The sequence below is a fragment of the Medicago sativa genome, chromosome 3, assembly GCF_051527215.1.
Source record: "Medicago sativa cultivar Bolivia chromosome 3, Bolivia_mono, whole genome shotgun sequence".
In the NCBI taxonomy this organism is placed as follows: domain Eukaryota; kingdom Viridiplantae; phylum Streptophyta; class Magnoliopsida; order Fabales; family Fabaceae; genus Medicago; species Medicago sativa.
Genome location: NC_140751.1, coordinates 102,907,007 through 102,979,095, shown reverse-complemented (window position 1 = coordinate 102,979,095; position 72,089 = coordinate 102,907,007). Strand labels below are relative to the sequence as shown.

At 33.9% G+C, this 72,089-nt stretch overlaps 5 protein-coding genes and 1 long non-coding RNA gene across 8 annotated transcripts; 2 read left to right on the top strand and 4 right to left on the bottom strand.

Moving 5' to 3' along the window:
* Positions 1–2,711: 2,711 nt before the first annotated feature.
* On the bottom strand, positions 2,712–6,066 carry LOC146943161 (uncharacterized). 2 transcript variants are annotated; one of them, XM_085757268.1, is made up of 7 exons: positions 5,425–6,066; positions 5,057–5,308; positions 4,832–4,966; positions 4,645–4,716; positions 4,300–4,518; positions 4,087–4,198; positions 2,712–2,898 (listed from the first exon to the last, which is right to left on the bottom strand). In XM_085757268.1, exons 1-7 carry the CDS (start codon positions 5,827–5,829, stop codon positions 2,861–2,863), a joined length of 1,233 nt encoding a protein of 410 aa, XP_085613394.1. In that variant the 5' UTR covers positions 5,830–6,066; the 3' UTR covers positions 2,712–2,860. The 2 variants fall into 2 exon arrangements, with proteins under 2 accessions (XP_085613394.1, XP_085613395.1); XM_085757269.1 differs by having other exon boundaries at positions 4,087–4,195.
* Positions 6,067–27,748: 21,682 nt separating this feature from the next.
* LOC146943160 (uncharacterized) lies at positions 27,749–28,726 on the bottom strand. Its single transcript, XR_015032966.1, has 2 exons — positions 28,533–28,726; positions 27,749–28,282 (listed from the first exon to the last, which is right to left on the bottom strand). It is a non-coding gene; the product is annotated as an uncharacterized LOC146943160 (long non-coding RNA).
* Positions 28,727–43,070: 14,344 nt separating this feature from the next.
* On the top strand, positions 43,071–45,435 carry LOC146943159 (protein RADIALIS-like 4). Its single transcript, XM_085757267.1, has 2 exons — positions 43,071–45,082; positions 45,205–45,435. Exon 1 carries the CDS (start codon positions 44,788–44,790, stop codon positions 45,031–45,033), a length of 246 nt encoding a protein of 81 aa, XP_085613393.1. The 5' UTR covers positions 43,071–44,787; the 3' UTR covers positions 45,034–45,082; positions 45,205–45,435.
* Positions 45,436–47,654: 2,219 nt separating this feature from the next.
* On the bottom strand, positions 47,655–48,770 carry LOC146943158 (glycine-rich RNA-binding protein-like). 2 transcript variants are annotated; one of them, XM_085757266.1, is made up of 3 exons: positions 48,586–48,770; positions 48,074–48,299; positions 47,655–48,016 (listed from the first exon to the last, which is right to left on the bottom strand). In XM_085757266.1, exons 1-3 carry the CDS (start codon positions 48,691–48,693, stop codon positions 47,856–47,858), a joined length of 495 nt encoding a protein of 164 aa, XP_085613392.1. In that variant the 5' UTR covers positions 48,694–48,770; the 3' UTR covers positions 47,655–47,855. The 2 variants fall into 2 exon arrangements, with proteins under 2 accessions (XP_085613392.1, XP_085613391.1); XM_085757265.1 differs by having other exon boundaries at positions 47,655–48,299.
* A 6,267-nt stretch (positions 48,771–55,037) lies between these two features.
* LOC146943157 (protein FAR1-RELATED SEQUENCE 5-like) lies at positions 55,038–58,762 on the top strand. Its single transcript, XM_085757264.1, has 2 exons — positions 55,038–56,526; positions 56,961–58,762. Exons 1-2 carry the CDS (start codon positions 55,644–55,646, stop codon positions 58,478–58,480), a joined length of 2,403 nt encoding a protein of 800 aa, XP_085613390.1. The 5' UTR covers positions 55,038–55,643; the 3' UTR covers positions 58,481–58,762.
* A 1,659-nt stretch (positions 58,763–60,421) lies between these two features.
* LOC146943156 (uncharacterized) lies at positions 60,422–64,633 on the bottom strand. The gene is made up of 7 exons (XM_085750085.1): positions 63,681–64,633; positions 63,361–63,588; positions 62,828–63,087; positions 61,867–62,109; positions 61,396–61,582; positions 61,180–61,305; positions 60,422–61,087 (listed from the first exon to the last, which is right to left on the bottom strand). The coding sequence occupies exons 1-7, from the start codon at positions 64,518–64,520 to the stop codon at positions 60,551–60,553; spliced, it is 2,421 nt and encodes an 806-aa protein (XP_085606211.1). The 5' UTR covers positions 64,521–64,633; the 3' UTR covers positions 60,422–60,550.
* Positions 64,634–72,089: the final 7,456 nt, after the last annotated feature.

The window sequence follows — 72,089 nt, the reverse complement described above, 5'->3', positions numbered from 1 at the left end:
ATGCTTCTTTCCCTCAACTTTCTCTCCTCCCCACTATCTTTCTTTAGAAACAAACATAGTATAAATGGATAAGGCTTAATTGAATCACTAGTTTAAGGTTAATTTGGTGCATACAAAGTGTTATGTTTAGTGTGACACTTTGCCTATTATTACTTCTGCAATCATTTGAATTTGAAGACAACCCCCAAGATATTTTTAGTGAGTTTTCAGTGACTTTGTGCTTCAGATAATACTCAATCTGAAGGATGCACTAATGCAGATGAAATAAGTTGAATCATACAACACACTATATTCAAGTGATTATGTTTGAGTATGACTCATGATAGAGGTTAGGCAAGTGTACCAAAAACTATTGAAGTAGTAAAAATATCGATCCCACGAGGACTGTTTTTAATCTCAATAAGTAAATTACGTTGGAACTTAGGATGTATAAAAGTTATTTTTAGTTGCCACTAGGCAGTAGTTTTGGTTTGCTTGCATAAAAGTAATGACAGAAAATAAAGTTGGTTTTGAAGAATAAGAGAGAGATGAGTTTAGGTCTTTCGAATCATCTATGTTCCACTAATTGTTATGCTGCACCTATTCTTATGAATGATTTTCTAGTCCTACGATAGTTAACAAAATAGTCCTAATCAATCCCTTGAGTTAGGACCCTCTTCTCAAACTACAGCCCCTAATTCCTTAGGTGGTCTAATAATCTTCAAAGGTTTAAGCACGTTAACCTAATATCACTAACAAACGATTATCTATTCCTAGACTAACCCTGTTTATTACAACAATTTAATAGGTCTAAGTCGAAAGCTATGGTCAGTAGTCATTCGTTCTCACAAAATCATGTTTATATTTGATCAGGATATAAAAAGCATTAAGAACAATTGAATTGAATAAAGACTAAATAATCATTCACAATAAATAGAGTTTCACAGCATCATGTATCAATTAGGGTTACAAAGAATCATCTCAGACCTAACCTCTAATGGGTTTAGCTACTCATAATGGTGTTTACAAATAACATGATCATTAGAGGAATTAAAACATAAACAAAGTGATGGAAGGATGAAGAAATCGTCCTCTTTTGCAGTCTTCTAGTCTCAAAATCGCACTTTGCTCTCCTTGATTTGTCACCCTTGTTTTTGGAATAGACTTCAGCTTAAATAGGCACAGAATATCGCCCAAATCGTGTCACGTTTTAAGTGAATCGCGACACGTTTTTACCTTGTAGAGCAAGAAACTGAATTAGGGTTTCACCAAATCGTGTCACATTTTACCAATCGTGACACGTTTCTTAAATGTCGAACCAAGAGTTCTAATGCTTCCCAAATCGTGTCACGTTTTTACCAAATCGTGACACGTTTTCCTTTTTGCACTTTCTTCAGTTTTTCTGCTCTTTTTGCTGCATAAGTCTCCTTGTGAACTCCATTTTGTGAACAAATTACATAAAAAATTACGTAATGACAAGGTGTCATCAACTCATAGGCACAAAAGAGGGGCAAGGGGAGGAGGGGCTAGCACTCCTTGTGTTTCGCTGAAATGTATGTCAGGCCCAACTGTTGTGGGGGTGTGGCGGGCAATAGCACTTGTGGTATGGTTATTGTTGTAATATGAATCGTAGTATTATATATATATATATATGGGTTTTGTTACAAGCCACCCTTTGGTGGTGTCTTTTAACAAGTCACACCTTAAGGTGTGATTTTCACTTTTTAGTTATAACTTTGCTAAAAGACACCTTCATAAAAGTAAGTTGGTGACTTTTCGCAAATGCTCATAGAGTAACTTGATAAAAGACACCTTCATAAAAGGTGTCTTCTATCATAACCCTATATATATATCTGTGTGTGTGTGTGTGTGTGTGTGTGTGTGTGTTTTGTAACACAATTACTCTAATCCATTTAAGTCATACACTGAACTACAGTTGCTTTGTAGTCGTGGAGTTAAGCACACTTGGCTAAGTACCGTAAACAAAGACCGAGTTTATTGTGTTGCAATTTACGATTCTTTTATTCTTCTTCTACTATTTGCTCTAAAAGATTAATTCCTTTGTAAACTAAAGTATCTTGCGTAATCAAAGAGATTAATTCTTGGCTTAATTGCATGTTTGGTCCCTTATGTTTATTTTAGTTTTCAAGTTAGTCCCTTACGTTTTGAAAGTTTGAAGTTGGTCCCTTACGTTTTGAAAGTTTCAAGTTGGTCCAAAACGTTGCTTATGTTGGAATAAGTTAGTCCCTTATGTTTATTTTAGTTTTCAAGTTGGTCCCTTATGTTTATTTTAGTTTTCAAGTTGGTCCCTTATGTTTTGGACCGACTTGAAAACTAAAATAAACATAAGGGACTAACTTGAAACTTTTAAAACGTAAGGGACCAACTTAAAAACTTTTAAAACGTAAGGGACCAACTTGAAACTTTCAAAACGTAAAGGACCAACTTGAAAACTAAAATAAACATAAGGGACCAAACATGCAATTAAGCCTTAATTCTTCCATATAATTGAGATTCATATTTTTATACGCATCAGTCAAGAATTGAATCTTGGACTAAATTATTAATGGACTCAAACATCTACCGCTTATGTCACACCATATGTTTGCTTGGTGATTATAACTTATAAGTTAGGCTACACAATGATTGTGTAAATAAAGGGTGATTATAACTTATAAGTTAGGCTACACAATGATTGTGTAAATAAAGAAAAAAGAAAAGTGAAGTTAAGATGTATTAATATGATTTTATTTATATTAAGGAGAAGTATACAGACAATTAATATATAGGCTATGTACTTCACAAGAAAAAAGAATCTTGATAAGAGGCATTTGGAGCAATTAAGCTGATTAATCCAATGAATGGTCACAGATTTTCTGGTCTACATCTCGATCTTTAGATTGTTTGCTTCAACAAGACCTGCATCCATGTCAAACAACACTTTTAGAATTTATAATTTGTACAGTCTATAATATAAATATTTCCATATTTAGTGTTGGAACATTCTTATATTCTTTTATGTATCAAGTCACATTTACAGTTTTTACTATCCTATCTTTCAAATCATATCACTCCTATTCCTAGCATAGTATATGTCCCTTTCTCTCTTTCTTTTCTATCTCTTTGTTGTTCACACATCCCATAAGCGTAAGCCTTGTGAAACTATCATTTTCTCTGATTTTAAGTGGTCTCTAAAATGGGAGATTGTGAAATGGCAACCAGAAACAACCCTAAGTTGTAATCCACTTTATGAAAATGATTGACGCTATTGCTGGTCCTCAAAGCAATAAACCTTTAAATCCAAGTTGCAAGAAAATTACAATTGCAAAAAGGGAAGCTGATAGCTTCCTCCTATCCAATTTATTTCACAAAATATAATTAATTTGGCAAATAAGTGTTTTTGTCATTCAATCCATTCAACTTATGCATTTTTTTTTTGTCATGCTAATAGCCTAAGCTGAACAAAGTATTAGTGTCATGCTATTTAGCAATGACATTTTAGAATTAAAGGCGTGTTCGACGACACATATCGGTGTCCGATACAATACAAACACTTACACTAACCCAAATCTTTTTTATTTTCTCAAATTATTACAGTGTCGGTGTCGATGTCATTGTATGATGTCACATGGTTATCTTAGAGGAATGATATCTTGACAACCAATTTCAACAACTTTTGTGACAACTCTCTTTCATACTCTCGTTATACTTTTATTCTCTCTCTTCTTTTTTCTCTCTCTATTGTCATTGTCCAATAAGAATGGAGGAAAAAGGTTGTCCCTAAAAAGTTGTTGAAAATTGGATGTCAAAATATCATTCCTCGTTATCTTATTACATAGCATTAAAGTAGTGGGAAAGTGGAAACTCAGAAAAAGAAAACCAGCTGCATAATTGAATTGAATGATTTAACATAACCATTTAAAAAAAAAATCTTTAGTTCATTATTGAAAAACAAAAGGTACTGGATATTTTATGCTTGATCAAAATGAAGGGGATGTAACGTCTCCATCATCTATTAAACCCACTCACTTTTGCCTCTACTTTCTACTTTAAAGATACAAAGCTAATTAAAAAGTGATTTTATGACTAGACAAATATTTTAACTACCTGTAAATAACTGAGATTGAGAAGGAAAAGATGTTGCTCTTGCTTGATCAAAATTGAAGTTGTATAGGTTTTGGAAATCACCTTCCCATGTTGTATTAGGTAGAATTTGCTGCTACACACATAAACAAAGATAAAATTAATAAAATAAACCAATACAACAAAATTAAAACACTAGTAACGGGACAAAAATATTAACAGAGAGAGTGGACCTACAGAGAAACAAGAAGAATCAATAAAAGTTTGAGGAATGGATATAGGGGCACTTATGCTCCTTCTAAGTCCCATATCTGTAGGGTTCATTCCAGCATCTAATCCACCATAAGGAACAAATTGCTGTGGTGAATTGAACTGAAGATAAGGATTGTTACTATTCAATTCTGTTGACATTCCCATAGCTTGAAAATTTGCATTTGCATCACAAGTAGGAAACACCTATGTAAGGAATCAACACAAATAGAAGAATATATTAATATTAATATTATATTACAGATTTCAAATTAAGCTAAAATACAGATTAGGTGAAAAGTGAAATTCTTCCATCTGCATATTCTTTATTACCTCTTTTTCAAATAGATCATCAATATTGAAATCAAGCCTTGGATTAACAGTAGCTAATTTCATTGACAAGAACTGCAAAGAAAATTAACATAAACAAATTTGTTATGGATGGATCATAGATAGATCAATGTGATAGGCAAATTAAGAATCAATGTAATGAACTTAATTAATTAACTCTTTTAATTACCTCAACTTGTTTTTGAAGAGACTGAACATAGTTGATGATTTCATCAAGCATTCCAGCTTTTCCTGTAATTTTGTTGCATCCTGGTACTAAATCTTGCAGATACTTCATTCTCTCACTAATCTTTTCCCTTCTAACCTGCATCATACATATATAATTAATTATTCAGATACTTTGATTTTACTTTTCTCAGTCAGACAGAAACCAAAGTATATTATTACTACTTACTCTTTCAGCTAAGCTATGGCTGTCGGTGGCTTGGCCACGACGTGCTCGAACATGAATGTAATCGGTCTTTTGAACATCAGAAACTTTTGAATTTTCCTTTGAGTTTGAAGTATCTTCTGCTACACAGTTTTCTTTGTTGTTGTTGTTGTTGTTGTTGTTCTTTTTGGTATTGGGATTCCCGGTGATCTTGGATTCGCCGTCCTCAGCACCTATTTTGATCCTCTTGTCTTTGTTCTCAACTTCACCAACAGCCTAAACAACAAGCAACAAATTAAATATAATTTCTTATAGTTATTTAAGCCAATTAATTCACTTTATTTATTTCTTGAAGATCAATGATATTGCTATGCAAAATTGCACGCACACACCTTGAGCTTAGGATTATGATGAGGTTTTTCAGGTTTTCTTTTCTTAGAAGAATTGTCTTTGTCTTTCCCAGCAATTGAAGAGTGAATGAGTTTGGGGTCTGGAAGAAGAGGTGGACAGCTGAAAGTTCTTGAAATAGCAGAAGTAGTAACATCAAGAGTTGGCATTTGAAGAGTTGGCAGTAAATCAGCAGCAAGTGAAGAGGCTTCAGAATTGTCAACTTGTTGTTGTTGTTGTTGTTGCAGAGAAGAACAGAACATAGCAGCAGCGTTGAAGTAACCTTGTTGTTGTTGTTGTTGTTGCCACTTCATTCTTTCCCTTTGTCTTTCAAACACTGTTATGTCAGAGGAGCAACTCTCAGTTGCTAAATTCCCGGAACTAGTCGTAGTATTCAAACAGTGCAACATGTTTGATCACTGTTAAATAACAATTACTACGTAACTAATAGTGATTGTGACAGTGTTAGTGTCTTTGGCTTCTTGTTGAATTGAAACAGGGGATGAATGATGTATGTTTCAGCTTAGTATAGTAGATGGAAGGAAGAATACTTGAGAGGAAAGGAAAGTAAAGCAGTAGGGTCAATGCACCTAATACATGAAGGTCTTATGAGGAGGAATAGAGTGAAACGTAGGTAAGGTTGGAATGGAAAATGGGTCGTGGGGTATATATATATATACTCCCTCCGTCCCGGAATAACTGACCCATTTTCTAAAAAAAAGTGTCCCAAAATAACTGACCCATTTCAATTTTCAATACAACTTTCATCATTCCCAATACAATATAACACTAAATAATACTACTTTTATCATTTCCAATACAATATATTCCACTTTCCCTTTATTTATACACTTTTCTTAATCTGTGTGAAAAACCAAAGTAGGTCAATTATACCGGGACGGAGGTAGTATATAGTTCGGAAATTGTATTTAATAGATGGATTGAATTTTGAGAAATAATTAAGGTGGTGAGTGGTGAGTGTGTAAAGAAGAGTGTTGAAGTGACATAAATTATTATTAGGAAAGAGAATGAATAAATACGAGTAATATATAAGGATTAGATTAGAAGAAAGACATAGTTGAGTTGAGTTGATTGAAGAGGGATGTGTTCCTATAACGAGTCTGTGGGCTTTGGGACCCATTTGATATGACCTCCACGTGGGACTGTTTCAGTCGCGGCAAAACGGAGACGCCCTTTGACTCCGTAATAAAGATGCCTAATTTCAGTTAATTCCAACTAATCATAGGATCAAATCAAAGTTTGTTGGAACAAAATGTGTTTAACAATGAACCTTAAAGAGTTTTGATGATAACAAGGTATTAAAAATTGTAAATTGGACTAGCTAATATTTGTTCAAGTGTACAGGACCATAATTATAAAGTTACATCATCATTGGTTCTGAATGAGCAAATAAAGAGCAAAAGAAAATGAAGCTTAGATGATTCTGAAGAAATAGTGCTCCTGAAGTCAAGCTGCTCCTGAAGAAATAGCGCTCCTGAAGTAAGCCACTCCTGAAGAATAGTGCTTCTGAAGACAAGAGGTCCAGAAGCCACATCATCAGAAGCTGCGTCATCAGAAGCTGCAGAAGTCATATCATCAGAAGCTGCATCATCAGAAGCTGCCTCATCAGAAGCTATTTCACCAGAAGCTGAATCTCAACTGGATTTGCAAAAGATTCAAGAATTGAAGAATTATCAATGCAAAAGCTGTCCATTGGATTCGAAAACACAAACAAAGGATTAGTGGAATTTTGCAACGGTCATTTCAAAGGTGTTTGAAGGCTTGTGCTTGCATTTTGGACGAAAGCGTTGACATTGTACTTTGTACGAATTGTACAACCACGTTCTCCACTACTCTGTTTTGTGTCCACGCTTCAAGACAAGAAAACAGCTCCAGAATACGGTCTCGCCTGCATATATGTTCCTTTGGATAAGGAATGGATTTCAAATTGGTTCTTCATAGGACAACAACCAAATCAGGCAAAAGATCATTGGTGAAAGATCAAGCTTCACTAACGACTCTTTGGTGTGCTGGCAATTTCATAACGTCTCTTTCACACCTCTATATAAAGGAGTGAAGACCTAGAGAATTGGTAATGCAAGAACGCTAAACGAAAGACTCACAAGATTTTCACAAGTACCAAACCTCTGCTGAAATTGTTCTGCATTCACTTCGAATTTCTGTGTCTCAAAGTCATATCTTAGAAATTCTTAAGTCCATTGAGTCTGTATCTGATTTGTATTGTGAGCACCTCTGATTGTATATCAAGTGTTCAACCTTAAACAATTTTCTGTGTAATTTTGTTTAGTTAGGAAGTCTCTAGCAGTTGTGCTTGAGCAGGAAGTCTCTTGATTGTGTTCTTGAGCAAAGGAAGTCTCTTGCTTGTGTGCTTGAGCATTGGAAGTCTCTTGCTTGTGTGCTTGAGCATTTGTAATCAGATATTACTCATAGTGAAATCTCCTTGGAAGTGCAAGGGGGACTGGACTACTTCCGGATTGTGGAAGGAACCAGTATAATTGCTTTGTGTCGTTCTTCTTCTCTCTCTCTGTTTTATTCCGCTGCATTTAGATTCTGATTATCACTTCAGAAGCTGTCTCACCTAGCTTCTGATCAGTGTGTTCAGTTTTTAGGAGAAAAGAAGAATTTTTCAAAACACAATTCAACCCCCCTTCTTGTGTTTTTCTCACCTTCAATTGGTATCAGAGCCTGGTTTGTTGTGTAACACTTAACCGTGCAACAGTCAAAGATCTGAGAAAAACATGTCTACTCATCCTCCTACTGGTTCTAGTGATACTAGCTATAAACATGTCTCACATGATTATAGTGATAGTAAGAAAACCAGTGTTGGAAAAGTTCCAAAGTTCAATGGAGATGCTGAAGAGTTCTCTTGGTGGAAGACCAACTTTTACAGTTACATCATGAGCCTAGATGAAGAATTATGGGATATTCTGGAAGATGGTGTTGGTGATTTAGTCCTTGATGAAGAAGAAGCTGCTGTGGATAGAAAGAAACATACTCCAGAACTGAGGAAACTTTACAAGAAGCATCATATTATCAGAGGAGCCCTTGTCACTGCCATACCCAAAGCAGAGTATATGAAGATGAGTGACAAATCCACTGCTAAAGCTATGTTTGCTTCTCTCTGTTCAAATTATGAAGGGAGCAAGAAGGTCAAAGAAGCAAAGGCTCTCCTGCTTGTACATCAGTATGAGTTATTCAAGATGAAGAATGATGAAACTATTGAGGAGATGTACTCAAGGTTTCAAACCTTAGTTTCTGGGCTACAGATTCTAAAGAAGAGCTATGTTGCTTCTGATCATGTAAGCAAGATACTCAGAAGCTTACCTGCCAGATGGAGACCAAAAGTGACTGCCATTGAGGAAGCTAAAGATTTAAACACTTTAAGTGTCGAAGATCTTGTTAGTTCTCTCAAAGTTCATGAGTTAAGTCTTAATGAACATGAGTCTACTAAGAAGAGTAAATCAATAGCTCTTCCATCCAAAGGCAAGTCATCAAAAGCTCTCAAAGTGGTTGAATCTGAAGAGGAAGAACAGTCAAGTTCAGATTCTGAACCAGATGCTGCTGAAATGGCCATGCTCTCAAACAGACTTCAATATCTGGCCAAGAAGAACAGAAAGTTTCTCTCCAGAAGGGGTAACTCCAGAAGCTCAAGGAAAGAAGATCAGAAGGGATGCTTCAACTGTAAGAAGCCTGGACACTTCATTGCTGAATGCCCTGATCTTCAAAGAGAAAAGTCAAAGGACAAGTCAAAGAGGTCTACATTCAAACCAAGCAAACTCAAGAAGCAGATTAAGCAGAGTTTAATGGCAACCTGGGATGATTTGGGTAGTGAATCTGGATCTGATAAAGAGGAAGCTGATGAAGATGCAAAGGTAGCTGTTGGGTTGGTAGCAACAGCAACTTCAGAAGCTGGATCAGATTCAGACTCAGAAGATGTAAACGAGGTATATTCCAAAATTCCCAGAGATGAACTTGTTGAGTCACTTAAAGAACTTCTTACACATTTTGAAGTAAGAACCAATGAGTTGAAGGATTTAAAAGAAAAATATGCTGATTTGGTACAACAGCAAAAATCAACTCTATTGGATCTAAAAGCTTCTGAACAAGGACTTAGGGGCTTTGACTTCATGTGTAAAACATATGAAGATCAGCTCAGGTTCTTATGTCAGAAGCTACAAGAAAAGTGTAATGAAAAACCTTTAAGTAACCATGAAATTGCTCTTGAAGATTTTATTATATCTGGCATTGACAGAAGCAGAGTAGCTTCTATGATTTATAGCATTTACAAGAACAATGGCAGAGGAATTGGTTTTCCAGAAGTGAAACTTGAGAAAACCAATCTAAAATCTTGTTGTGAATGCATCAAGGAAGGTCTGAAAACATTCTTTGTACCAGAAGGGGCTGAGTTGGAAACTGTTGTTCAATCAGAACCTGAAGCTTCTAGTCCTAAGGCTAAGATTACTTCAACGCCAAAGAACTCTAAGTCAAAGGCTATGATCAAATCTGATTCCAAGACTTCAAAGGTCAGGATCCTGAAAAGATCAGAACCTATTCCTCAGAGTCTGGTGAAACCAAAATCTGGGGTTCTGAAGTCTAAGTTTCAGAAGAAGATAGTTACTGCTTCTGAAGTACCAAAACCTAAGGTGATGGTTAATCAGAAGCAACCCAACTCACAGCACAAGGTACAAGAAGTGAAGAGTAAAGCCTTAAGTACTAACCTTCCAGGACCCATAGAACAATGGGTACCTAAATCTAAAAATGTCAATGATGCAGGTATGTCTAAGAGCAGTGCCAAAGCAAAGATCATGGTACCTAAACAGCGGTTGCTCAAGACACATGACAGGAGACAAGTCCATGTTCCTCAGCCTAACAATGAAAGAGGGAGGAAATGTGAAATTTGGGGGCAACCAGTCAGGCAAGATCATAGGTACAGGAACTATTGGTAATTCCTCTACCTCAATTAATAATGTATGGTTGGTAGATGGTCTTGAACATAACCTTTTGAGCATTAGTCAATTTTGTGATAATGGTTATGATGTGCTTTTTGAAAAACCCAACTGTACAGTAATCAACAAGAAAGACAAATCCATTGTGTTCAAAGGAAAGAGAGTTGACAATGTCTATAAAATCAATTTTTCTGAACTGGCTGATCAGAAGGTGGTTTGCCTACTATCAGTGAATGATAAGAAATGGATGTGGCACAGAAGGTTGGGACATGCTAACTGGAGGTTAATCTCTAAGCTTAGTAAGTTACAACTTGTGAAAGGGCTACCAGACATTGACTATCATTCAGATGCACTCTGTGGTGCATGTCAGAGAGGGAAAATTGTGAAATCATCTTTTAAAACCAAAGACATTGTTTCAACCTCAAGACCTTTAGAATTACTCCATATTGATTTATTTGGACCAGTGAGTACTGCATCCCTATATGGAAGTAGATATGGATTAGTCATTGTTGATGATTACAGCAGATGGACTTGGGTGAAATTCATAAAGAGTAAAGATGTTGCGTGTGATGTATTCAGTAGCTTCTGCACTCAAATTCAATCTGAAAAAGAATCAAAAATTTTGAAAGTCAGAAGTGATCATGGTGGAGAATTTGAAAATGAGCCATTTGAAGCTTTTTGTGAAAAACATGGAATTTTCCATGAGTTCTCTTCTCCTAGAACACCACAACAAAATGGGGTTGTAGAGAGAAAGAATAGAACTTTACAAGAAATGGCCAGAACCATGATTCATGAAAACAATTTACCAAAACATTTTTGGGCAGAAGCAGTGAATACAGCATGCTATGTTCAAAACAGGATCTATATTAGACCTATTTTGGAGAAAACAGCATATGAACTCTTTAAAGGAAGAAAACCCAATATCTCTTACTTTCATCAATTTGGATGTACATGTTACATTCTGAACAACAAGCTCTACCTAAAGAAATTTGATGCCAAGTCCCAAAGAGGAATCTTTTTAGGTTACTCTGAAAGGTCAAAGGCATACAGAGTGTATAATACAGAAACACTCTGTGTTGAAGAATCTATGCACGTTAAATTTGATGACAAGGAGCTTGAAGATAAAACTTCAAAGCAAGGTGAAAGTTTTGCAGAGATACAGGTTCCTGAAGCTACTCCAGAACCTGATCAGATAGCTGAGTCTGAAGATAGTCCAGAAGCTGAACCCACATCAGAAGCACAAGATGAAGCTGCTTCTGATGAAGCACAAGATGGCTCACATCAAGCAGATCCTCCCAGAAACACATTCAAACACAAGTCTTCACATCCTGAGGAGCTAATCATTGGAAACAAAGATAGTCCAAGAAGAACAAGATCACATTTCAGACAAGAGGAGTCAATGATTGGACTAATCTCAATGATTGAACCTACAACAGTTGATGAAGCACTTTCAGATGATGGATGGATCCTAGCTATGCAAGAAGAGTTGAATCAATTTCAAAGAAATGATGTGTGGGATCTGGTACCCAAACCTCAGCACAAGAACATTATTGGAACAAAATGGGTATTCAGAAACAAGCTGAATGAGCAAGGTGAAGTAACAAGAAACAAAGCCAGGCTTGTTGCACAAGGGTATAGTCAACAAGAAGGCATTGATTACACTGAAACGTTTGCTCCAGTTGCAAGATTGGAAGCAATCAGGTTACTTCTTTCCTATGCAGTTAATCATGGCATAATATTATATCAAATGGATGTCAAGAGTGCTTTTCTAAATGGTGTCATAGAAGAAGAAGTGTATGTCAAGCAACCTCCTGGATTTGAGGATATTAAATATCCTGACCATGTTTTTAAACTGAAGAAATCACTATATGGCTTGAAACAAGCTCCCAGAGCTTGGTATGATAGACTAAGTAATTTCTTAATCAAAAATGACTTTAAAAGAGGACAGGTTGATACTACACTCTTCAGAAGGACCCTTGGGAAAGATATTCTTGTTGTGCAAATATATGTTGATGATATAATATTTGGTTCTACTAATGCATCTCTTTGCAAGGAATTTTCTGAGTTGATGCAGGATGAATTTGAAATGAGCATGATGGGAGAGCTGAAGTTCTTCCTTGGCATTCAAATCAATCAATGCAAAGATGGAGTCTATGTTCATCAATCAAAGTACACAAAGGAGCTTCTGAAGAAGTTCAAACTTGAAGATTGTAAAGTGATGAACACTCCAATGCACCCTACGTGCACCTTAAGCAAAGAAGATGAAGGAGCTAAAGTAGATCAGAAGCTGTATAGAGGTATGATTGGTTCTTTGTTATACCTCACTGCATCTAGGCCAGATATTTTATTCAGTGTATGCTTGTGTGCAAGATTCCAATCAGATCCTAAAGAATCTCATATGACTGCTGTCAAGAGAATCTTCAGGTATTTGAAAGGAACAACTAATCTTGGACTCCTTTATAGGAAATCCTTAGATTATAAGCTAATTGGATTCTGTGATGCTGATTATGCTGGTGATAGGATTGAAAGAAAGTCAACCAGTGGCAATTGTCAATTTCTGGGTGATAATCTTATATCCTGGGCTAGCAAAAGACAAACAACTATTGCTATGTCTACAGCAGAAGCAAAATACATTTCAGCTGCAAGTTGTTGTACACAACTACTCTGGATGAAACATCAGTTGGAAGATTATCAGATAACTGCTAACAGTATTCCCATTTATTGTGATAATACTGCTGCTATTTGTTTGTCTAAAAATCCAATTTTGCATTCAAGAGCTAAGCACATTGAAATCAAACACCATTTTATCAGAGATTATGTTCAAAAAGGAATTTTAGATATACAATTCATTGATACTGAAAATCAATGGGCTGATATATTTACTAAGCCTTTAACTGTTGAAAGATTTGATTTTATAAAGAAAAATTTGAACATGCATTACGTGTCTGATTAGATGTTTGCTTGCTCCTGAATAGGATTTTAGGTTCTGAAGTTAGTTCAGAAGCAGTAGTCCATCAGAAGCTCTTTATTGAGGTTCTGAGGAAAACTCGCTTCTGATGACGTCAGCATCTGAAGTCCAGAAGCTGGATTTATTGCTTCTGAATAGTTGAATTAGTGGAAACGTTGGGAGTTACTTTTTAAAAGTAACTTCTGGCCCACTAACTTGGTAGTTACTCTGTGAACTTCTTACGTGGCCTGTATGTGTTGGTGTATAACTAAAAAGGGCAATGATGATTTAATAGCTTTGAAAGTACTTTTCACGCGCCCCCAATTTTGTCATTAATGTTATGTTTGTTTGTCTCTTTTGAATTGCAATCGTTTTACTTTTAACACTTTGACAATTCACACACTACTCACTCACAACAAACACATTTGCTCTCAAACCTCTTGCGAAGTAAGCGCATTCTCTCAAACTTAGAACCCTAAAATCTTCATCTTCTTCAAATCTTCGTCAATCATCAAATGGCATCATCAAGCTCAAAAGTTTCAGAATCTACATCAAACAAGCAAAGCGTATCAGAATCTGGGTCCATCTACAAAGAGAAGACTATGGATATTCCATGGAAATCCTTAATCGTCCAAGTAGAATCACCAGTGGACTTCACTTCACTCAAGAAGTACGAAGTGGACATGGAAGGCTACGTAGAAACTCAGAAACTGTCTGGCTACTTCAACATGCTAAATGGGCCAACATATGTGAACTTGGTCAAAGATTTCTGGTTAAGGGCTGAAATTGTCAATAGAAAGCCTGTGAAGGCAGCGGATAAACCAGCTGGGTCGAAGAAAGGAAAGAAGGAGATTGAGTTGAATCCCACTTCCTTCAGTAGCCTTGAGATAAGGTCTGAAGTGATGGGTATTCCTGTAATCATCACAGAGGAGATAGTTGCTAAAGCTTGTAGAATGGATGCAGAAGGAAGGTTTCAAGAAATTGTTAAGAAGGATGATGTCCTGCTGCAAAACTACTACAACACTCTTCTGGGTGGAAACAAAGATGCTAAGCCTTCTGAAATGGAGATTCACAATAGAATGTTGGTGAAATTCAGCAACGATTGCTTCTTTCAAAGAGCAGGTGGGTCTGATCAACCCAACAACCAACAGAAGCTAGCAATCTATTTCATGACCAATCTGGAAAAGATAAACTTTCCAAGATATGTATTGGATCATCTCTGCTGGGCTATTAATGAAAGCACAATCAAAGGAAGGAAACAAGTGCCCTATGGAAGATTGCTCTCTGAGATCTTTTATCAAGGGAAAGTGCTGGATTTGTTGAGAAGAACAAGGGATGCTTCTGATAAATGCTTCGAAGTTTCTACTGCAGAGAAGACTATCAGTAGCAAGACTTTGCATTCAATGCACTTTTTCAAGACAGCTCCTAAAGATGAGAAATGGTTGGAGTTGACCACAGAAGAATCTGAGATTATCAGGGACTTTCCTTCCATAGTTAAGGAAAGTAATCCTGAACACTTAGCTAGATTAGTAGCTGGGTACGTCTTGGAGGAAGATGCGAGGTCTCAGGAGGAAGCTGCTCTTGCTAAAGGGAAAGGCAAGAAGGCCAAAGCAGTTGCTGTGTCAGAAGCTGCTGTTTCTGATGCACCTAAAGGGAAAAGGGCCAGAACTAGTTCTGAATCTGATGCTGCTCCTACTAAAGGAAAGAAGGCCAGAACCAGTACTGAGTCAGAAGCTGCTATTGCTAAAGTTGCTAAGTCTGAAGCTAAACCTGTTTCTATCAAGGATAAAGGAAAGATGCAGAAGATTGGTGCTGCTTCTATTCCTCAGAAGAGAAGAAAAGGTAAGGCAGACTTGGTAATCACTCAAGAGCAGCTGGAGGAAGCTCTTGAAGAAATGGAGAAAGAAGAGGCTGATCCCAAGCTGAAGAAGAAGAAGGCTCCCCTTCAACTTGTGAGTCCTATGGTTGAGATGACTCCAATAAGGAAAAGGATGGCAGATGAACGTGCTTCTGAACTTATTTCAGACAAAAAGGATCTAAAAGCACAATACACTCATCAAAGAGATGAAAAGCTCAAGGCCTTGGGAATGGAAGATTGTGATAGGTACTTCAAAGAGAAATTGGCTGAAGTAAGAGCCATTGCTGGTAAGTCTACTGAAGACAATGAGGATGAAGAAATGATGATTTTTATGGAAGATGCTCCAGAAGAGGGAACTTCAGAAGTAGTTCCTCAAGCTGCTGGTCCACAGAAGATCACTTCTGAAGCTGGCCCTGCAGCTGAGGTAATCCAGATTCCAGTCACCTCTATCTCCATTTCACCTTCTTCACCATCAGTACCTGAACAAATAGAAGACACTTCTGTCTTAGACAATCTTGCTCTCCACTACTCAGGTGAGTTACCTATAGACAAATTTACCTCAGAAAAGGCCTCTGAAGCAACTCCAGAAGCAGCTGCTTCTGAAAACGTTGTTTCAGAAAACCCCCATCAACAAACACCTGAACCACATAAACCCACAACACCCCCACAATCACCAACAGCTACCATTGACCCCCAACTCAACACTCAAACATCAACTTCACCACAACAACCACCAACTGAAATTGAACACTCCCCACAACCAACTCCCATGGATGTTGACATCTCTCTAGTCAATGTTCAAGTCTCAACCTCTACCACTCACATTGCCTCTGACCAGCCTTCATCTTCAAACACTCAAACACACTTTACCATTCCAATTCCTAACCCTTTTCAAGATTTGGAAATCAGTGATTCTGATCTTGAAATCCTTGAACAACCACCCACAAACATCCTGGAATCTGGATATATTAATTCTGAGCTTCTGACAATCCTTAGTAAATTGCATAATCTTGTGGATCAACGAAGGACAATTGATCTCACAAGTGCATATGAAGACTCCTGGGCATCTCTTCAGAACCGGGCAGCTGAGCTTATTGAAGAGATCAAGGCTAAATGCATCAGAGTCAAGCAAGCATCAGTCAGAAGGCTAATGGAAAATCTGAATCAGAGTCTTAGAGTAAGAAGTTCTACACTGCTCCTGGCAAACCAGCCTTTCTTCTTAGAAACGGATTACTTGACCAGAGAAGCAAGGTTGTGTAAGCTTCTGAAGAAACAGATGGCACAGCAGTAGCAAGAAGCTAAGGAAAGGGAACAGGCTCTTCTCCAGAGGCAACAACAGCTTGAAGAACTGTTGCAGAAGAAGATTGAAGAAATGGAGGAGATGAAGAAACAACAACAAACCAACCCTTAGTTGCACACCCTTGTGTTTTTCTTTTTGTTTGTTGTTTGTTTTAAATTCCTAGTCCTTGCTTCTGAAACCATCGTGTTTTATTTCTCTATGCTTCTGAATGCTTACTGATTCTGACTGTTTAGCTGCTTCTGATATTTTAGATATTCATGTTCATATATTTTTGATCTGGTTTATTTAATTAATTTCTTGTATACTCTCTTTTGTTTGAGTTTTTCTCAAATCTTTTTGTCTTTTATGCTTATTTTTATCTTTTTTGATAATGACAAAAGGGGGAGTATATGTGACAAGTATTTAAAAGCTCTGAGCCCCATTAATGGCATTTGAAATTTTTTGAAAAACTTCTATCATTTTTTTTACCTTATTGGTATAAGCTATGAACGAACGAAGGAGTATCAAAATTCAAGTAAAATTAATTGAACCATTCTTCTTATCTATAAGTTAATTCTTTCAATGATTCAATTTTGTTTTTAAGCTCTGATATTCTTTATTGTGCGAAAAATGAATTTAATTAACCTGGATAGAACTTAGGGGGAGCTTACAAACCTCACCTTAAATACTATCAGACTCAGGGGGAGTTTGAGCTTACAAACCTCAGATTCTGAGCTTACAAACCTCAGAACCCCAAAGTCAACTTGTTAATTAGATTAACAACAATTGATCAATTTTAAATACTTTTGTTTGTCATCATCAAAAAGGGGGAGATTGTTGGAACAAAATGTGTTTAACAATGAACCTTAAAGAGTTTTGATGATAACAAGGTATTAAAAATTGTAAATTGGACTAGCTAATATTTGTTCAAGTGTACAGGACCATAATTATAAAGTTACATCATCATTGGTTCTGAATGAGCAAATAAAGAGCAAAAGAAAATGAAGCTTAGATGATTCTGAAGAAATAGTGCTCCTGAAGTCAAGCTGCTCCTGAAGAAATAGCGCTCCTGAAGTAAGCCACTCCTGAAGAATAGTGCTTCTGAAGACAAGAGGTCCAGAAGCCACATCATCAGAAGCTGCGTCATCAGAAGCTGCAGAAGTCATATCATCAGAAGCTGCATCATCAGAAGCTGCCTCATCAGAAGCTATTTCACCAGAAGCTGAATCTCAACTGGATTTGCAAAAGATTCAAGAATTGAAGAATTATCAATGCAAAAGCTGTCCATTGGATTCGAAAACACAAACAAAGGATTAGTGGAATTTTGCAACGGTCATTTCAAAGGTGTTTGAAGGCTTGTGCTTGCATTTTGGACGAAAGCGTTGACATTGTACTTTGTACGAATTGTACAACCACGTTCTCCACTACTCTGTTTTGTGTCCACGCTTCAAGACAAGAAAACAGCTCCAGAATACGGTCTCGCCTGCATATATGTTCCTTTGGATAAGGAATGGATTTCAAATTGGTTCTTCATAGGACAACAACCAAATCAGGCAAAAGATCATTGGTGAAAGATCAAGCTTCACTAACGACTCTTTGGTGTGCTGGCAATTTCATAACGTCTCTTTCACACCTCTATATAAAGGAGTGAAGACCTAGAGAATTGGTAATGCAAGAACGCTAAACGAAAGACTCACAAGATTTTCACAAGTACCAAACCTCTGCTGAAATTGTTCTGCATTCACTTAGAATTTCTGTGTCTCAAAGTCATATCTTAGAAATTCTTAAGTCCATTGAGTCTGTATCTGATTTGTATTGTGAGCACCTCTGATTGTATATCAAGTGTTCAACCTTAAACAATTTTCTGTGTAATTTTGTTTAGTTAGGAAGTCTCTAGCAGTTGTGCTTGAGCAGGAAGTCTCTTGATTGTGTTCTTGAGCAAAGGAAGTCTCTTGCTTGTGTGCTTGAGCATTGGAAGTCTCTTGCTTGTGTGCTTGAGCATTTGTAATCAGATATTACTCATAGTGAAATCTCCTTGGAAGTGCAAGGGGGACTGGACTACTTCCGGATTGTGGAAGGAACCAGTATAATTGCTTTGTGTCGTTCTTCTTCTCTCTCTCTGTTTTATTCCGCTGCATTTAGATTCTGATTATCACTTCAGAAGCTGTCTCACCTAGCTTCTGATCAGTGTGTTCAGTTTTTAGGAGAAAAGAAGAATTTTTCAAAACACAATTCAACCCCCCTTCTTGTGTTTTTCTCACCTTCAAAGTTGTCCAATATTACGTCATAGAATTAGTGAAATGATAACGTAAGTCTAAATTAGTAAACACTCTGTGTGTGTTATAAAAATGTCTATTCTTTATGGGCCCCAGGAAGTTGGTCCAACTTACGTGTTCACCCATGTGGGTTCATCCACGTGTCAATCCTCTGCTCTTCAAATCTGACATGTCAGTTGATGACGTGTCACGTGACATGGAGAAAGCAAAAGAAGAATGAGTCATTGTGATTGGTAGTGTTGGTTACCCCCGTTACGTTATCTGGGAAAGAGTATATAAAGACACGTGGCGCATTACATACACCGCCATAAGAGAGTGGCAGTGGCATAAACGCGCGGGGAGTAAGCTATAAACAGCACAGTTACCTTTCTTCCTTCTCATTTGTTCTTGATTCCTACTGCCAGTCTAGGCATAGGTTCTTACAGTGTGTAAATCCTAAATTCTGTCTCCTTCTGGAGTATGGATTCAGCATCTTTTAATTTTAGTTTGCTAGTTAATGTCTGTGGGGCATTATTTAATGGGAAATATTAACTTGTGACTTCAAGGCACAAGTTAATGATTCAAAATAAAAATATTCTATTATAATTAATGCATTTGACTTTAACTTTTTTACTTTTCAATAATTGAATGCACAAAATTTAAGAAAATGTTTCCATTTTTGGGTTGCTTAACAAGTGTCCTAAGGCCACAAGTTAACATGACCCTTGCTTAATATATATACACCCTCTGGTCACAAATACTCCCTCCGTTTCAAAATGAGTGTCGTTTTAGGTGTTTACACACATATTAAGAAATGCAATGATTAAAAGAAAGAGAATGGTTATTTTACCAAATTATCCTTATTAATTATTGGTTAGTTTTAAAAGTAATATTTTGGAAGTAGTGTGCAGAATATTAATTGGAGGGTATAATTGAAAAGAAAAAGTTATTATTGCATTGGAAACTGAAAGCGACATTCATTTTGAAACAATTTTTTTGGCTAAAGCGACACTCATTTTGAAACGGATGGAGTATAAGCAAAAATTCATGTTTTAGATTCATTTAATAAATGATGTATGTGGTCTTTACTGTAGACAACATACATCATTTATTGAATGAATCTCAAATATGAATTTTTGCTTATATTTGTGACCGGATGGTGTATATATATATATCCTTCAAGGACACTAGTTAATATTTTACTTTAATTTTTTATATAATTATCTTCTTTATTTTAATAGAAATGTAGTAAACTTTTTTATAGTAGAACAAAAGAGTTTAATTTGTATATACTATTAATGGAAAAAAAATCTTTTACCCCAAATTATTAAAAAAAAAAAAAACCTTTATAATTTAATGGTTGTAAATAGTAGTCATTTGAAAAAAGGTTTATATTCTAACACATATTTTTTAAAAATGCTTGTAATTAGGGGAGTATTATTTTATTAAAATTTAATAAAAATCGTAAGAATCTACCTTTAAAGCTTTCTATAGCTCCATATTAATGTATTCCATTTTTTTGGTTTGTGTAATATCGATCCGGTTCAACGGTAGACCCTACAATTTTTATTAAATACGGTGAATTGAATGTCCACCTTTAAATCATATTTAAGAGGTCCATAATATTAAATTCATCCCGAATTATAATTGAGTTTTATTGTTAAAAATACAATCACTTGTAAAAACTTGTTAAGTTTTCAATGAAGACATATATGTATCCAAGTCTCATGGTTGTTGCAAGCTTTAGTGAGTAAAATGTGAGATAATATGATGATGCCTTGAAAGAGGTCAGTGTGAGGCATGTGATCACGAGCACTTGAAATGAATACTCAAATGTCTAAGTCATGCTTTGCTTGCAAATTTGTGCTGCCATTTGCAACTTGAAGCAACGTATAATTAGGAAGGGAAAAGGTGAGCAAAAATAAATAATTAGGGAGTGACAGGAGTAGGAAGGAGTCCGAGAGGATGAGAACAACTTCCATTATCAGACGACCTAATGGGCCATCAAACAGCTTTATTTTGGTTCAAGTCACCATCCCTATTCCCCTTCTTTCTTTCTACATGTTCGTTCTGTCAGCACCTAATTCTGTTGATCCAATCAAACAAGACGTTCTTCATAGAGTCATACAAACTTTAGTGGGAGGCAGAGGGAAAATTGGAAGAGCAAGTGCGGCGCATCAAAAATCATATTACATGCGTGTTTGGGGAGTATATCAAACAAATTACGGCGATTTTATTAAAATTACAGTTTGTAATTTTGTAAAATAACAATGATTCATCTTGATTTTACTTTTTTTTTTTACTTAATAAAGATACCAAACAAAATGAATTTAAACTACAACGTTTTAGTTTACACCAAAAATAAATAATTTGTATTTATTTATCTCTATTTATACTATAAATAATTGGTTATCGTGAGTTTAGCTCAGTTGGTATGGACAATGCATGAAATATGCAAAGGTCGGGGGTTCAAACTATATCCATCACAAAAAATTAATGTTAAAATACCAAATTAAATTTCATTCCAGCACTAAGAAGTTTCCTCAATGTTCTTTTCAGAAAAGATACACAATTATCTATTTTGCCCAGAAAATATACCCCCAAATTGTGCACCTCTTTTATGTTCTATTTCATCGCATTTATAAAGTGTTTTGTTATTGGATTCAACAATGATATCCCAGAAGCATACATTCATCGCAACCTCTACCACACAAAGTGTAAAGAAGGTAGTGACTAACTTGTTCTGATTTATTTTTTTGGGACCAAAGGTTACTTTTATTTTTTTAGAGACTAATTTTAGAGACTAATTTAGGTCTTGCAAATTTTTTTAAGGAACAAATTGATCTTTACTATAAGAAGTATTTTTTTTTTTTGGTAGTTGTCGGGGTTCGAACCCCAGACCTTGCATATTTTATGCATTGTCCAACCAACTGAGCTAAGCTCACGAGGACTTATATTTAACATAAATTAGTAAGATATGTATCTAGTAATTTAATAAAAATTAGATTTAGAGATTATTTGATAGATGGCAGATATGACGACTTAAGTTTAATTCTTCAGATTGCAGAAAACATCGAAAATACTTGCTTATATACAACACACATAATAAAATATAGAATAGAAAATCATACATAGTCCTTTAAAAAAAATCATACATTGAACCTATATCTCGCAGACATTCAATCTTGACATGTTTTCATGATTGTACTCAATCTCTTAATGTAATTGAGATTTATTTAAGTGATTGACATCCCACAACATTTATTTTCCTATTTGACTCAATATATATATATATACATACACACACATACATTTTTCATATGCACCGCTCAAAGATCAAACTTCCGACCAAATGATTAACAACCCTTATAAATATCTACCATTTTTTATATATAGTCTGCATAGAATCTGCGAATGTACTGTTCCTGAAATAAGAGTTCCAAAAATGATCCAATGACAATATGTTGAAAAAAAAAAATTGTAAAGCCTGCTTCTTATCTTATCTAATTTATATATGTATATGAGCCTGCAGATTAATAATTGGGTGATGGAGATATGGCATATACGGTGAAGAAGAGCAGCAGATCCAATATATGTATGGGAAATTCTAGTTCATGCAGGATCATCCTAATATAATAAATAAATAAATTAATAAACTGTAGTTTTCAGTAGCCAGCATAAAGTTTGGGGCATGGAGAAGTCTCTTGTTAATTGCTATCCATATAGTAGCTCCCTTGGACCTTTTGGTCCACTTGCAAGTTGCAAATGATCGGTACCCAGATTCATACCTAGCTTCTCTCTTCTTAAATACCAATACCAATTTACTAGCTCAGCGTACATTTTGCACCAAATTCACTCTCTGCTCACAGAATTAGCATATATAGTTGTCTAACTATTTTTTGGTAAATGCTAATTAGTACTAGCTTCGTTCCTAAATCACTTTCCACTAGGAATGTTAGTAGTCATATCAAATTATTGATAATCACTATAGTAAAAATATAATTTGAATGCGAAATGTTAATATATTACTCCCTCCGTTTCAAAATGAGTGTCGTTTTAGGTGTTTACACACATATTAAGAAATGCAATGATTAAGAGAAAGATAATGGTTATTTTACCAAATTATCCTTATTAACTATTGGTTAGTTTTAAAAGCAATACTTTGGAAGTAGTGTGCAGAGTATTAATTGGAGGGTACAATTGAAAAGAAAAAGTTATTATTGCATTGGAAACTGAAAGCGACACTCATTTTGAAACAATTTTTTTTGGCTAAAGCGACACTCATTTTGAAACGGAGGGAGTAATTGTTATGTTAGTACTCCCTCCGTCCCTATATCTAACCACTCATTTGACTTTATTTTTGTCTCTAAATCTAAACTCTTTTTCAAATTACTAGATGCATTTATTATTTTTTTCCTAAACATACCCCTAATTAATATTACTAACTTGTTTTGAAATTTAAAAAGTCAAATTTAATACATACTCCCTCCGGTCACATTTATAAGCAAAAAGTAACTTTTTAGATACATTTAATAACTAATGTATCTTACCTATAAATGTGACCATATACATTAGTCATTCAATGAATCTAAAATGTTAATTTTTGCTTATAAATGTGACCGGAGGGAGTATACAAACAAAGAACAATATGGTAATATTAACACACAAAACAGACATAATAATTACATTGTCAGCTTTTCTTAAGAAATGTGAAAAAAGCAAAGGGAGGTTACATTAAGGAACGGAGGGAATATTTTTTTTCTTGTCTTTGACCTTTAACTTCTTAATACGCATTTAATTTTTAGCTCAACCAAGTAAGCTAACCTCCCGATTGTAGTAAATTAAATGTCGAAATTTTGAAGGATACCACAAAGGTGTATTTACTCAAAGACAACATAATTTTTGCTCACATTTTAATTCCTGGTTTTTGTGGCAATCATGTAGAGAGTGGTGTATGTGCAACTAAATAACATTGCTCAGGGGTAAATTCGTGAAGAGAAAAATTCGCTATACTACGCATTTCCCTTGTGTTAGACATGTTCGGCAAAGAATATGAACAAAGAAATGAATTTTAATGACAAATATATGTACTCCCTCCGTCCCTTAATCTTACATCCCTTTGCTTTTTTCATATTTCTTAAGAAAAGCTGACAATGTAATTATTATGTCTGTTTTGTGTGTTAATATTGTCATATTGTCCTTTGTTTGTATATGTATTAAGGGCCCGTTTGTTACAGATTAAAATAAAAGTGATTTTGACATAAAATAATTTAGAGATTATATTTTAGAGATTTTGTGAAAAATCAGAATCTATTTTGTGTTTGTTTACCGTAACAAAAATCACTTTTTTAAAACAAATAATCTAGTTTGTTTGGATACAACTATATAAAAGGGATTTTTTGTTACAAAATTAGTTCAATCTTTTAAATCATATTTTCTCTCTCCTCTAAAAAAATCTATTTTTTGAGAAGCTGCTCTTAACAGCTTCTCATTTGAAGCTTTTTTAGATTTTTTTTAGATTCTAATTTTTTTAAAAATCTGTAACAAACGGATGCAAAACTCTTAAAAGTGATTATTTGTTTAAAAAAAGTGATTATTTTCTTAAAAAAGCTATAACAAACGGGCTCTAAATTTGACTTTTTAAATTTCAAAACAAGTTAGGGAGTAGTATTAATTAGGGGTATGTTTAGGAAAAAAATAATAAATGCATCTAATAATTTGAAAAAGGGTTTACATTTAGGGACAAAAATAAAGTCAAATGGGTGGTTAGATATAGAGACGGAGGGAGTATATATGAATAAAAATGATAATTTTTTGAAAGAGTATAAAGAGATACAGATAATGAGTGCAACAAGTACTATAGTCAAGAGATAACAAAACAAAAGGATCTCTCCTACAAAAAACAAGAGTGAAGACTAAAATAACACCAAACGACCAACTAACCTCCTATCAGGAACATCCAACCCCAACCGAACAGGAGGAAGACTAAGAACATAATCTCAAACACAATCAACCCCCAGATAAATCCACCACAAGATAAAATGGGTCCATGATCCCACTCACATACTACTCCTGCCCCAAAAAGATGCAAGTATTACATGATCTCCACAAGGACCACACAATAGTTTGTCAGATTAATAAGAAACATAACCTCTCATTTTTTTCCCCACCTAAGTCTAACAAAATACTAAGAATACTCGCTAAATCTGAAGGTAAAACATACTCTCACCTTAACCACTTAAGCACATGATATTACATTTGACCTAAAAAAGGACATCTAAGAAAAGAATGACAAGATGACTCTACATACTCATTACATAAAACGCAAGAAATACCCCCAAGGTCAACAATAATCCTACTTGAATATAGATTTTGGCGAGTCGGAATCCTATCTTGAAGCAATTGTCATGAGAAAACCTTCATCTTGAGAGGAGACCAAGACTCCCACACGCTTAAAAAGATGTTAGACCATTTCTCCTGACCACATATTCACCTCACTAGCTCTCACATATGAAGGAAACTATAAGTTGATCTCACTGAATAAATACTGGAAGGATCATTGCTCCAAACCCATGAAGTCTACACCTTCGACGAAAATTGGACTCTCTAGAGCCTCAAACAGCTCTCCCAAAGATCACACATTCCCACACAAAACATGCCTCCTCCACTTAAGATCCCACAAAGAAATGAATAGTATTTCCTAAAAATACATCATTTTCAGTTATTAATACTCCCTTCGGTCCTTATTATAAGAAAAAGTTGACTTTTTAGGTTCATTGTGTAAGTGATGTATCTAGTCTATATTTATAACAAGATACATTCATTATTCTATGAACCAAAAAAGTCAATTGTTTCTTATAACAAGGACCGGATGGAGTATATTAGTTAGACTAACTTGTTTGGGTTGGTCTAGTGGTATTGGCTTGAGATTTGGGAGTGTGCTCCTCCTCAAGGTCTCAGGTTTAAAAAAAATATATTAACTACACTACTTTTAAAAAAAAATCAAATGTTATTTTTAATGAAATACATTTTTAGTTTTTACATTGACATTCGAGTAAACAGAAAATTTGGGACACTTGAATAAATGGATTTTCGTTTTAGTAATTTTGTATATGATCTTTTAATTTCTATAGATATCAACGAATGTAGGAATGGAGATAGAAGGGGGGACCAACAGTGTTCCCCTTAGATTTTTATAATTTTTTTTCATATTAATATGTTATTGTATTTTTTCGTCACTATATTTATTTTCTATGAACTTTATATGATATTGTATAAAGAACTTTTTTTTGACTCAATTTACTTAGCATTGAACATTCAATTTCTAAGCTTAATTACATTACTAGTATTTTTTAATGCATAACAATGAAAAATAAAGCAAAGTTTTGTTTGCAATTTTAAAAAAAAAAAAAACATTAATCCTTAACGAATATCAGTTTATGATTCCTTGTTGCAATTTCGTGAATAATTTTTTATGGTGTTATTTACACAGTCTCATACCAATGATTCAGTGCTCGTGATTTTATTTTGAATTTATTCTCTTACCTTTGCATCTTGTCGTTTCATTTTTTTCTTTCTTTACTATTCAAAAATCTTCGTTAGTCTAGTCATACTAAAGCGAGCCTCTCATCTTTCTTATATCTTTGAAATTTCTTATAATTTTTTGATATATCATATAATTTCTTAAATTTCTTGAATATATTATACATATGAAAATTTGTTTTTTCTTTACTAAGTTATACTCTTAAATTCGGTTCCTCTAAGCTAAATTTCGGACTCCGTCCTTGACCGAAGGTGCTACTTTAGCATCACTTGCATGCTGCAAGTATACACTCCCCAAAAGTGTTTTCAAACTGACATTTATTCAAGTGTCCCAGGCCACGACATTGAAAACTCCAAATTTCCCAGCACCATAGAAGGTTAATTAACGACTCAAAAAGAGGTTAATTATCCAATTAAATAGAGGATATGTGATGTAGCATGCATGAACTTTTTGTCACAAGAATCTTGCAATGATTTTTTTCGATTCTATGATCTAATTAGTATGTAGATTACTTACAAGTCATTGTATTCCACACCAATGTCTAATAAGTATATTTTAGTAAAAAAAATTAATTGCTTTATTTATGGTCATTCCTTAATATACATATGTGTGTTAAATAAGTCGATTATTTAAATGTTTGGTAGTTCATTTTAATAAATAAATAAATAAATACTCCGTATTTGTTAGTAGTTCATAACAAATGTTAATCCATGTTTGAACACGCAATAACTAATGGTAAAAAAATTAAATATTGGAGAAAAGGGTTGAAAAGTTTGACTCCATCCATGTTTGAAGATCCAAGTTCCAATTCCCTGACGTATTATGTTTGCACTGAAAGCTTCATGGATTGGCGGGTAAATGCATGCATTTCATGGCGGCAGGCAGATATATATCGCAATTCAGACACAACAACATTATTCATGTTGTAAGGTTTTGTTTTGTGATCACACTCATATCGTGACTATAGCTAATATTGATTGGGTTTAATATTTATTCATATTTGTTTTTCTGATAGAATAAAATTATTTTGTAATTAAGCGTAATATATATAATTATGCTTAATTACAAAATAATTTTATTCTATCATTTTCCATCGCAACCACAATCATTGTAATTGTTTTATATATTATTTTTTTAACTCACCGATTCTTAGAGAAAAGCTTATGTTATCGGAGTTCGATCAAGGTATAAATAAAGTTTAATCAATAAATGTTCGATACAAGAATTGAACTTGGTTTTTACTAAACAACTAGCTGTCAACCCGTGCTTCGCACGGGGTGGATTGCTTTTTTTTGGATAATTTTGTTGGCAATCGCATTTGTTAACGGTTAAAAGTGAACTGATTCTAAGGAGTATTGTTGAAATCATAGAGCACTGTTGTCCTTCTCAAATATGGAAATGAACTAACATAGCAACTAACATAGCAACCATTGTTATTGCACATATAGTGTAATGCAGTCAAAATATAGATGTTGCGATATAGTCAAAAACCTATTTAAGTTTGATTACCAAAAAAGGGTTGGATTATTATATCCAAACCATCGTTTCAACACATAGTCATCGAAATATTATACAAATTGTACATTGTTAACACATTTGCAGAAGTGCAGCTCCCAGCTAGATCCAAATCATTTTTAGCATAAGCAGAGAGAGATTCCTGTTGCAATAAAGAGAGGACAGAATAATGTATAAGCAAATAGATTTGCAATCCTAACACCAAAGAAACATGTTTCTTTCAAAAGTAATCAGTACCTTTTGTTGTTTATTGGCCGCGGATGTGTCTGACATACATTTTGGTTGGTGGATCCTCCAAATCAAAGATCAACCTATCACCCTCATGTAAGTCGCGTTCTACGACGAAGTTAAACCATTCACCACCTAAATTTTTCTCAGCATTCCCTTTGCCAGCAGTCCTAACCTTGCAATTATATGTCTTGTGTGTTTCCAAATCTTCTAAAGTCATCCTTAGACACTTTCTTTTCAAGACTTTTTTGGATATTTGATTTGGAAAATGCTATATGAAATCAAAAATGGAACTGTAAAGGCACATAGATTGCTTGAATAGAAACTATTTCTTTAAGGTTGATGTTATGAGACATTAATATATTACAATTATAACACCTTCTGAATTTAATGTAACAGAGGATATGTGGTAAGTTTGCATAGTCTTATTCTATGTGTTATTTGTTATTTTTAATAGATTGACGTATTTATTTTACAATAGTAGATGATGCTAGATTTATTAAGAATGGTTTTTGACGTACCAAGGCTTGTTGTTTTTCAATGGAGGCTAAAGCTGCTGCCACATCCTTCTCAAAGTGATGATAATGCACCGCATTAGTTCTTTGCAAATTGTTGACAGGACCTGCATTTGGCTGAATTTGATTATTAGTTCTTGCTTCATCCTCACCATTTGTTTGTTCAGTGTCAGTGTCATCGTCTGAAATGATCTCAATGGGTTCTTGTTTAACTCCTGCGGGAAAAACAGTTGGAATGTAAATTATTCCTAGTTGTGTCAGCTTATACATGTTTTTGATGCCCTCGTAGTCGAGCCTAATCTTGGTTGGAACCAAAAATCCAAACTCTTTGGCAATTTTGATTCCATTACCCATGTACACCCCCATGTCATCCTTGCCAAAGTGTGTGACATAGTTAATTCCTTCATCAGAAAGAAGCAATTTTTTGATGCCCTCGTAGTCGAGCCTAATCTTGGTTGGAACCAAAAGTCCAAACTCTTTGGCAACTTTGGCAATTTTGATTCCATTACCCATGTACACCCCCATGTCATCCTTGCCAAAGTGTGTGACATAGTTAATTCCTTCATCAGAAAGAAGCAATCCAGGAGAGTTGAAGTTGATTTCTTTGCGGTGTTGATTGTAGTAGTGTTGTTTGTTGAAATTTGGGGCCTAACTCATCCTTACAAAACCGGCTTGTATGGTGAGGAGTGCCTCCTCTTTATAAACTCTGATCAAGCTTCCAATCTAACCGATGTGGGACTAAATCCACCCCCTCAAAGACAAGCCAACATAAGGCAACTTGGGGTAGATCGCATCGCAATTTTAAGGTGGAATTACCAACCCACCCCCTCACATTCGGGGTGGGATTTCCAACGCACCTGAGGTGGAATTACCAACCCACCCCTTCATATTCGGGGAGGGATTTCCAACATTGTTGAATACAGACTCTAGCCTACATTGACGTAAAAAAGGGTTAAGTTAAGTTGGATTTGAACAATAGTAGAACTAAACTGTAATTTAACGATTAAGAAACTATATTAGTTTTTAACATCTTACATGTAACATTCAGAATTCTTATAATGCAGAATTTAACTCCAACAATTGCCTTTATACTCTGTATATACAACAAAACCAGAAAATCAAGCAAACTTAGATATAAGCACTAATTTGAGTCAAAAACCATAAACAGAAAACAACAGCTATAACGGTATTAAATTAGCAAGTATATTCACCTAAAGAAATTGCCAATAATCTTACTGGTTTCAAAAAGAAATAAGAAAATCATGATTGAATAGCAAACAAAAATAACACAAACAGAAACATAGTTAGTTAGTGATGAAGCAAATGATATCCATGACCATCTTTAACATAAATTCATCACTAACTCTAATCCAAATGCTTTAAAATCTTTTTATATAGTATTTTAAATCGTAACAAAGTTCCATAGTCAACATGCATACAATTTTAAATTTAATCTAACTTGAAAAAGATATTTTTGAATCTCAGATATCAGCAGATTTTCCAAAATAGCTTAATTACAGTTATTGCTTTTGTTTCAAGATTTTACGATTGTCACAAACAGAGACCCAAAAACACATAAACATATAAACCGATAGGTTTTCAGATAAGCTTCAACATATATAAATCCTTTCACATGATCTACAGCAAAGGCAGATATTAACTGCAATTTAGTATCCAATTCTTTCAGTTGAACAAACTTCTGCATCAGACAGATAACTGAAAGCCTCTCTACCTAATTTATATCATTTTGTGTTTTAGCTTCAACGTATATAAATCTTTTCACATGATCTACAACAAAGGCTAGGGATGTCAATGGATACCCATGGGTACGGATAATATGATACCTGTACCCGCCCCATTGGCTAAATATGATACCCGTGCCCGCCCCGTATCCTCGTGGGTACCCACTATACAGGTACCCGTGGGTATTGAGGTATCCATGGGTACCCATGGAGTTTTGAATTTATTTATTTTTTGGTACAAATAATAACTTTTTTTAATTATCAAAAAACTTCAACTTTTAAACATCCATACATAATCCACTTAAAATTTCATATATCATACATAATTCATAGAAAATTCATGATTCTTATATAATCTATATGCTTTATGATGTGAATGAAGTGGAAACGGTGAACTTAATAAGATGAATTAAAAAAATTTAAAATAAAAATAGGTTATTATTGAGGATTTTTAGGTGGGCGGTAAAATTTTCTTCAATAAGGTACCAACTTTAAGTAATAAGATATGATATATAAAGATATATTAGTAATTTACTTAATTTATTATCGGGTATGGGTACCCGTGGGTATGGATACAATCCAATCCGTGTCTGTATCCATATAATAATGGGTAGTCAAATACCCGTTTATTATACCCGTGGATACCCGTTTAGCTACCCGCTCCATACCCGTGACGGATTTTACCCACGGGTACCCGTGGGCATGGGTATTATTGCCACCCCTAGCAAAGGCAGATATTAACTGCAATTTAGTACCACGTATATAAATCCTTTCACATGGTCTACAGCAAAGGTAAATATTAACTGCAATTTAGTATCCAGTCCTTTCAGGTGAACAAACTTCTGAATCAGACAAATAGTTGAATGCCTCTCTACTTGATTTATATCATTTTGCCTTTCAGTTTCAACGTATATAAATCATTTCACATGATCTACAGCAAAGGCAGATATTAACGGCAATTTAGTATCGAGTCCTTTCATGTGAATTATACGCACTTTTAAAAAACTTGTTTTAAAGGAGAGATGTTCAAATTACGGAATATTACCATTCTTCGTAAATTTGAGAATGAAGGTCGCATAATCCAAATATTTGTGATGCATGGTCTAAGGCATGGGGTTCAGTAACGTATTTTGTAAAAAAATTGTTCCGAAGGAAAAATGAACAAATTAATAAATATTGCACAAAAATTATAAATCTTTATCAAAATATTTATGAAAGCTTTATCAAGAGCAGGAAAACATCATAAATTACATATTAGTTAAAATTATAAAAGTGAGCGCTACTGTCATAGAGTTACCAAAAAGGGATTAACACCAATATTTACATGACACAAAATGAACGAAAGAAACACATTAAACTCTTTAGCGTCTTGTGTAGGAACTTGGTTATTAATAATTTGACCGTTAAAAAATAAAAAATCTCTTTGACGTCAAAAAAGTAATATCAGCTGAGCAATATTCAGTCTCTTCACATATGCTTAGTAATATTCAGTCTGGAAGATTACATTGAAAGGATAGATGGTAAAATGACGGATAATTGTGAATCATTGTAATATGTCAAAATATAAACCTTAAAAACCATGAACCATCAACTTAGTTTTAAATAATTAAAAATAAAAAATTGTAAAATAGTTAAAAGTTTTTAAAAATATAAAAATTGGAAAATAGTTAAAAAAATTGGTGAGGTAGCACTCAACCAAGCAACACTAAGAAAATTATATGCATTAGCGTAACAAAAAAACAGACAGACGGACATAAAATATTACTCTAAACGTTAATAAGTGTATATAATCGCGAGGATGAAGAAATGAGATAAAAATATTTGGGATCATTAAATGACAACATGAATAAAAATATTTGTGAGATTGTGATGATTAAACGATATTGAAATTAAATATATAAGTGATAAAAAGATAATAAAATTCCTTTTTTTTTTTTTTTTTTTTTTTTTTTGCAAAAAGGTTACAGCAAAACACTGCAACCAAGTATATCATTAACCAAAAAATATACAAAGGAGGGGGGATATAGCCAAACCCTCAAAAGGAAACAAACCTATAGTTAGGCATTCCTAACTTGTTCTGAACCAAAAAACTAGAAATGAAGGATGGAGCAGATTCCCAAGCAAACAATCCTTGAATTGTCAAGCCAAAGTTTGCAAGAGAATCTGCACATTGGTTTCCTTCTCTAAAGATGTGGGATATTACAAAATTCATGTCATTAACAAGCTTCATACAGTTAGACCATCTGTTACTTAATTGCCAAGGCACAATGTTACTATTTGTAAAGGCATTCACCACTAACAGGGAATCTGATTCTAACCAAAAATTCAACCAGTTTCTTTGGTAGGCTATTTCTATGGCCCTCATTGCACCCAATAATTCAGCATGGAAAGCAGAAACCGTACCAAGGTTTTCAGATATGCAAAGCAAGCAGTCTGCATTAGAATCTCTAAAAATGATGCCACTGGCAGCAACCATATTTGAGGAAGAGCCATCTGTGTTTCCTTTGATCCAGTGCCTGATGGGAGGCTGCCACAAAACTTCCTTGATCTGAGGGGCTCTTGGAGGATGAATGTTCACTCTAAACTTCTTGATGATGACAAAATCAGTCATAGAAGAATTAGAAAAAGCTTTAGAGTTGTTACCAGACAAAGTCACATTTGAGGAGATGAGAGAGATTGCAGATTTCCAGTGAATTAACCTATCCTTGAATCTAGCCGAATTCCTCACAAACCAGATAGTTGAAAGAACATTAACCAAAGCTGCAGTAATAACTACTTTGCATTGGGGATTCCATCTTCTATCACAAACCTGCCAGATTTCTTCAATACTGTTGAAATGCAAGTTGAAATTCAGAGTGCAAGCAAGCCAGTTCCATAACTTCCTTGCATAGGGGCAATCAAAAAACAAGTGAAATGTTGATTCTTCATGTTTAAGGCATAGATTACAAACAGATGCGAAGCTGCAGCCTCTTTCCTTGAGCTTATCATCTGTAGGCATTTTGTCATGCATGATTCTCCAAGCTATTAGAGATCTGGATGGGGGAATATCAATACTCCAAATAGATGTGGCCCAATGAAGCTTTGGTGCCTGAGTATTTTTGAATTGATAGGCATCTTTGAGAGATATGTCTCCGGATTTAGAGTTGGTCCACAATAGTTTGTCTGGTTTAGGTTCGAAAGGGATAGTAACATTGTCAACAATTTGTTTAAGCATGGGGTATTGCAGCTGAAGTTGCCAAGGGATGATCCATTGAAACTCAAACAAATAATCAGAAACTCTAGAGGTGAGAGAGTTGTGAATGTGATCAGGTATCAGCAGAATTTCACAAAGAGGAGGACCACACCATCTGTCAGTCCAAAAGTAAATATCATCACCATTACCTAATAAAAAATTTGAATTGTCAATGATTGTTGAGTATTCATTCTTAACACTGCTCCAAATGGATGAAGAAATATGATGAGCAATATGCTTCCTGTCTCTAAAAACTCTGCTCCTGAGGATGGTGGCCCACATTTCATCTGAATTGAACAAGTTCCAGCAAAGCTTAAGGTTTGAAGCCTCATTAATATTGATTAGGGATCTAATCCCTAAACCTCCTTCAGCATATGGTTTACAAAGCTTCTTCCAAGCCACTGTAACAAGTTTCCTTTGAGTGATGTCCCCACTCCAAATGAAATTTTTGATGCATCTCTCAATGTCTCTCAGCAAAGAAACAGGTAATAAAATTCCTTTGAAAAAAGGTAATAAAATTAAATGGAATCTCCTTAAAAAATCAATGGAACGGTTAAAAAAATAAAGTTAAATGGAAGAAAAAAAACATATTGAAATATAATATTAAAAAATAAAGAAAAGGTTCTCAGCGTGGGTTGAAAAGAGGTGCTTGTGAAATAAATTGTCGAGAAGTAGTTTTTTAAAGTAACATTCAACAACTTCTGGTCAAAGTTCATTCCATTTATGCGTTCAAAAAAAGTACTTTTTTTAGTAAGTACTTAATTGATATTGTATTCGGCCTAACTTCTCCTTAAAAATGTAGAGAAATTTGAAAAAAGTTGGGTCAAACGATACCTTAATCTCCCACAACGGCAATGTAGAAGCAACTGAATTTGGGAGAAAAAATTGAAAAATAGTTAAAAATATAAAAATTGGAAAATAATTAAAAGTTATTAAAAATATAAAAATTAGAAAATAATTAAAAAAAATTGGTTAGGGGCAAAAATGGAATTTCATAGGCCATTGGTTTCAAAAAAAAACTCACTAATAATTAAATTACCAAAATGCCCCTAATAGGGGCAAAATGGTATTTTCAAGGGACATTAATTTTCCTATATAGTATAGTAGATTTATTATTTGGTAGAACTGATTTTAAGCCTAGTTGTTTGATTGATCATAATTGTACTTTAAAACTAGGCTAAACTGCAGTTTTGACCCCCTAACTTTGACAATGTTGCAATTTTGGCCCCCTATTAAAAAAAATTAAAAAGTGACCCTCCATGTTTAGGGAAATATACTCTTTTAACCCCCTAACATAAGGGAAATATGCTTTTTGACCCCTTATCTTTACAAATAGGTGCGATTATGGCCCCTTTTTTGGGACACGTGGCGTCTTCTCAGCAATTTTGAAACGCAAGGGGCCAAATTTTAATTTTTTTTAATAGGAGGCCAAAATCGCAACATTTTGAAACTTAGGGATGAAAAGTGCAGTTTAGCCTTAAAACTATGCTCTTTTTAACAAAAAAAAAAAAAAAAACTTCTAAAGAGAATGGACAAAACTTTACTGACGATAGAATGCACAGAGCTTATGTATTTACTTTTGTGCTCTTAGTGTTGTTTTCACTAAAAATATTCACAACTAATTTTGTCAAATTTCAGACATGGTAATCCCTTAAAGCCGGCCCTAGTTTTCTAGTGAGAGAAACTCCAACTTCTCTCTAAACTTTATTTCCCCTTCGTTTATCGAGGAGAGATGGTTTTAGGTCATTTTTTGACCTAGAATCACCCCTCTACATCTGTTTTCTCTTTTCTTTTTTCTTTCAATCTAAATAAGTGGTTTTCACATAGATCAAGTTTCTTCTTTTGTGTTTTTTTTTTGTGATTTCGTCGTCTAAGTGCGGCGTTGTGTTGTTCGTCGTCTTGTGCGACGTTTGATTTCGCGTCCTGTCGCGGTGTTCGTTTAGTTCCTATTGAAAGATCGGCATCAGTCAATTACAAATTCAACAAATGATTTAGGCGTCAACGTTGCAGATCCGGAAGCGTGTGAATTTCGGTGACTTGGGTTTCATCATATTTTTTGTATGCATTTTGCCGTTTTATGCTAATAACTTGGGTGTTGTGAGTTTGTTCGCAAATTCACCCTTTACGTTTTTAGCGATGTTTGTATCTGATGTACTCTATCGATTTGAATGAATGAATATCGTTTTGTTTTTGTCAACAATTTTTTTTTTTTGTCAAATTTCAATTATTTTAAAGTTTGTTATAATCACACAAAAGTAATGTATTTTATTAATGAAAATAACGTCAAATGCACGCGAAGAAATGTATCTTTTTTTATATGAATATGTTATTTTCGACGTGCAACTGCAGAGATTCATCTCTCGTGTCGGATAAGTCATATATGAGTGGTAATGAAGTACTTAAGTTTTTTTTTTTTAAACAATTTAGTAGTTAGAAATTCATCTCTTAAAATAAATAAGTAGAAAATTTAAGGTCTGAACTCAAACCTTTACAAACGACCTCTACAAACTGCAATGTCCCTCCCAATTAGTATAGAATGAACTATCAATTTCGTCTCAAAACTATCATTCTATCTTCAATTTGGTACCTAAACTATAAAAATATAATATGAAGTTTCAAACTTTGTTAAAAAACAGTCATAAACAATTTTTAGCTCATCAAGTAAGTCACTCAATTTCCTTAAAAGTAAGATAGACAATAATAGTTTAGGGACGTTCCTAAAAAAAAAAAAAATTAGGGACTAACTTTTATTTTTTGTGAGCGGATGAGGAAGTTTAGGGACTAACTTTTTTTTTTTTTTAATCTGGGACTAACTTTTTTTGATCAATTGAAAATAGACCACTTATATATTTATAGTTTGAGGATCAAATTGGAGAGACAGTGATAATTTATGGAGCAAATTGGTAATTTATTAGACAATGATAATGATATTTTCGATAGTATATTTTTTGTGCATCAAGCCACCAACTCTACTCAAAGTCTCAATCTCTTCCCGCTTAATTCTACCCAAAGTCTCAATCTCTTCCCGTGATCAAGAGACTCAATCCTAATAGTGTTTCCCAAGGTGAATCAACCCCAACCCCAGTGTTTGTTGCCAAGAGCAAACTCTAGTTTTCTTGTTGAGTTCTAAACCCTTGTTTCAGCCCCCTCTATCTCAAAGTTTACATCTGATACAAGGTTTATATTTATAGTGAAAGTATTCCTCAAAAAACTGGAATAAATCTACCCCATAAAAATACGTTTCAAATTTATGTTGCTACGACACATCAGCTGCCGATTTTCATCAATCGGGCGCCGAAAACTCACGTACCAAAATGCTCCAAAAGCAGGCAAAAATCGAGCCCCGAATTGCACCATTCGGCCACCGATTTTGACAAATACAAAACTCCAATTTTGAGTCACGTTTACAACAAATTGGCATGTGATTCTTAACTAAATTTATTACTTGAAGTTATTCTTTAATTAATTGACTAATATTGCCATTAGATCACTGCCTCCCTCCCTCCCCAACAAACACACATGTTATGTTTCATTTGCCATACAATATACCATCTTCCAAACTAAGTATCTTAAGTTATACCACAATAAATGGTAGGTTGATTGTCATCAGAACAGCACCAAGAAGAAATCAAATCAATGGCCCATACTCCATACCATAGAAATGAATAAACATATATATATATATATATATATATAGGGATTTGCTAGAACACACCCACTAGTTTTTATGTGGAGTGTTTTAGCAAGCTACACCTTAAGGTGTATTTAACTACTTTTTAGTTATAACTTGCTAAAACACACCTTCTAAAAAATAAGTGGGTGTATCCTAGCAAATGCCTATAGGAGTTGCTAACATTCACCTTAAGGTGTATTTAACAACTTTTTAGTTATATCTTTGCTAAAACACACCTTAATAAAAACTAGTGGGTGTATCCTAGCAAACCCCATATATATATATATATATATATATATATATATATCTTAATTAGACAAAAGACATCCCTTTCTTCACTTATTTTTTAATGATGACATCGATCAATATTATTTAATTATGAACGCTTTGAATATGCCTTTATCTCACTATTTTCAACTAAGATAATGTAAAACACTATTTGTTCTTTTGAAAATTTGTATATTTCATTATTTTGCCTTTGCTAGAACAAAGAAAACAAAAAAATAGTGAGTTTTTTTCTTTCAATGCAGCTATAAATACTTTATTTTGCCGGTACTCAAAATATCAAGTAGCATGGACTAAACTTCCATGTCTTAATGGTCCTGTATCGTGGAAATGCTGTCACAAATACATTACAAAAAACCAGAACACCTTAGTTAGCTTTTCTTTGACATCATCTCACGTCTTCTCCAAACTCACTTTTAACGCGCTAGACTAAAAATATTAATGCTCAACTTGCTCTTACACAAAACGTCTATGCCCTATACAGAGGTGGATCTGGACTTACAATGTTGGTGGGGGACAATTTTTTATCAAATAATTAAATAAAACTAAATTTAATAAGAGATTATATTAAAATTAGTTGTAGCAACCAAAATTACAAAAAATATTATATGTTTCATTTGTTGAAAATGAGATAAAATTACATCATTAATAATTGTTCTCAGAACATCTCTTTATATACTTTACATGACGATCATTTAACCATTGATCGCTCATCTTGTTACTTAGTTGACTTTGTACATATTCTTCATCCTGATTCAATTTCAATTTCAAATAATATAAAATCAATTTTAGTAGTCAAAAGCCAATAGTAGCTTGACAAACATATGTTGCTAACAATAAAAACTCAATTTTTAGGTCTTTATAAAACCACTTTTCAACAAGCAGCACAAAAAATATAGTTTGATAATCACAAAAACTTATATTACTTCTTATTAATGTTAAATTAAATAATTAATTTCATTCTCTATATGTCAAAAAAATACTTCATGTTATATGCATGTGCTTTGTAAAACATAGATAGATACTAATTCCTACATCGGCTACATTGCAAGTTCACAAAGCCAAACTATAATATAAATAAATGAACAATATGAGGCAAACAATACTCTTTGTGCTGCATCAAATGCACTACATTAGTTTAAATTTTTTTCTAACAAAAATAATTTTAAAAAAAATGGATTTGTTTGGTGTGGCACTTGCCACACCAGGACCTTAACACGTCCGTCCCTGGCCCTATACGAAGCACGAACTACTTGAGCTCATGCGTTTTCCTATTCATGTCTACGTGAAACATCCCCTAAATGTCATGTCGCAGAACGAGTCTGTGTTGGGTTGTGCGATCATTAAAATTGATTTTGTAAGTTTAAATCAGGATAAAATTGTGTTATACTGATTTATGTTTAGATACATTTATATTTTAATTGATTTGAATTGAATAAATTAAAACAAGGTCAATTTTAAAGACAAAAGCCCTAAGTTTTAGCTTTCAGTTTTTATTTTAAGAAAATTTTAGCTTTTAGTTAGAAGTAAACATTGAGACAAATTTAATTTTATCTGATGACATTTAAATATGACAAAATCAATTATACACCTTTAAAATCAATGCGTTTTCCTATTCATGTCTACGTGAAACATCCCCTAAATGTCATGTCGCAGAACGAGTCTGTGTTGGGTTGTGCGATCATTAAAATTGATTTTGTAAGTTTAAATCAGGATAAAATTGTGTTATACTGATTTATGTTTAGATACATTTATATTTTAATTGATTTGAATTGAATAAATTAAAACAAGGTCAATTTTAAAGACAAAAGCCCTAAGTTTTAGCTTTCAGTTTTTATTTTAAGAAAATTTTAGCTTTTAGTTAGAAGTAAACATTGAGACAAATTTAATTTTATCTGATGACATTTAAATATGACAAAATCAATTATACACCTTTAAAATCAATGCGTTTTCCTATTTATGTCTACGTGAAACATCCCCTAAATGTCATGTCGCAGAACGAGTCTGTGTTGGGTTGTGCGATCATTAAAATTGATTTTGTAAGTTTAAATCAGGATAAAATTGTGTTATACTGATTTATGTTTAGATACATTTATATTTTAATTGATTTGAATTGAATAAATTAAAACAAGGTCAATTTTAAAGACAAAAGCCCTAAGTTTTAGCTTTCAGTTTTTATTTTAAGAAAATTTTAGCTTTTAGTTAGAAGTAAACATTGAGACAAATTTAATTTTATCTGATGACATTTAAATATGACAAAATCAATTATACACCTTTAAAATCAATTTTGTTAACTTTAAAAGTGGAACATACACCAATAAAATTTAGAGTAAATTACACTCTCCTCCCTTGAAAAGTAAAGTTGATACTCCCATTCTTTGTGAGATGCTTGAATTTCAACCCCCTCCCTTAATAATTAAATATACACTACACTTTAATCTATTTTAACATAAATAAATATTTTTATAATATATACTAATTTTAAATCATGATTTAAAAAACATAAATTCGTTTTTTTATAATTTAAATGTGAATTATAATTAAATTTAAATATTTTGTTATTAATTTTATTTTTTGGAGTATAAAATTCACATTTAAATAAGCATTACTTAATTGACTTTAGTTATTTTTCACATATTTTAATTTTATTTTGGGTTGTTTCATATTTTATAAAAGGGTTTAAAACTATATGTTAATGAAATTGTGAATAAAAAATAGCGAAAAATATGTATTCAAATTTAATTATATTAAAATGAACTTGTAATACTATTTTTCTTCAAAGTGTGTTAGACTATTTATTTTTTGCTAGATTATTAGAAATAAAAAAATATTGAGAGAGTAAAGCGTAGATTTTAACATAAGAATGGAGTGGAATGTTATTCAAACTTCTCTCAAGGGAGGGAAGTGAAATATTTTCTAATATGTTTTGAATAAGAGGGGAGGGAAGTGTATATTTTAACATAAGAGGAGATGGGGTGTAATTCAAGCATCTTTGAGGAGATAGGAATGTAATTTACTCTAAAATTTAAGTGTAGGGATTCCGTGTGCGGCAACCTTAAAGGATGTAAATCCAAAATTTACACTATGTTCATACCAAATGGCCTCTGGGACCAGACAACAAGGGTCTTTTTTTTTTTTTGAAAAGGCAAAATTAAATTAAAAGGATCTATGCTATGCACAAGGAGTGCTAAGAATAGATCAAAAGAGAGAATACAAGAGTTTGAAATGTGGTGGCATACACATTAAGAACAGAAAGAAAAAAGCCACACACACAACCAAATCACATAGACAAGAGAACTGCTAGTGAGCCACAATTACAACAAACTACCAAATGAAAGAATAAGCAAAGATGCAGCTGCCAGTTGAGATACAAAATTGCCATCGAACCAAAAAACTGATGGCACCAAACCAGCTCAAAATCAGACTGATACAGCTAAAAAATGAGAAAGATATCAGAAAAATTCAGACCAGTCCTGCAAAAACATAGATTCCATCAAATCATAGACACGCCAATTGATTTAAAATCCACTCACTTAACGAATAGTTGAACCCGACAACAAGGATCTTAATTCTAAGAGACTACATGTAGTGTTTTCATATGAAGGATAAGAATTCACTTAAGTGTAAGCAATTCTGAAAAGCAATTCTGAAAAGCCAAACCAAACACGTCGTTTTTGGAGGATAAAAGCAATTCTGAAAAGCCAAACCAAACACGTTGTTTTTGGCTAGAATTGCTTTTGGCACTGTAGAGAATTGCTTTTGGCTGGGCAGAAGCTGAACCAAACTGGCCCTACATTAAAAAAAACATAATTCACTTAATTGTTTTTGTATTTTGCTGTTGAGATTTAGCTCCTTATTCCAAACCAAATAATAAATAAATACTCATGGGAGTTAGTACTTTAATGTTTTAAGAATAAGATTCACCATAACAAAATTAACTTTTTGCTAGACATTTGACTCACCATAACAAAATTAACTTTTTGCTAGACATTTGACCCATCCTGCCTACCAAGCAAAGGAGCCACACTCCTTAGTCCTTAATGTGTTCAGAAAAGAAAGTGGGTGGTATGGAAATAAGAACGATAAAATTTGGGATGAATCTTTCAAAAAAAAAAAATTGGGATGAAAAATCTTGTTTGGAAGCAAAAATCCTTAAATTCTACTAAAGACTCGTTTTAGCCACTCAGAAATTTGCGACAACCAATATCTTTTTAACAGGATATCATTTACGCACAATTGAGATTAATTTTTTAAATGGAGTAAAACTTCCCTGAGTGGCATGATTGCGACAACCAATTTAATCTCTTAAAGTTTCAAACTTCATAAATACTTTTTGTGAAGGAAAAAAATACTCCTCCTGTCACAAAGTATAAGTTTTTTTGGTGAAAAACTTTGTTATAAATTCTAAATCGTTTTACGATATCAATGAAGCATTAAATGTTTTTTTTTTTCTGGTATACAAGAAACTAGTATTTACTCTCTTTTATTTCAATTATTTAATTTATCTTTCTTATACCGTTAATAAAGAATAATTTTGTAAAATGATTTATAATTTCTTTCTCATACAACATTAATTATACTTGTTAATTTATGTGAAATGATTAAAATGTTGTATAATTTGGATCCTAAGGAGTAGAATGCATTAGTTTTTCTGTTTACTTTTCATCTTTCTTTTTCTTAATAGCAAAATTTTATTTAACCCACCAACTAGAAAAAAGTGCAAAGAATATTCGACACACAAAAAGAACTCCGCGAAACTAACAATTATCCAAACAAAGAAGAGTTTTTACTTTCCATCTACTAGGGACCGTTTTGAAAATTTTCATCAGATTAGAATGACTTTGGAAAACCTCCCTGATTGATAGCTAGCTGCTATGTTTCCTCATGTTGGAAATTCTTGGGATGTGACTTTCTCTAGTTATCTGAATTAATATACAACATAATCATTGATATTTTTAATATTAAAGTGAAACTCATATTTATAAAGATCAACATACTAGGAGGTTATTTAAAAAAAGTTAACTTATATTTGCTTCTAGGTGTATGAAACAACTTTAATCCGATTTGCAAAGGCTAATAGCTTGATTGGAAATTCTACAGCAGAAGTGATTAAAGAAAACAACAGAAATTGAAATTCCGGCACACTAGCAACAGAATGTTCTATGCGATGTTCCAACACCATATAATAGATGTTGAATGAGATGTTTAGAACATCGTGCTAGCAATAAACAAAAATAACAAGGAAAATAAAGAACAGAAAAATAAAAGGCACAAGAAAAATAAAAGGCACAAGAGAATTGTTAACCCAGTTCGGTGCAACGTCACCTACTCTAGGGGCTACCAAGCCAGGAAGGAAATCCACTAGTGTAGTTTTTATTCTAAGTTTCACAGCAAACTCCTCGTTTACAACTCTAGACGACCTACCCGTATTGACTTCAACCTAGGAACTCCTAGATCTGAGATCTCATCTCACTTCCTACAGTCAATCACAGCCCCTGTGATTATCAGACTCAAAACCAAATACAAAGATTAAGTTACCTTCAAACAAAACAACTACGACCTTGCTTAAAAGCTTTGGTGTAGCACAACGAGTTTACAACTCAATGAACAGTCCTTAGCATGTATCAAGATGATACAAGAAAGGCTCACAATAAAACAGTACTAAACTTGCATCAACACGATACAAGAGTAGACACACAAAAGACTCAAAACCCTAAAACTAGACTTTTTAGAATGACGGCTTGAATTGTTGAATTAGGTCTTGAAGTCTTGTATAAATACTGAAGCAATACGGATCAAATAGTCTTGTTGGGCTTCAGAACAAAACACGGCAGATCCTTGAGCAGATCCACTTTACAAGTAACAAAAATAGCAACTCCTAAAAAGTATGAACATTTTTAGGAACTACCAAAACACCACCAAAGATTCCTAAAATATTGTCTATACTTTAGGAACAAATCTCCCAACTGATTCTGGACGAAAATACGTTACTTGGTGAACAAGAGAAAAAGGCGTGGTTTACTTAAATAGATAAAGCTTCCGAAAAACAAGCCACACAAACAGGGCACACTGAACCGTGCCAGGATGTTGGAACATCATATCCAACATCACACTTGAATATTTGTTTTAGGCAAAAGTGAAACCAACATACAAATATCCAACATAAATATATGATTCGACATGTGTAAAAAAATTACCCTATCAATGAAATTCTACGCAACTATGCATAAATCCGAAATCATATTAAAAGTACCAATAAATATTTTAAATAGTACTATCACAAGTCTAGATAGCAGATGAATTTGGTATATGTATTCACATGTTTCAGATAGCCAGCTAGAACCTTTTGGAATGTAGTAATTGGGAGAAAAGATCCGAAAAACCAATTCCAAAAATCTGAGAACTGAATAAAATAACATAGTCTGCACTTTTTACTAGTTCAACATATAGCACCAGTGGTGGCTGATGCCTGATGATGTACTTGCTTTGTCTAGTTGAAGTGAAATTGTAAAATTCCTTTTAAGCAAGCATTAGTAACCTATGAAGCATTTACATTTTACACATACATGGCACGGATGCCGACATGTAAACATTGTTAGTAATTTGAGAAAATAGAAGTGATTGAATGCCACGTATGTTTGTATTGTGTCGGCCTCTAACACCTAAGCGTGTTGAACATTGGACATGCGATAGGAACCTTGAAGGCATACTCTATTAGTTTGTTTGGTAATAGTGCTACATATTATATGGTTGATGTAACTATCTTACTAGTAGTATGTACCTGCTTATATAAGCATTGCATTACAATTTGCATCATGATAAGAATAAATGAAAAAAATGATCAATTCATTTTCTATTAATTCTAACTCTATCTAAATTCTGGAGTGTGATCTCCGCTTAAATCGAGTCGTATCAACATGTCTTGGATCTGAAGCATCGGTGCTACATAGTTACGTAGTTTTAACTTTTAGCACTATCAAGCTAAATCAAGGTGAATAAGTTTATTTGTAATATATGATGAGTAAAAGGAAAAAAGAATTGAAATCTGGAACCTGATTCATTGGAAACTGATTCTCTCATCTTGGCTTGTAGCTGTACCTTGTCCTTCTTCAGTTTGTGGTTCCAAAGCAGACGGGCCATAAGGTTTTTCAACTTTTTGCTATTCAGATTCTCTTATTAGCTATAACCCACTATTCTCAACCCATTTATAAGCATAGCAACCACCAAAGCATTTTCATACTCAGCAAGTTAATAATATACCTTCCTCTCTTATTCTTCTTCTTTACATTTTCTTAGATCATTAAATTAAATCATTAAGTACTTAAAATTATGGCCTCAAGTTCCCTTAGCAAACACAAGCCTTGTGATTCAATTTGGACTCCAAAACAAAACAAGTTGTTTGAAAAAGCACTTGCAAAATTTGATAAGGATACCCCTGACCGTTGGCAAAATGTAGCAAAAGCAGTTGGTGGTAAATCAGTTGAGGAAGTTAAGAGACACTATGAGCTACTCTTGGAGGATCTCAAACACATTGAGTCTGGTCATGTTCCTATTCCAAATTACAAATCCACGTGAAGTGTAGCAAATTAGCAATTTTGATGAAAAGAAAAAAAAATATCATAAGGTAATGTTTCTCTTCATTAATTTGTAGCACCAAATTATGTACCATGCCACTATTTTTTGTTCATGTTTCTATATATTGTTTATAATTACATACTCATGATTATTATTTTTTTGCTTATATAGATGCTTGCCTCAGGCTTCTGAAGTATCTAAAGTTGAATGGATTTGAAGCAATGCAATGCCTGTTTGTTCCTCCATCTGTCTCCCTATCAGATTTTGTAATTTTGATTATTTTAATAAATCATTTTATCATGCAAGAAACGATGTCCAGTTTTTAATGCTTTTTAAAAACTTTTGTGGTGGCCATGGAATTAAGAATGAAGATGAATCAATACTCACTCACTCTCGACATTTATTTATGGCTCCCCACGTCTAAAATTATACCTTTTTTATACGATACTAATTATACTAACATTTATATAATGTCATCTAAATATTATATGAAGAATTTCATTTCCGCATTTGGCTAGTGTTAAATAGTCTCATATCAAATAAAGATATGGTCTGAAAATGTGTTTATAACCGGAGACAATCATAATCATCGGTTCAAAAGTCATCTCACAAACTGGTTTTGTGGTGTTTTGTAACACTCAACCACAATTTTTAAGATATACCATTTATATTCACGCTTCATATGTCCAGACCTGAGCGTGATGGGGTGTATTAAATAGTCCCACATCTTCAATGAAAGAAATATTTTTAGTTGCTTAAGCAATCTATAAGAACATTAACCAATTTTTACTCCAATGGTGATTATACAATAAGCAACTTATATATGACCCCATTTTGTTGATAAGCAATGAGGAATTGATGTTGCTTAAATAGGTTATGTGTCTTTGATTTAAACTACAACAGAGGACATGTCCGCACACTCAAATGCTAAAAAATAATAATTAAGATATGGATGGATAGTGGCTAGTTAGCAATCAAGTAAGCTCCAACGTTAAAGCTGCCCTAAGAACCTTAAATGAGCCCAGCACAATAATCACAAAGGGGGTACATACCCTAACAACGAGCCAGTGGTCATTTGATATCTTTACCATGAAAGACTGAATTAGGGGCACTTATAGAAAGAGATCAATTAAGTATTTATTTTCTATAAACTCTTATTTTTTTACATTTTCTATATGCTTTGATTATTGATTATATAAGTATAGACAAAATACATCATGTGATTTTAAGTTATTTAATTGTGATGAATTCATTATTTAAGCTTTTTTGCATTAGATTGTCCGAAGTCATCAATGTGTAGTACCCTTTTTATCAGTCTTCCGTCCAAGTTCGTTAGTGTTGTTCAAACTCATTCATGTTCCTGAGTTTATGAGTTTCCAACCCAAAATTTGATCAGGAGACAATGTAATTTTTGACAATTTTGGTTGAAAAAGAGATCTGAACCCAAACCAAAGGAAGAAGTAAAAAATGAGATATGAAACTCGATAATTACCACAGGTGAATGAGATCGCTCTTAGATTTTACTCTAACTCTTCCACCTCCTCTGTTGCACGGATAATGGCTTCCAGAAATTGAAAACCTATTTCATAATGCAAGATGAAATGAGCCAAGTTTGTTTGATGCATATAACAAGAAACCCATAAAAACTCTGATTTTTTTTAGGATTACCAAAAAAATTGAACTTTACAACGATAGATACGGTAATTGCGTATACGTTTCATGGCTTCAAAAATGAATCTGATGCCAAAGAAAAAAATTACAAGACTAGTACGTTACAATTATTATGTAACTTAAGTGTTAAAACTAAATAACTTAAATTGACTTTGCAATGTATGAATGCTATTTAGTTTTGAGTAACATAGGCAGTTTTAAGAGAGAAATTACGAATTCAATATTGATAACTCGTATAATATAACCACTAATTAATCATTCATATTAGCAGGTGAAATAATTTAAATGAGAATGAGAATGAGAATGAATTCAACTTAAACTGTAGAAAAACTTATTATTATTATATTAAGCTATCATAGAAGGGTATAATCACTCTTCTCTTTTATTTACATTTGAGAGCAACTATTTCTATTCTGTCTGCTCTATTTCTATGCAAAAAGTCGTTTTATCTCTCTCCTTTAACAGACAGTCCAACACTCTTCCTCAGGCTGGCTGACATTTTGTCTAAAAATCATTTAACTATCTTCTTTCAATATACGTCACTATTATAAAAGCAAAAAAACAACATTTTAGATTCATTCATTTAATGATGTATTTGGTCTTTACTATAGACCACATACATCATTAAATGAATGAATTCAAAATGTTGTTTTTTTGCTTATAATAGTGACCGGAGGGTGTATGCATCATTCACTGACGGGTAGCACTTTGGAGCCATTAATGGCACCGTGTCATTAAATCTGGGTCATTAATGGCATCAAGATAGATGTGTTGTATGGCCCAGATGCAATGGCAATGTGTTTGTGTGGCCCAGATTTAATGGAATGTGTTTGTGTGGCCCAGATTTAATGGCACGGTGCCATTAATGGCACCAAAGTGCTACCAACTGACTAAGTATGAATAAACTTATAGTAGCAATAGAGTACGGAAGACAAATAAACAGCATAAAGTTTTGGATCATAATTTCCGACTATTCATTTGATGAACTGTTCATATGAACAAACAATCAGGAGAACCACATGAAGAACACGAAACCAATACTCAGAACCACAAACACAATTCCAAATCTAAACCAATTTGGCATAATAACAGATAATCCATATTCAGAACATTCAATTTCACTCACACTCAAAACATAAAATCAACGAAACTTATTCCCTCCAGTTTCTACTGTCAGAGCCACCGCCATCACCGCCCCTCGAGTATCTGGAGCCACCATCTCCGTAGCCACCTCCACCATATCCACCACCACCATCACGACGTCCGCCACCACCACCTCCGTAACCCCCGCCTCCTCCACCATATCCACCACCTCCTCCACGACGGTCACCACCTCCGTAACCCCCGCCACCTCCACCATATCCACCACCTCCACGACGTTCACCACCTCCGCCATATCCACCACCACCTCCGCGGTATCCACCACCACCGCCGCCTCCGGCACTGCCACGACTCTGAGCCTCATTCACAGTGATGTTACGTCCATCAAGATCTTGGCCGTTCATCCCTTCAATCGCATCTTTCATCGCCTGCTCCGTAGAGAATGTGACAAATCCAAATCCTCTTGATCTTCCAGTTTCACGATCGGTGATAACCTAAACAAAAACAAAGAATCGTATCAGATCTAGCTCAATTTCGCATAAATTATAAAAATAAAAAAAAAATGATAGTAACCGATCGATCTTCAATTTACACAAAATTGAAGATGAACGTACCGATTTGAAGTGATTAATAAAAGAGAATCATTATAGAGTAACAGATGAGTATCAAAGATGAAGAAGTAATCAGAGAGTAACAACACAGAACAGAACAGAACAGAAGGAGATCACGAAAATCCAAATCCGAATCGTGTCAGATTTCCGATCTCAGCAACAAACGGACCTTCGATTCGACGATTTCACCAAAGGAAGAAAACGCTTTCTCAAGAGCTTCGTTGTCAGTGGCCCATGCAAGTCCACCAACAAAGCATCGGTATTCAACTTCCGCCATGGAAATTGGGGAAAGGGTTAAAATGGGAAAACAAGAAAAAAGAGGACTAACTAATCCACCTAAAAGTGAGAGCACACGAAGAAGGGTGGCTAACCTATTGCTCTGTTAAATAGTGGAGATATTTTTAACTAGAGTTAACCTCTACGCGTTTCTGGGTCTTAGACGCCGCTTGATCTAAACTAGGGTTCAGATTGGACTCATGTGGACCGTTGATCTGTCTGTCTTTGGTTATAGGATAGATAGTAACTTTGTTTTCTAACGTGATCAAGACAAAGAAATTCACTTTTTTTTTTCGACAAAATAAAATATATTCATTCATTCAAATTGAAAGAGTACATCGATATAATGCAAATTCGCTAAAAACAAAAAGGATGAATCTGTGAACAGGCTCACAACATCCATGTTGATAGCATAAAACGGCAAAGTACAAATGCCTACACATATGACTATATTTAAATCTCCGGAATAATCATGTTTCCGGATCTGCAACGTGGATGACGCCAAAGTCATTGATTGGATCTGCACTGGATCGAAGCTGATCTAACAATCTGAATCGATCAAATACCTGAGAGAAACAAACAAACAAACAAACAAACAACGTCGCACAAAGACGACGAAATCACAAAATAAAAAACGAAATAGATGTGAAAATCACTTATTTCAATAAAAGGGAAAGAGAAAAACGAGTTAGAGGGGTGATTTTGGGTCAAAAATTGACCCTAAATCACCCCTCTTTGGTGGATGAAGGGGAATAAACTAGGGTTTTGATGACAGTTCACAAGAGAGAAAGGAAAAATTCATCACAAAGAAATTCACTTATTGACTAAAAAATGGAGTTATGTTAATAAATGTAGTAAGGAAATTATTTAAGAAACTCCCTATAAGAGATTGAAAAATGTTACTAATGCCTTTGACGAACTAGTTAAGGAGACCAATATAATAAAAAAAAATTGAAATATGTATAGTCAAACTCTAAAAAGTTTAAAAAAAAAACTTTTTTCAATGCAAAAGTTTTGTAAAAGGTAAGAAATTTTATCTTGAAAACATAAGTGTCAGGTTTTTTATTATGTGTTGGCTGCATTTTATTAAAACGATAAGTTCTAATAAGATGTTGTACTGATGTCTGGACATGTAAGTACCACATCTTAGCTTAAGGTGAAGTATTTTATTTTGCATTTTTCGAAGATTGTGTTTTCACGTGAGATCATTGAAAATTTGTTTGGAGATTTGATTCACGTAACGTGTGTTCCAAGAAGCGTGTTTTTTTAGAATCTTGTTCATTATCAGTTTGCTATGTCGTGTTTTTGAAGTTAATGTCCTAAATATTTTAAGAAATAATACATTTGCTCCTATAAAATTGTGAAAACCGAATATATGTTTTGGTCAGATGATTTGTTTGGCCCGTGAAAAAAAAACTCATGCTTACTCTGCCTATATAAAGGAAGACTTAAACCTTGTGAATAGGGCTGACAATGAACCGAACCAACTCGAAAATAACTCGATACTCGATTCGATAATTGATTCGTTGAACTTGATTCATGAACCAAATGAGTCGAACTTGAGTTGAAAATTAAGCTCGTTAAATAAATGAGTTGAACTTGAGCTAAGCATAGTTCGACTCGTTCGGTTCATGAACCAACTCGATATATATATTATTTTGTATGTGTTTTATATAATATATAATTTATTACAAACTTCTTCTAATAATTATGTATTTTTTTAATAAGTATAAGTATTATTACTAATTTGATTACAAACCAACGATAATTGTAATAACAAAGGGAGGACAAAAAGTTAATATTACCTTTTGAATGCTTTTAAATAAACATGTACATAAAATAGTCCCACATCGGGGAGTTTTCAAAATACTAGAGAGGAGGATGGATATATATGCGCAGTACATGATGAAACAATGTAATATGCGGAATGGCTACAGTAGTAAAACTAAAGTCCTAATGCCATTCTAATTCTACCTAGTGGTCTTAACTCTTGAGATTGAGACCAACATCCTTCATAGTATTATTTATATTTTTGATTTTATATATTTGACAAAAAAAAAGTTTTTTTTTTTGGAAAAAAAAAGTTTTGAAGTGTGCAATTCGAGCTAACGAGCCGAATCGAGTTGTTCGTGAACTTTAATCGAGCCGAACTCGAGTTAAAAAAAAGGTTCGTTTCGAACTCGAGTTTCGAGCCGAGTCAATTCTTATCGAGCCGAGTCGAGCTCAGACAGGTTCGACTCGACTCATTTCCAGCCCTACTTGTGAAGATTGATCGAAGGCGTCATATTGAGAAAGAATCTTATGGTTTGGTCTTTGCTATTTGTATATCTCTCATTGTATCACCTTGATGCATAGAGCTAGTTTGCTTATTTGAGTTGTATTTTGTTATTTGTAATATGCTCTAGTGCATCTTGCCAGAGTTGGTTTATTGGAGTTGTTCTCATATTTAGATTGTAATCGCGATTGAACCAATCATTAGGGATAGTGGCTGAAGAAAAAGTGACATGGAATCTCATATATAGGGGGAGTTTTACGTAGAAATAAATTGTTAGTGATTAGGTGCCAAGGCATTGAACAATGTTTATTCACATAAGACTACAAACTAATACTATAAGAGTAGATTTCCTTTCTTGACATGGATGTCTCCATATGTAGGTGAAGCTGCACCGAACTAGGTTATCGAATCTCATGTGTTCTTTCTTTCTTGCACTTTACTTTAATTGTTGTTTACTGTTTATTGTGCTACATTGTCGTACATGTTGTATAAGACATCAATCTTGTCGAACTTGTTGTCCAGGACATCATGTAGGACATCTGTCCAGCAGGCGCCAGAATTTTAATAAGTCAAACAAATGTAAGAGTAATAATTACACAACTTTCTATAAAAAAGTTACCATTTTTAGTTGCTTAAACAATTTCTCTGTAGCACTCGTTAGTATTTCCCATTAAGATGAAAGGTGGATTTTTCTTCGAGTACCATAGAAGGTTTATTTTAACTTTATGAAAATGGATTTTGTGTTAAAAAATTTATAGATTTTTTTTAGAGATTTAAAAAAAATCTAAAGATATTTGTGTTTGTTTGCTAGTAAAAATGATTTATTTTTTAAAAAAATAATAATTTTTAACTGGCTCGTGTGTTACCGTAGTAGTTTTATATTTTAGAGTCAAAATATATTTTTTTGATAAAATGATTTTTTAAAATCCCAAACAGATACTTAAAAAATGACGAAATGTTTTTTTTTTTAAAACAGATTTTTTCTAAAAAAAATATAAAACAAACGCACACAAAATAATGACTAAAAACTCACCTATTAAAGTGAATGAAGGGATGTTTGACGTTCGAACAACGACATTTGTATATTTTTATACAAATACAACATCGGCGAGTATTATATGACTGAAATCCCTTTCTGATTTTTTTTTTTTGCATTAGTGATCACTTCTACAAAAGGATCATCATTTTCGGTGGAATGATTTTGCAAATATTTAACAGACGTCATTTTTCTTTTCGTTATCATTATATAAATTGAGCGTAGTGTTTGATGCATCACAACTCTCTGCCGGTGCATGTGATCCGCAATTGTGGATATTAATTATAGTGACATTTAACATGGGAAATAGGAATCCTTTCCCACCATAGAAAAGTTTTTTTGGATCATTAGATCAAGTAAGGAACATAATATTATTGTAGTCTCTCAACACTATATTTTCTCACACCATTCCATCAACCTTGTCTCTCCACCATGTCCCCACTCACCCACCACCAACATCAACTTCACCACCAGCATCGCCCTCCCAAACCTCACAACTTTATCCCCCTTCTTGCATCCATAAATCTATTATTCAATTGATGAAGAACCTCTGTTAATCCTACAGAAAAACACTAAAAGCTAACATTTTGTTCAATTATTTTTTTAGATTTAAAGTTTCATTTGATCCTGCTACAACACAAATAGAAAATTCCAATGCCAAAAACAGCAATTACAAATTACAATCTCACACTAAACTAGAGAGGAATGCTCAATAACACGTCGGTGGTATGTAATTTGTGAATAAAAAACAACTTTTGATAATTACTCCCTCCAGTCCTATTTATAAGAGAAATTTTAGTCAACAAAAGTTAATGTATTTGGTTAAAAAATTGGACCAAATACATTCACTTTTGTTGACCCAAATTTATCTTATAAATAGGACCAGAGGGAGAATTTAGGAGTAAACAATATTTATTAAGTATTTATTGATTATATTGAGTATTTATTGAGTAAACGATATTTAGGAGTAAACAGAAATCAAATGCTGTCTCGATTCCAAATAAAAAACAATTCTATAATAAAAAATTCTGATATCGGTGGTAATGTAATCTCCTTTAATTGGTTTTTTGGGTATGAGATTTGAGATAGAAAGGGGGAAATTAATTAAAAGTTATAGTATATAATTTAATGATATAATTGATATTTCTTGTTAATTTTTGTTTATGAGAGTTTTAATTAAATGATAGAATGGATTACAAAGCGATGTATATTTTGTCCCCGACGAGATTTCAGCGGGATTGGCTTAGTTGCACTTGCACATGGTTGAAGAAAGATAGAAGATATGTAGGATGGTGGTGGAAGATGGTGTGAGAAAATATAGTGTTGAGAGACTACAATAATATTATGTTCCTTACTTGATCTAATGGTCCAAAAAAACTTTCCTATAGTAGGAAAGGATTCCCATTTCCCATGTTAAATGTCACCATTATTATACCTTAAGTTGGAATAGTGGACTCTAGATCCTAATGATCGAGCTTTGCCACGGTCCGGGGCCACGATGATTACAAAACATAAAAGTTTTTTTCCGTAAAAAGTTTTAAAAAAATTGTAAAAAATGAAAAAAAGTTGTCCTGTAAGTGAAGTGCTATATAATACTCCATGCGTCTCTTATTATAGGTACATATCAATTACGTTTAAGTGACATGGGTTCATGAAAGTTCCTGTGAATACCTTCAATGGTAAGTACAAGTAATAAAAAAGATGGTAAGTACAGGTAATAAAAAAGCAACGTTTTGTTACCTTATAGATATCGCATAAAATTGAACAAAAATGAGCATAAAATTGAGCATTACCACCATTCACATATATTCAATTTATGTCATTATCAATCTATATGCATGCATCATGAAAAAAAAAATGAAATTCAGATAATGCACCAAGGGCATGTAATTTACCAAGGGCAGTTTTGTGCTGAAGAAAGGGTAATGTATTTTTTATTATCTTTTATCTGAACTCAAGACTCAATGAAATCGTAGTGTCTTATTCCATTCTGTTGATTCTTTTTTAAGTGTGTTTTATGTCAAGATAATCGAAGTTGGATATAGTGATTGATCCAGAAATTTTGACTTGTAAAGGCAAGATTTTATATCATAAATATTTATACAAAAATTTTAGCAATGCAAAAATGATAAAATAATAACATTATTATCATTGAGCAAAATATTTAACATTATAAACATATACTGTTATATATTGGAATAATTAAAGACACATTAACATCTACAGATTAAAATTGTTATTTACGTGTCTTTGTATTTAAAAAGTATGGTAAAAATCATTTAAAATTTCATCCCAAATACATTTACACATTTGATTTATAAAATTCATGAAAGAAACTCTTTTTTTCAGTATAAATGTTCATTTAATGGGAACAATCTATTATTTTAAAAGGGAGCAATAACTAAAATATCAAAGACTTAACAAATAACATATAAAAAGTAGTGGGGGCAATTGCCCCAATCTATTATAGGTACATTCGTCCCTGGCCGGATCACAAGAGTCGAGGGTTTAGGTTTCTGATTTGGGCAAAAGTTATTATGCATAAGGATTTCCTTATGCATGGTGCATAAGCAAATCAGAACCGTTAGATCAAGGACAGGTGTTATAATCTGGTGCTTCAGCTCAAACATATCACAACCGTCCGATATTGGACACGTGTTCTAATCTTGAGCTTCAGATGCTACAGCGTTTCGTCCCTAACAAGATCGCTTTTCTCACCGTTTCCGTCGCCGGCGCCGGTTCACGATCACGATTCTCACCGTTTCTTGCCGTTCCGACGTGATTCTTAGCCTTGCTCGCTTCTCCGACGTTATTTTCAGCCTTCTCTCCGACGTGATTCACCCTTGATTCGTGCGATTCAGAAATTCATCTTGATTCGTGCGATTCAGAAATTCATCGCCGGCACCTCGATTCTCACCGTTTCTCGCTGCTGCAACTTGATTCTTCTCCGACGTGATTCTCACATTTCTCTCCGACGTGTTTCTCACCTTCCTTCGACGTTATTCACTCCGACGTATTTCTCCGACGAGTTATTCATTTATATGATTCAGTCTGTTAATTCGATGCAATCTGTGATATGAATCATTGAAAATTATTGTTGATTATATAAAATTACTGTTGAATCATTGAATTGAAAATTGATGCTTTAAAATTGAAGTTAAGGATCATTGAATTGAAAACTGATGATATAAAAGTGATGCTATAAAACTGAAGTAAACTGAATCATTGCAAATTATTGTTGTAGTAAGAATTTTACTTGATTGAATCATTGCAATGATTGAATCATTGCAATATGTGATATTTTAGTTCAGTTGATTACATCAGTTAATTTGATTCAATCTGTGATGTTTTTAACTCAATGTGAATATTCAACTGTGATTTTTTAACTCAATGCTATAAAACTGATGATTGAATCATTTAAAATAACTGTTGGAGTATGAGTGTTAGGGATAATTTGATAGCAATTTAGCTTATTACTCACCAAAACCATTTCCACAGGCCAATGGTTTTGGATTACAACTCACCAAAACCATATCCACAGGCCAATGGTTTTAGCATAGTTTTTTAGAGTTTTTCAGTAGTTTCAATTTATCATATCTAATGGTTTTTTTGTTCTTAATAGTGTTTGTTGCTGTTTTCAATGGATTTGATATTAACTTCATCTGAGAGTGGACAATTGACGGTTGAAAATTCAGTTATTGATGCGGATAGTTCTCAATGTTACTCATTTAGTGATAAAGAATCATGGAAGTCTTTGGTCTTTAAATCTATAAAAGAGATTGAAGATTTTTATTTTAATTATGCATATAACACTGGATTCTCTGTTAGGAGTATGTTGAAGTCCAAGAACAATTCACAAAATAAGAAATCGGATAAGGTACATTATGTGCGTTATGCTTGTAACAAAGAAGGTTTCAAGAAGGGAAGTCTGCTTAATCCTAAAAACAGGCCAACATGTGACAGTCCAGTTCTTGTTGAGTATGAGAAAGCTAAAGAAAAACCAGAGGAAAGGGTTGGTTGTAAAGCTGGAATATATTTGAAGTTGGATGAAGCGTTGAATGTCTATAAGATATATAAGTGGGAAGTTGATCACTGTCATCCATTACATAAACCAGAGCATTTGTGCTACTTGAGATCATTTCGAGAAGTAAATGAAGTTCAAGGACAACTTGCTTTAATAAATTCTAAAGCTGGAATGTCGATGAGAACATCTTATGAAGCGATGGGTCAAGGAGTTGGAGGCACGGAGAATCTTCCTTTTCGATTTTCGGACTTAAAGAACTATCTAATGACAACTCGTCAAAAGGAGATGGTGGCTGGTGAAGCAACTGTTATTCAAGAATTCTTTAGAAATGAAGCTCTCTCGAAACCAGGTTTTTACTATGATATCCAAGTTGATGCTGCAGAAGACATAGCCAGTATTTTTTGGGCAGATGGAATTATGCAACAAGATTATGCTCTATTTGGTGATGTTGTCAGTTTTGATACAACTTACCGAACAAACAATAAATATCGGCCATTAGGTTAGTATTTTGTACTTCTCACAGTTTTTAATTCTTATATTCTTGAAATTTGAATGATTGTTCTGGTTTAGAATTGAAGGTTCTGGTATATGTGTGTTAATTTGGCTCTTGTGTGTGTTTAGAATTGAATGTTTATATTGATTGAAGGTTTAGAATTTAATGTTCTGGTTTATGGGTGATCCTATCTTGCCTTGGAATTTATGCTCTGTACAGCCATGGAAAGATCATATGTGTTTTTTTATCGATGATAAATAGCTCTTTCTGTGTTTGCGAGTTTAGACATCTCGCTTGAGAAGTTGTGCTATGTCCAGCTATGCAAAGATCATAGGTGTTTTTTTACAGTTGTTAAATGAATAGCTTTTTCTATTTACACAGCACAATGGTTTTATATTTTTTAAATATGTTGTATTTTGTTCTGATTTGGTTCATTTCAGCTGCCTTTCTTGGTTTTGACAATCATCGTAAGAGTGTGTTATTTGGTGCTGCGCTACTGTATGATGAGACATCAGCTACTTTTGATTGGTTGTTTACAACTTTTTTGAAGTGTATGTCCAATAAGAAACCTCAAACCATATACACAGACCAGGCTAGTGCGTTGTTGAAGTCAATTCCGAATGTTTTTCAAGGTGTTTTTCATGGTCTTTGCTCATGGCACATGGGAGAGAATGCAAAGAAAAATCTCGGCTCTCGTGCAAACAGTGCATTTTTCGATGAGTTAACTAATTTGGTTTCAAATGTCGAAGATGAATCAGATTTCGACTACAATTGGGATCAGATGATGAAAAACTGTTTTAATGGAAGGCCTACTTCGGACTTTAAGTGGCTTGTTCAAACTCATTCAAATCGTATGCATTGGTCTTCAGTTTGGGTGAGGTCACATTTTACAGCTGGTTTGAAAACGACACAGTTAAGTGAGTCTTTCAATGCTTTTCTTCGTGGATTTTTGCAGCCAGACCATTCACTTGTTCGATTCTTTAGTCATTTCAACATTATGGTTCAGAGAATGAGGGATAATCATGCTGAGTTGGACTTTAAGGCTGCAAACACTAGAACAAAAAATAATTATCCCAACAGTCAGCTTATGCGGTCCGTAGTAAACAAGTATACACCATCTTGCTTTTCATTTATTCACAGTCAGTATGACCTTTCCTTCAAATACTATTATGAGGAGGACACAACAAAAGGGTCTGAATTGAACAAGTTCTTCAAAGTTTTCACAATTGAAAAGGTTGATTATAATTACGATGATGTTGATAATGATAATGAGAGGGTTTCGAATGTTGATGTTTTGGATGCAGAATTTGAAGAAAACCTTTCCCCAAGGTTTGAAGATCATAATCGACTTGATGAAAGGGTTGTCACAGTCGACATTAGGAGCAAAAGTTTTACTTGTTCATGTCGTATGTTTGAGAACCGGGGTTTCTTATGTCGACATGTTTTCAAGATTTTGGAGGTCTTAGGTGGTCATGTGCAATATCATTTTTTGAAGACTATACCTGCACAATATGTTTTAAAGCGGTGGACTCGAGATGTGCGTCCGTCTGTCGATAAGCTGAAATCCACCATGAATGTTGGCACTAAAGACACCACTCAAGCACAACGATATCAACAAATTTGTGCTGTTACAGTTCAGCTTTCTACACGTGTTTGCGCAGATGCGGAGGCATCTGAAATATTTCTCAACGGTGTTCTTGAGGCAGGGAAAAAGGCAGAGGAGTTTCTTATTTCTAAAGGTATTCATACAGATCGATCATCCGTTACGCCTTCTAAGTCTTCAAAAGCAGTTGCTGTCTATGAACCATCTGTTGGGACTGCACCAAAGTTCAAAGAAAGACCAAATCCAATTAGGTCAAAGAAGCGACTTAAAAGTGATTATGAAAAAGCTAGAGCAAGACAGAAATTCCTTATAGCTCGGAAGAAGCAAAAGAAAGATGATGAGGCTTTAACAATTTAAGCGGGCACTGATTTTTTTTTATGTTATAAGTTAGGAAAGATGATGAGGCTTTAACTAAAAAAGCGGTCACTTATGTTATATGTGATAAGTTTGTACTAGATTTTATATCAAATTCTTGATTGTTATGTATTGGTTTGAATATTATCTTCTGGAAACTATTTATTATTATATTTTGGTACAAAACCATTAGACTGTTAATTTGGTTTCATATAGTACACTATCAAAACCATTAAACCATAATTATGGTTTAGTTAAGATTTTCAATTCGTAGTTAAGTGGATAAATTACTGAGTTTTGCAATTTGCTTCAATCTATTCAAGTGATAAAATTAATAGTAAAATTAATAGTAATGATATAAATTAAAGTCATAATAAAACAAGGCATTTTTAAACAATGTAGCCATTATTGGAAAAACATACTAATATTATAGTTCCAAACATTACAAACCATACTAACATTATAAATCCAAACATAACAAAATTAAAAATACTTATACAGAAATATTATGAAAACATAAATATGATTACTAATAAATACTAAGATTACTTTTTTCTTCATCCATAGAACGCCCTGATTTTTGTCCAGCAATCCAACACTTTCTCTCTCCATACCACAAGTTGATTGTACTTCTGCTCCCATTGCTCAACCGCATTCTGCAACGTTGTGCGTAATTCAGTTCCAGCCATAATCCTCCCCGCCAGCTGCGAGTGATGAACCCTTGATGCCTCAAATTCTGTCCCGATCAATTTCCCTTTTTCTTTTTCTTCTGCAAGTGCCTTCTCCAATACTTCGATTCGAGTATCAGAGGCATGCTTTTGCAATGATAGTTCTGTCATTGCTTTTTCAGCAGCGACAAAATCATCATTGAGCACCTTCCATTGTCTTTCGAACACAGCAAGTTCCTGTCTTGCGATGTTTGCATTTAGGGTATCAGTTTCAATGATTGGTAAACCTGCAGCAAACATGTTTTGCAACTGAAGACATGAACAGACTAATCCTGAATGAACAGGATTGAGGAGGTGTCTTAGTGGACGGATTTGGCTTAAAAGTTAGGATAATTGGTTTCTAATATTGGCATCGGAATAGATTACTTCAAATGTGTTGTTTACGATGATTTCTCTTACTTCATTTGCAAGATCTGTTGCCCTTGCGATGTCTCCGTTTACAGCAACTGGAACCGAATTTGCAGTAGTGACGTCTGACATTTTTTGTTCTGGAAATGTAAGTGACACAAGACCTTATTATGATACTAATTCTGAAACATTCTCTAAAGCAACCTCATTATATATAGTAATATGTTAATCCTTATGTTTCAACTTCCCATCCTAAGCAGTTTAATAACCATACTAGGCAGTTTCATTTATTTTCAACTTCCTTACAAAACCATAGTTAACTCTTTTTTTTTAAATTAATTGCATTTTTCAACTGTCCATGACTCTGATTCTTCCATTCTAACCGTTATTATACCTTTTTCCCGTATTTATCTTGGTGGGGCCGTGGAAATTTATGTGTCTCTAATTAGGCAGTTACAAAACCAATAGGCAGTTATATTGGTTTCACATAGAACACTTTCAAAACCATTAAACCGTACTATTGGTTTCAGTAAAGGTCATTATTTAAAATTGTTTCTTAATAATAATTTTCATTATTCTTTTATTTTATAAACCATTAAACCACAATTTTACTTAGACAAATGCAGAAATTTGTTTTACAACGGAAGAAACAAAAGAGAGATGATGAAGCTTAATAAATAAAAAAGTGGTTACTGATTGATTAATTCCTATTAAATAATTCTTTTCAGTGTTATAAGTTTGCACTATAACACTAAAAATAATTAAACCAAACTTATTGTTTCAGTATTAATTCCATCATTTAAAACCATTTGACAATGATTTTGGTTTCACAATTAAAGCTATCAAAACCATTAAAACAGACATATGGTTTCAGTAATAGTCTCATCATTTAAAACTCCATAAACTTGACAGAAATATATAAATTCATCAACATTTGTGTACAAACTCCTTAAAAAACATTAAAATTCCAAAAAAAAAAAACATTAAAACTAATTCATTATTTAACCGGAGATGCTAGCTTTTCAAGCATTTCTTTGTAGTTTGAAGTTGCTGCCTTCTCCACATGTTGTCTTTTGCTATTGCTTGAGTCAGTTAATATTGTTGAACAGATTTCAATTCTCATATCCATAATTCTTGCAACCTTTCCATTCTCCCCACGCTTTTTCAGTTTGGTCCAACCTTTGAAAGATTCCATTTGTGGATTGCCATCCTCCCATTCAGCAAGAAACTTCATGCAAAACACTCCACAACTGTCTTTATCAGTTTGAATAGGCACCTTTGGTGTTTCCCATGTAAATTTGCTAAACTGGAAAGGCATTGTGATGTTGCTTTTCTTATACAATTCTTTCACGAATGCTTCCACCTCCTTCAGCCATACATCAAACATTCGTTTGTACACAGTTGGTTCTCCATTCTTCATGTGCAGTGGATCTCCTGCCAAGCTGTTCAGGAATTGTAACTTTTGGCTTTTGAGATTCACTACGAAGGATACATAATGACTACCCGGATTTCCAATTATTGCTGGTGTCATTATCTATTTCACCAGTAAAAAAAACAATCAACATCATATAATTCAAACAATTAATGTGTAGAAATCTTTCAAAAATAAAATGAACGTAGTCTCACATATTCTAGACATGAAGGGTCAATAGCTTTCCAATCCATGTATTTGAACTTTTTCAGCTTTTGGATGAATCGTTCAAATGCAACATTTTCTGTAATATTCAGGGCATCAGGTCTTTCCAAGTCAGCCTGTTTATATAAAACGAGTCAAAATCAATTTCAAAAAGAACTAAACATTATGTATTTAAAATTTTAACATTCATGAAATGTAATGCATACATAATTCATGAATGGCGTGACCAGTCTTGTCATTTTGTCAGCTGGTTGTTGATTCCAGTTCAAGCAATTGACCCAGGCATTTATAACAAAGCATGACACCCATTCATCTTTTTTAAGTGTGCACAAGTCTCTTCTTTGTAGAGCGTAAGCATGAGTGCTGTTTTCCGAGCAGTACAAAAATTCATCCCTACATTATTATAAAGCATTTAGCATTTGTACTAATACTATATTATATTATATTAGAAACTGTAGTATAGCCAAATAAACATTAACAGTTTGACTCATCATCATCATTATCACCTGGATGATCAAATAAAACCATTAAATACAGCCAATGGTTTTGGAGGACAACTAACCAAAACCATTTCCACAGCACAATGGTTTTAGCATAGTCTTCAGAGTTTACCAAAGTGCTAACAAAGTACTAATTCATATAATATGCCAATAAATATTTAAAATGGTTTTCCTTACTCATTAAGTGAATTGCTCCATGCAAATGTTGATATGTCCTTTTGCATCTTATTGCATTTTGACTCGTAGACAGCTTCATCGTAAGGGCTTTCAAGGTATTTCGATTTCTTTACAGCTCTTCTTTCACGCTCAGGGGCTTTTCCAGATATGTCATGCGTGGTCTTTCTTTTCCTTGCCTTCACACTTTTGTCATTGTCCAAGTCAATTACCTCATCTGCTAACACTGACCTTAACGGAGTTGCGCTGTCAAATAAATTATGTAATTGTTAGTTTGCAGAATTTATATTCTGCAGAATTTAATGAAGCAAATGTCACATTGGTTGATACTTACTTTACAATAATGTCATTACAAAATTCCAAATTCTTATCCTCCTCCGCATTCTCCTGATTCGTGTCCTTCTTCGGGTTATCCTCCTCCATCACCCTTTCTTGATTCACATTGCTTGCTTCAGATTTTGTCTTAACTGATGTGTTTTTCTCCAGGTTCTCCTGCTCCGTGTCCTTCTCCTGGTTTTCCTCCTCCATCACCCTTTCTTGATTCACATTGCTTGCTTTAGATGTTGTCTCAGATTTTGTCTTAACTGATTTACTATTGACAAACACATCATATATAGAAAAGCATTAGTTAGTTCATATAGTTGTACATATCACAAATTAAAAACCATTGAAACACATCATTTATATTCATTTCTTACCCTGCATTTGAAGCTTCTCCCCCATCAAAAAACTCTGGAAACCTCAAGATTGTTTCCTGTGTAACGGAAATATTGCATGCTTTCCTCACTGAATCATCAAGGATTTTGGCATCAATCTCATTCTCTCCATCATCATCATCAACAATCTCATCTGATACATCTTTGTCATGATTTTCTTCACTGAATTATACATTTGCTTATATGTGTCAATCTTATGCAGATATCAAACATTAAATCATGTTAAGACTTAAAATTAGATGCAGTACCTTTTTTCCCTTCCAGTGCTTCCATCCCCTCTATTTTCTTCACTATCAGGTGCTTCCATACTTTTTTTATGACTTGAACTGTTATTCTCGTCGTGTTCAGGTTGAACTTCAATTGGACTGTCGTTGGTTGTATCTTTTGGAACATCATCATTTTCCCCAGAAGTTTCAACATTTCCCTCAGCTATTCTTCTTTCCAAGGTTTCAGCAGTTTTAGTGTAGATTTGTATGCAAGACCTACAATGATTAAGATGCATTTGTGCCTGCAAAATTTTTATGTATATGTACTATTACTATTTTGAAAAACATATGTCTGTTTCAATGGTTCTGATTAGCTTTAATTGTGAAACCAAAATCATTTTCAAATGGTTTTAAATGATGGAATTATTACTGAAACAATAAGTTTGGTTTAATTATTTTTAGTTTTATATGTACTATTAGTATTTTGAAAACCATAAAAACACAATATTTTCAAAACCATAAAAACACAATATTATGTCACTCATCTAATACATCTTTTGACAGTTTTATCTCACCTTAGAGAGTGGGCAAGTATCTGCATCAAAACACAATACAAGGGGACCTTCAATTGTGTTGTGCAGTCTGGTTACGCCGGCTGTCAGTCCATGCTCGAGTCCCATAATGTCATAGACCTTCTGAAGTTCTTGGTTTGCCGCCATGAAATCCCAATCACGAAGTGATGGCCGCTTGTATTGTCCTGTCAGAAAAGGACTTCTCTTCCCCATTTTGTCCATGTAATTAATCTGCACAATAAAAACATGCACATACATAATTTAAAAATCTAACACTTATTTGTTTAAAAAATACAAATATACAGAATATATAATATGATCACCATTAGGAAGTGGAAGTCCGCTAATGGATTTGCAACTTCCGGATTTTGCAGGCCTTCTTTCATATATTCAAGAACATGGGAACACCAGTTATAAGATGATACCCCAGCTGGATCTTCAAATATGTGTGCATATTGGAGAGATACAAAGCTACTATTAGTGGGGCACAAAATATTGTGAATGATATAACATATTGCACCTTTCACCCATGCATTTGGTTTCTCAAGTGTCTTCAGTATTCTCTCCAATTCTGTCACCCTCACAGAAGCAGAATAAGTTCCAGTCAGACCTAATTCTTTCCTTAATTTCTTTATTGCTTCCTCAGAACAGAGATCCACGTTAATCTTCTTCCCTGCCACTGGAAGCTCATACACCCTATGTACATCTTCCTCTTTCAATGGAAGTACCTCATTCTTGCTTAATACAATCCACATGTTATCTTTGTCAAAGTTTTTAACAACCCAATCCACAAAGAAAGTGTGGATTCTTTTCCAGTTGCAGATATGCAACATTCCACCAAAGCCATACTTATTCAAAACCTTAATGATCTCTGTTTTGTTTCTCTTTCGATAGATTGAATTCATAATTTCATATACCTTAGGTATACTCAGCTTGTGCCTCAGTCTGTGCTTTGCATTTTCATCATTCAAACATCCTTCATCAGAATCTTCACCATCATCTTGTTGTTTCCTTTTCTTATGCCTCTTTTCCTTACTTCTAGCATCTTCTTTCTGCTCCTTATGTTTATCACCACCAGATGATGAACCAGTGACCTTTTTCTTTGCCCTTAGCCTCTCTTGTTCATCCTCCAATTGTTCTTCATTATTTTGTTCATCCTCCATTTGTTCTTCACTCTCTTGTTTCCTTTTGTTACTTCTGGTTATGTGCTCCTTCTTTTCTTTGCCCTTAGCCTCTCTTTTTTTATGCTCCTTAGGCTCTCTTGGTTTATGCTTCTTCTTTTTGCCCTTAGCCTCTTTTTTTCTATGATCCTTATTTGTATCACCAGCAGATGATGAGTCATTGATATTCTTTTCATCCTCCTCCTCCATTTGTGTAAGTCCTAAACTGAATGATGGCAATGTACCTTGCTCTGTAGTTTTTTCCACCTGGATGATCAAATAAAACCATTAAATACAGCCAATGGTTTTGGAGTACAAATCACCAAAACCATTTGCTCAGCACAATGGTTTTAGCATATTTTTCAGAGTTTACCAAAACCATTTGCTCAGCACAAGAGCTTACAAAGTACAACAACAATACTATAATTGAACCAACTTATATCATGAACAAGATCTACATGATCAATTTACATCATGAACAAACAAACAACAACAACACTATAATTGAACCAACTTAACACTTTGAAACCATTTCCACAGCAAAATGGTTTCATCGTGAAACTCGCAGAAACCATTTACACAGGCAAATGGTTTTGGCATAATTTTTAAACAAAACATTCTATAATAAGCACATTTAATCACTCTGAAACCATTAATTTGACTTCATTTTCCCCAATTCGAAATTAGAATGTCAATTTAGGGTTACACAGATGCAGTTACTTTCCAACTAAACAGAAATGGTTGCACAAATGCAGTTACATAATTGTAATAATTTCAAAGCACAAGATAAGTTCAAACCTGTTTAAACTTCATTTTTGATGAGTTTTGTTGAGTTTTGTTGAGTTTTAAAGTTCAGTTTCAGACAACCGTAATGATGAAGAAGATGCTTGCGTGGAGTTGAGAATGCTTGCACGAAGGTGATGTTGACGATGATGAAATGCGGTGGTGATGATTATCGTGAAAGACGGTTACGGTGGCGGTTATGGTGATGAAAGTTGGAAATGCGAACGATGATGACGAAATCTGCAGAAAACGACGACGGTGATGATGATTGTGGACTACGACGGTGATTTTGACGGTGGAAAAGGACGACGGTGATGAAGTTGGTGAACGCCGGTGCCGGAAGTTGTTTCAGGCGACGGTGAAGTTGTTACAGGCGAGAATTAAATGCAGTTTCCGTTGGAATTTGGTTTTGTTTTGCTCTTAGGTGAAGAAAGCAATTTGAGTGATGTAGAAAGCAATTTTCGCTTGGGCTTGGTTTAGTGGGCCGGATCCGGTCTGGGCTTATGCATGGTGCATAAGTTTTGCTTATGCACCATAACCACTCCCATACTTTAGGTTTCTGATTTGTACCTTATGTTTTTTCCTCACTTGTAAAAGGATGTCTATTTTATTTAAAGTCTTATTTCAGCTTCAAACTTTGTATTTTAAATTATGTTTGTTGTGAAAGACTTTTATTGAACAAACTTTCGGTTAATTTTTTTTCTGTCTTTATATAAAAGATAGTTGATGAGAACTTTCTTACCTCCTTAACGACCTTTGAAATACAAAGGACCTATTTTTTCTGAGAACCAGAAAGTTAAAAAAAAAGTATAGATGATTTGAATGTTTCAAATTGTGACAAAATTGAAATTATGATATTTTAAAAACTAAAAAATTTGGATCATCTTTATGTTCTGCACTTTTAAAAAAAAATACTCGAATTTGATATTTAATTGAAATACTTCAAAGGGATTTTTGGAAATTGGCATGATTTACGGGTCTCTTGAGTAAACATTTAGGTGTATTGAGTAAATTGTTTTTAACGGAGGAACCTATCTGGGCTTTTATGTTGGAATGCAAATCAATTTTGAATTGAATCCAAACCAAGACAAACACCCCCCCGCCACCCCCCATTTGGGTCACTCTTCTAACGAGGAGCACGTGGATGCGAGCTTTGCCGAGCTATTTGGTGTTTATCATAGGTTGATGTTGATTATCAATAACTTTATTAACACATTATTTACAAACTAAATTATTTAAAAGTCCTCAATTTTCTCCAACATTTGATCACTTACATCTACATGTATATGCTGTTTGTTTGTGAATATTTTTGGTTTGAAGGAGCATACTCCTAACATTTCTTTCCAACATGCAGTTATAGATGAAAATTGTTGCGTAGAATTTTTGGCCAACTCAAATACTCTTTAAAGTTAGGTGTAATTTTTTGATAAGTTTGTTCATCAGAGTTGAAAACTATGACGAGACTTGATACCTCACTCTTAGCTCTAGTGTTCTTGTTTTTCCTACCATTCTACCCAAAAAACATGCATTACAAAATTCTTGTCCAATCCCTTTGTAGTAAATGATTAGGTACATTCCATTCGTTGAATATCAATATCTAAATTAGCTGGTACTAGTGTACACTGACATAACTAAAAATACAATGGTATGTTTATTTGATAAATTAAGGATCGATCCTTCTCTTATAGACAACATTGAAGAATTCAAATTCATAACTAAAACTTTTATTTTCGTTTTTCAATTTAAATAACAAAATTTAAAGGCTGACATAACTAAAAATACAATGGTATGTTTATTTGATAAATTAAGGATCGATCCTTCTCTTACAGACAACATTGAAGAATTCAAATTCATAACTAAAAGTTGGAATTTTTTTTTTTTTTGGCTTTCGCACCGGTTTCCGACCCACCAAGGTTTCCGACCCACCAAAGGTGGACGACTAATTTTTTTTGGCTTTCGCACCGGTTTCCGACCCACCAAAGGTGGACGACTAATCCGGCTCGTACGTAGAGGCATGCGTACTGGCCAAGCGTTGTTCCTCCTGGGAATCGAACCCGGTATTCCCCGGATACGTCCTTGGAAGGAGCTCTTTGCCACTGGAGCCCAAGCAACTTGGTTAGTTGGAATATTATTTTTAATAGTTCATTTTCCTAAAATTTTCGCTTACTCTTTAACTCATCTTTTAAGTAATTCATTAGTTAGGTTTACGCTTTTTTTTAAATATGAAGGAGTGAAGAGTTGAATTCAAACTCCAGCTCCTATAAATAATATCACTAATAATTATTAACGATACTCCTATTTTACCTTCAACGTTACTTACCCTCAAATCCAGTACTTGAATTACATTATTTGTAAGCCTCTAATAGATAAAAAATATTTGAGGACAACATGATGAAAGTTTTAGTGTTTACCCATAGATCACTAGATACAAATTATAGCATATCATCAGTAACAAAGAAGGAACAAGAAATTGTGTACCTTTGAATTAGGTTGATGAAGGATAAACGTAGACAACTCCGACAACTATGAGAGGGATAACTATCCTCATTCTGTCTAGCTCTAGGTTTTCACCATGACATTCAGCATAATTAACCGTCTGATGGGATGACGAATAAATAGCTAAACGGCTGAGGGCAGGGACCTCTCATTGGGCTTATCTAAATGGTCCAACCCATCACGGTCCATTTAGTAACAATAGCCCAATCACTCAAATTCATCAACTAATTAGTGCTTAACACAATAGACCATAATTTATAATATAATATTAACTTATAATAATTGATTATTGTCAATCCATAATTGATTAATTAAATAATTAATCCAACACAACATAGATTTAAGGAGAATCAAACAAGAAAATTGTTGTATACACTTCTAACAAGGCTGAAACACACATGAAAAAGACGTAAATGTTCATCGGCAGTTAACTATCGTCGGTTAAAATTCATCGACAGTTAACTGTCGATGAGGTTATGTTGGTAAATTACTGGTGTTTTCCAAGCAAACACTATGTGTGAACATCATTCTTCATCAAACGGCCCCCCATAGATAAGGCCCCCTCAGGTATCATTCCTTCCCTTGAATCTATTTTTAATGCATTTTTTTGGGGTGGTGAGGATTTTAGGAAAATAACTTGAATAAAATGGGATACTTTGTGCTTGAATAAGGAGCATGGTGGTTTGGAGGTTAGGAGGTTAAAGGAGTTTAATTTAGCTTTGCTTGGTAAATGGTGTTGGAGGATGTTGAAAGATAGAGATAATTTATGGTAGGGTTAATTATGAAGGTGAGAAAAACACAAGAAGGGGGGGTTGAATTGTGTTTTTAAAAAATTCTTCGTTTCTCCTAAAAACTGAACACACTGATCAGAAGCTAAGTGAGACAGCTTCTGAAGTGATAATCAGAATCTAAATGCAGCGGAAAAAACAGAGAGAGAGAAGAAGAACGACACAAAGCAATTATACTGGTTCCTTCCACAATCCGGAAGTAGTCCAGTCCCCCTTGCACTTCCAAGGAGATTTCACTATGAGTAATATCTGATTACAAATGCTCAAGCACACAAGCAAGAGACTTCCTTTGCTCAAGCACACAAGCTAGAGACTTCCTTTGCTCAAGAACACAATCAAGAGACTTCCTGCTCAAGCACAACTGCAAGAGACTTCCTAACTAAACAAAATTACACAGAAAATTGTTTAAGGTTGAACACTTGATATACAATCAGAGGTGCTCACAATACAAATCAGATACAGACTCAATGGACTTAAGAATTTCTAAGATATGACTTTGAGACACAGAAATTCTAAGTGAATGCAGAACAATTTCAGCAGAGGTTTGGTACTTGTGAAAATCTTGTGAGTCTTTCGTTCAGCGTTCTTGCATTACCAAATCTCTAGGTCTTCACTCCTTTATATAGAGGTGTGAAAGAGACGTTGTGAAATTGCCAGCACACCAAAGAGTCGTTGTTGAAGCTTGATCTTTCACCAATGATCTTTTGCCTGATTTGGTTGTTGTCCTATGAAGAACCAATTTGAAATCCATTCCTTATCCAAAGGAACATATATGCAGGCGAGACCGTATTCTGGAGCTGTTTTCTTGTCTTGTAGCGTGGACACAAAACAGAGTGGTGGAGAACGTGGTTGTACAATTCGTACAAAGTACAATGTCAACGCTTTCGTCCAAATTGCAAGCACAAGCCTTCAAACACCTTTGAAATGACCGTTGCAATGTTCCACTAATTTTCTGCTATGTTTTCGAATCCAATAGACAGCTTTTGCAATGTAGATCCTTCAATCTTTGAATGTTTTGCAAATCCAGTTGATCTTCAGCTTCTGGTGAAATGACTTCTGATGAGGCAGCTTCTGATGAAGCAACTTCTGCAGCTTCTGATGGTGCAGCTTCTGATGATGTGGCTTCTGGACCTCTTGTCTTCAGAAGCACTATTCTTCAGGAGCAGCTTTACTTCAGGAGCGGTATTTCTTCAGGAGCAGCTTGACTTCAGGAGCGCTTTGCCTTCAGAATCATCTAAGCTTCATTTCCTTTGCTCTTTATTTGCTCATTCAGAACCAATGATGATGTAACTTTATAATTATGGTCCTGTACACTTGAACAAATATTAGCTAGTCCAATTTACAATTTTTAATACCTTGTTATCATCAAAACTCTTTAAGGTTCATTGTTAAACACATTTTGTTCCAACAAATTATGTTTTTGGTCCCTACAAAATTGCGACCTTGTAAGTTTAGTCATTACTTAATTTTAATAGCATATTTAATCCCTACAAAAAATTTCTGCACTCAATATTAATCCTTACTCAATCCAAATTTGTTTAATTTATGCTTAAACTCTTAAGTTTTTCAACAATTTTTTACAGGCGTGTTAAGAACGTTATTAAAAGGTCCTCCGAAAAAAATATCGCAAGAATTTGATTTCTACGTCCATATTTTTGTTACTTATATCTTAAACTTTTGTCGTTTTAAAAAATTCATATTTAATTTATTTCATGTTAAAAAATTATAGATTTTAGTAAATGAATCTTTCGTAGTGTTCTAAACTTGTATTAAAAGAATCGTTAAAAAATTTAAGAGTTTAAGGATAATTAAACAAAATTTATTTTAGCAGGGACTAAAATTATAAGTAAATTTTTTTTTGTAGGGATTAAAAAAGCTATTAAAATTAAGTAAGGACTAAACTTAGAAGGTCGCAATTTTATAGGGACCAAAAACATATTTAACCCTTTATGGTATTGGGTTTCATGTGCTAGATATGGGCAGGAAGGGGGGAGGTTGTGTGTAGAGAGGGGTGAGGGATCCATGGAGAGGCGTGAAAATGGTGTCAAAGGTTGTTCGCTTGGGAGGAAGAGTTGGTGAGGGAGTGTGTAGGACGTCTAGCACCAGTTGTTTTACAGGTTGGATCAGCTAATTAATAGATGGATTTGGCATTTGCATTCATCTCAGTGTTATTCTGTTAGCAGTGCTTACAACAAATTGTCAGAGGTGGACATTAATCAGCACCATAATTCCCATAAATTTGTCTGGCTAAAGGTTGTTCCTCTTAAGGGATCTATTTTTGTTTGGAGGCTTCTGCGTAATAGAGTGCCAACAAGGGATAATTTATTACAACAGCGCATCATAGCACGTTCCGACCAAGAAGGCACGACGACCTGTGGTATGAATGAGGATGTTAACCATCTTTTTGTGAATTGTAATTTTCATGGCAGACTTTGGTATCTTGTTTCTGGGGGGCTTGGTTTCTCTACTGTGTACAATAGTAGGATCCTAGAGCACATATATCAATTTTGCAGTTTAGGGGGCTTCTCACATAAAGCTCAATGCTCCCATATGTTATTTGGCTATCAGATGCTTGGATTATTTGGAATGAGCGTAACAAGCGCATTTTGCAAAGGAAGGAAGAGAATTTGCAAGTCATTTGTGAAAGGGTAAAACTTCAGTCATACTGGTGGTTTAAGTAGAAATATGTTTTGTTTGATTTTGACTGCCAATTATGGAGTCTAAATCCTATTTTTTGTTTAATAGTGGTTACCTAGCTTGTTTTTGGTTGTTTTTTCTTCCTCGTTGATGTTGGTTTGTAACCTTTTTTTAAACCTTTTCGGTACATCTTGTGTTGTAGGTGTCTGATTTTGTCTATTAATATATCGGTTTTCTTTTTGACCTTTTCAAAAAAAAATGAGCGAGAGTTACACTAAATGTCTTTTTTATTTTTATTTTTTATTTTTGACAAAAAATATCTTTTTTATTTCTTGAGAGGTTTTACGCATAAATGTTAAAGCATGAAAGGTCAAAGTAATAGGTTTTGAATTGAATTATTTCAACTAGCAATGCATTTGACCTACAAATTTATCTTATTAGTATCTCTGATCAAGTTGAACTTCACGTTTCAAAAATAAGTTGAAGTTCAACGCGTTCAATTAAATTGCGGCTCATTTTGATAAATAGTAAATAAATAATAGCAACCTTCGTTTAAAAAAAAAAAATACAGCCTGTCCCAATCAGTTTTTTTCTTGACAAAAATCCCAATTAATCTGCATCGCTTTCATAAGTAATTTACATATATTTATTATAAATACTAGCGATAAAACATTATAAATACTAGCGATAAAACGAACACTTATATATCCGACTTTTCACTTTTATAGACAATTAGTGTTTAAATAAAATAATAAAATATTAAATAAAAGATAAAATTGAATGAAAAATAGGAGTAACAGTCATTTTCATTATCTTTACACAAATGTATAGAAAAAAAAAAGTGAGATAACTTTATAATATTTTGACT

What these genes read in the sequence shown, in the direction of transcription:
- LOC146943156 (XM_085750085.1), bottom strand. Translation starts at nt 64,520, where the DNA reads ATGGAGGATGAACAAAATAATGAAGAACAATTGGAGGATGAACAAGAG. An exon ending in AGCACTGGAAGGGAAAAAAG is followed by an intron (nt 62,110 to 62,827) that starts GTACTGCATCTA and finishes TTTATTTGACAG; the next exon opens with CGCAACTCCGTTAAGGTCAG. An exon ending in TGGAGCAATTCACTTAATGA is followed by an intron (nt 61,583 to 61,866) that starts GTAAGGAAAACC and finishes ATAATAATGTAG; the next exon opens with GGATGAATTTTTGTACTGCT.
- LOC146943159 (XM_085757267.1), top strand. Translation starts at nt 44,788, where the DNA reads ATGGCCTCAAGTTCCCTTAGCAAACACAAGCCTTGTGATTCAATTTGG.
- LOC146943158 (XM_085757265.1), bottom strand. Translation starts at nt 48,693, where the DNA reads ATGGCGGAAGTTGAATACCGATGCTTTGTTGGTGGACTTGCATGGGCC. An exon ending in GTGAAATCGTCGAATCGAAG is followed by an intron (nt 48,300 to 48,585) that starts GTCCGTTTGTTG and finishes GTTTTTGTTTAG; the next exon opens with GTTATCACCGATCGTGAAAC.
- LOC146943157 (XM_085757264.1), top strand. Translation starts at nt 55,644, where the DNA reads ATGGATTTGATATTAACTTCATCTGAGAGTGGACAATTGACGGTTGAA. An exon ending in CAATAAATATCGGCCATTAG is followed by an intron (nt 56,527 to 56,960) that starts GTTAGTATTTTG and finishes GGTTCATTTCAG; the next exon opens with CTGCCTTTCTTGGTTTTGAC.
- LOC146943161 (XM_085757268.1), bottom strand. Translation starts at nt 5,829, where the DNA reads ATGTTGCACTGTTTGAATACTACGACTAGTTCCGGGAATTTAGCAACT. An exon ending in ATCATAATCCTAAGCTCAAG is followed by an intron (nt 5,309 to 5,424) that starts GTGTGTGCGTGC and finishes CTTGTTGTTTAG; the next exon opens with GCTGTTGGTGAAGTTGAGAA. An exon ending in ATGATCTATTTGAAAAAGAG is followed by an intron (nt 4,519 to 4,644) that starts GTAATAAAGAAT and finishes TTCCTTACATAG; the next exon opens with GTGTTTCCTACTTGTGATGC.